Here is a 72,089-nt window from a genome sequence, read left to right as displayed (position 1 = left end):
TTAATACAGACTAAGAAAGTATATATAAAATGTTAATCGGTGTGTTTTGAAAGCAAACTAAATAACAATTTGTAATTTAAATTATAGGATTATACCGATCAAGTACTATATTCGAAACATACCATTCAGGTCCAAATATTTTGCAGAAGGCATAATTTGCATAAATACATTTATTAATAATGATAACAATTTAATAACATGGCAATTTATTTGTAATTGAATTAAATTCCAAACTAAACATTGATTTTCATAATCTAATATTATAATTTTTCTATCATAAATTTATATTTATAATAATTAAAGTATAATTTCTTAGTAAAAAGTATTAAACTTGGTAATTTTTTATTGTTGTTTGTTTCCTCGCATTTCACTATAAAATTCTTTTTATTTGAGACACGCGCAATTCTATAAAAAGTTAAATTTTATGGTTCTTTTCTAGAATGTCTGAAATCGTGGGAGCTTATCTTATTTGCGAAAGAGAGTGGATATATCTTTTATCTGTCGGCTGTCATTCTTTCACTCGCTTGATGACTGTGCGCCCATTAACATTCTCAATTTGTAGTCCTTTTTTTTGCTGCGTGTTGAATCCAACTAGGCAATGGGCAAAGCCTGGCTGTAAGTTTTAGCTTTAGTTTGCTGCTAATGAGCAATTCATGTCAATTGCTAATTAGTCCGCTGAAGATTTCTATCTGCGTTTGCTGCTGACTTATCGTGCCATTTTTATAACCCAAACGCAAACCAGACTCGGATTCAGACTGAGACTGAGACTGAGACACAGCTTCAGCTTTGGCCCAAACACAATGGCCAAGAAATTAGCAAACCCGGCAAAGATAAGTCAATTAGGTTTGGCTTTATAGCTGCCACTGGCGACCAAAACAAAAGCCCAAAGTGAGCCAAGAGCGGAATGAAAAAAAGATAGAGACAGAGTGAGAGTGAGAGTGCGAGAGGGAAAGAAAAAGGCGGAGGAGGAAAACCAAATCAAATAAAATGAGGCCAAATAAAGGCAACAATTAATAAACGCAAACACACAGAGAGCGCCCAAAGAATAGAGCTGGCAGCAGGACGAAACTGAGACGAGTCGCTGCGTATCTGTATCTCAGCGCTGCGCTGTTTAAGGACATTCGAAACGGGGGCAGAGCACCGAGCAAACGCAGACAGTGAGGATTGTGGAGTGTCCTGACGTGTATGGGCAATTTAAGCTGGCATTGGACAAGCAACTGACAGGCCAAAAAATAGGCGAGGGGATGTGGGGGGAAGGACACGGCCTGGCAGGATACGGCAGCTCCCCACAACAGCAGCAGCATCGCCTACTACGTTTGTCGTTTAATGCCCCCAGAGACGCAATTGTTACATTTAATTGTGATTTTTCGTCTTGGTGCTAAAGCAGCTTTCAGCCTTCAGTCTTCAGCCTTCATCCTGCAGCCTTTTAGTCAATGTCCTGTGCCGTAAAATATGCAACCTTTTTTCCAGAGGCAGTGCGTCTCGTGCGTTGTTGAGTGAAAGTAATCCGAAATGCTGTCATTAGAATGGAGTCTCTGAAGTTGGAGCTGGAGCTGGCAACGCACAATTAAGATTGACTTGAAAGCCGCTTGCCTAATGCCATTGTGTGTATGTGTGTGTATGTGTGTGTGTGGTGTCCTGCGACAGGACGAGAGTTATGGCACTGTCGAAAAGTGGACAACGACTGCCCGCGTTTATCTCCTCGGTCATTTCTCATAATTTTGCTGCGAGCCGAGAATTATTGCCAAAGTTAATATTAATGACGTTGATGAAAATCTTGTCATTCGCGTAATCACGAAAAAATACCGAAAAAAAACCGTGCGAAAAAAAATGTGAATAAAAATAACAAAGTCTTGGGAGCCAGGAGCACATAAATAAGCTAGCCTACTTTCAGCACAAAAGGCCCAAATTGATAACCGCCAAAAAGTTCTTCGCATGTGGACAAACAAAAAAAGAAGAGAGAGGAGAGAGTCGGAGAAGAGGCGAAGTTGAGGAGCGGAGGGAGACAGTAGGAGTTGAACGCAAAGTCGGCGCCATTTACATTTGAAAGCAAAAGCAAAAGCTAATGCCTCTGGGGCACAATGGCGACAGGAGCCGCAGCTTCGCCAAATGAGAAGCTGAGGCTCCTTGCTCCTGACTGTGCTGGTGATATAATTTTAATAACTTACATAATATATTCTTTTGTGTGGCCAGGCACATAATTGTTAGAAACATTAGGCAAATCATTAGCCCAGTGAATGAGGCGAGAGGCTGAGAAGAGAAGTCGAGCTGAGCTGCGTTGACGTAATTTGCAGCGTGTTTTTAACGCTTGTTTGCTTAGGCCAAACACAATTTAAGGAGTATTACTTACGACCATCAAAGATAAGCTAATATCCACTCCTCCCCCGCCAACCGTCAGAATGCGGAACTGCAACACAAAACTGGGCCAAGTCAACTGCTTTTTACTGTCCCCCATTAACAGAGCTTCTTCTCAGTCTTTCACTTGTTATAGTTACTTCTTCTGCTTCTGCTTTCCCAACTCCGAAAAGTGTTTTGGCCTTGAAAATGGGTGAAGAAAAACAGCTTTCCATCAAGCTGATTATAATAATAACTATGAGGTATTCTAATGGCGACAACAGATGACAACTTTCAGTTCAGTTATTTTACACCTCATCACAATAAATTAGTCAGAGTGAGGCATAAGTTAGAGTTTTGTTTAATTGCGATTAAGGGAAAGAATGAGCAATTGAAAAATGTGGCAATATAACTAAATTTGAAGTAAAAAAAGTTAACAACTAGTATTAGTAATAGATTTTGATTAATTGTGATTAAGGCAAAGTGTGAGCATTCTAAAAATGTGGTAGAAAGCAATTCAATTGAATTGGTATTTACTAATGCAAAAAGAGTAGACTTTAGGAATAGTAATAGAAATGTGAATTTAAAATAATAGTAATTATAAATCATTAAATTAAATTTGCCATATTTTATGTGATAAATTTAAGGTTGATTCTATTTTCAATGAAACAAATAAGAATATAAAAAATTGAACGAATCAATAGATGTAGTCTTACAAATTTATGTACCATAATAGTATAAATTTAAATTAATTTATTAATTAAAAAACAAGTTGGACTCGAGTATGCTCGACTGTGAGATACTTGCTACCATTCATTTTGAATAAAATGCAAACTGTTCGGTATTAGTCTTAAAATATACAAAAAATTATACGACAAAAATATTAAAATATACCGAAGGCCATATTTGGTATATTCGTTATATGTATTATGTTACAACATTCGAAAATATACTTAGATTTGTTATTTGAATATGATAAAAGAGAGACCATTATTATTTTCTAGTTTAATACGTTTTAAGAATACTAATAGTATTTAAAAATATTTAAAATATCGTAAGAGAAAATACATTCTAATATAACTTCTATCTGACTTGAAGAAACATTTTATAAAAAATACAGTTCACTAACGAATTTTCATATGCATGCAGAATTCAAAGAAAGTAGTTGCTCATGTTTATTAAATTATTTCTCACATAAGAAATGTTTTAATTGCTCGGATATATATGTTTATATGCTTTAAGTGCCTTTATTGTGAATAGAATTCATCATAATTCAAAAAGAAATTGAGAGGAGAGATGCTCAAGTATTCCATTGTGTTTGCAAAGATAATTCTTCAACTTCATGGGATTCATTTGAAATGTGGTTGAGAGTGAGAAAATGAAGGTTCTTCATTAAATCATTTACAATTATTTCGATTTCAATTCAAAGACGTCAAATGTAATTTCTTTTTCGAAATACGAATACGAATACAATTCAATTTTACAACCCTCAAATCGAAGGCTATCGATCATATGAAAATTTGAAGTGTTATCCATCAAAACACAAGGAAATGCAAAAGAATGTAAATGTGAATGTGAATGTGAGTGCATTGTGAATACTCGTTACATTTGTGTTTACGACTTCATTTCGTAGGCAAAACTCTCAGAAAATATAACTGAATCTTAACAGGTTCCATTTATCATTTGTAATTTCAGCTCGAAAGATTTGCAAGCTAAGGATTTTGCTTCTGCTGTTGGCTTTTGGCTTGTGTCTGCTGTCAAAGCAAACGCAATTGGCAGGCGCTGGATCAGGGGGAGGGATGAGGTCGAGGGTTTCTCGCTCTCTGCTGCAACAACAAATCACACAATCAGACAATTATTTTTCAGGACTATCGTATCGCTTTTTTGTTCTGTTCCAGTCTCTGCCTCTACCTCTGACTCTGCCTTTGACCCAATTGAGTGCTCTCTCGTTACTGAGTCCTGGCGCCTACTCCGATTTCATAAATTTACGTGTAGTCCGTCTGGGGTTCGAGGTCTTTTCTGGGTATGTTTTTGGGTTCGAGGACCCGGCGACCGCCCCTAGCAGAGAGAAAGTGTCAATTTCCAAGCGATTTCAATCCAAAGTGCTCGAGCTCGTGTTATTGCTTTTTGGCTTTTCATTATTTACCTTCTATACAATTCTATTTTATTTTTTTTTTTTAGGTTTTTACTTGTGGTGCTCGTTGGGTTTTTACTACGCGTACAAGTTTTTCGCAGTTGGTTCGCAGAGACAAAAGGCGTGAAAAACAATGCAATTGCAATGCATTGGGCCGAAAGAGCAATCAGTGTTGCTTTGTCTCGAGTCCTGTAGATTTCACACTGTTTAGCTTGACATTTGGCTGTCAATCAAGGCTTGTGACATTGTCCTGCGGAAAGTGTGACTGCGCCGTATGACAGCTACTATAATGCTATTAACAGCATGGACAGGACAACGCCGCGGGATTTCACACCAAAAACTCATTAAATCAATGCTCCTCCAGCCTATGCCTTCCATCAGGATAATGGAGTGAAAGACAATACGAATAGCGTTAGTTAAAGAAAAGTCAGTTGTGCAGTTGTTCGGAACCCAAAGAAAATGCTTTAGCTGTGCACCGCATGAGATTCACGAAAAAACAAAAATCAGAAAAGATTCCAAAACTGCCAAAAGGAAAAGAGAATTTAACTGTGACCAAGATGGCACCATGTGCAAGACGTTTGGGTGTGTGAGTGTGACGTTAGGTAAATGAAGCTGAGAGCAGCGACAGCTGTTCGCCGTGGTGAGTTTTAGCTGTGCAGCCTTTGCAGACATTACAACAACTCACCACGCTCTCGCACAACTTCAATGCGCTCTCTTACAGACGAAACACGCTCTCCCACACACACACTCTCTCAGTCAATGCTCTCTCGCGCTCAGCTTGCTTCAGGCTGCTGCTGCTGCTGCTTCAGTGGGTCAGTAAGGGAAATTTTTTTGTACAACTCTCACTGCGTGGGTGACACATTTCTGAAGTTGGTTTCTCGTTTTTATGTTTGTGTTTGCTTGTTGTTGTTCTTCTTCTCGTTCTCGTTCTCTTTCTCTTCGTTATTGCAACTCTTGTTGTTGTTGTTGTTGTTGTTGCTACTAAAATAAGTTTTAATTAATTGATGCATAATCAGTCTAATTATGCTGGTAGCTTTGAGCGCAACTATGAAGCTGTTTCCTCAGCCAAGTCGCAAAGTACCCCAAAGGAAACTCAATCTCAATTCGAGTTTTTTTTTAGTTTTGTTGTTTGCTGACTTACTTTCCACCCGAATTCGATGTCAATGTCGTGCTCGTCCTTGCCCCACCTGTGCCACATCATTTCACATTTATTGACATCAATTGAACTGTTGCCCAGCTTCAACTTAAGCGCCATTCAACTGCAGCAAAATGTGGCAAGTCGTGAGTTGCATCTTTTGAATTTGGCGTGAATGCAATTTCACTCGCTAATTAGCAGCTCTTCTTCCTCTTGACACAAACAAGCTAAGCCCAAGGCTCAACAGAGTCTTGAGTTGCCTTTGCCGCTGAAGCTGCATCTGCCGCATGTGGCAACATACAAGGAATGCTCATAATAACATGTTGCAGTTTTTAAATATTAAAAAGAAACATTAAGTAGCTTCAGCTTATAGTCTTTATTAACAGTGAATCCTTTTTACTTTGTGACAGTTTAACATATTTTAATTAGTGTAATTCTTTTTTTATTATTTTAATTATTATTATAGGACATTATTCAGAATTTAAATATAAGCACGAATAATAATGTATATAATTTGATTTCATTTTAGGAAGTATTTTCATTTCTTAATAAATTTTAAAATCTTACAAATTTTACAAAATTATAATCTAAATTTTCGAAATTGTTTATTATAATTTATCATCCTCATGATAATAAATTTCATTGATAACTTTTTTGCACAATTTATCAAAGTTACATCTTTAAAAATATTTATATTATTCCTATTCACAATTCTATAAATATGTCGGAGTCTGTTCTACCGAAGTCTGTTTATTCATTATCGCGAAGCGAGTTTCGATGCTCTCACAGGCGATTCTACGAGCACACTGCCCGCTCGATCCTTTTACTGTCTACGCCATAGCCATCGAACCACACTCGGCGACAGCGTCTCGACGCTGTCGCCCCGCAATAACTGTACTTGGCAAAGCGACAAAATGCGGACAACCGACAAAGCGCAAATGAAGAATGATGCAATCTAACATGCACACTCTTAATTACGCATTGACAATGTGCCGAAACGCACAAGCAACTACGCATTGCCAAAATGCCAAAGTGCACCTCCAACTACGCAGCAATGTGCCGAGACGCACGCACAGCTGCGCAGTGACGTCAGTGTGTCGAATCTGCATTACTTACTCTCCGACACGGCCATTCTGACATATACACGTCCTCGTGTCTATAATAACTATCTCAATTTCAATCTCACTTTCCTCCAATTTCAATTCCTCAGAAAAACCCAGTCAAATAATCTCAAATCCATGTAGTCTTCCATAACATAACTTTACTTTAACATATCTCAGGTTATATTCTCTTATAAGCCATTTCTTTAATTTCCATTCCATTTAAACATTTTCAAATTTTACATTAATCAGTTCCTAATCCAAAGTACATACATAACCAGGCTTTTATTAGCCAACTTTTAAATACAAACAAATTAAATTGTCAATCGCCAAAAACATTGACTTCACTTCTCTTATTATGCTCGTCCATCGCCCAAAACTTGGCTTCACGAAATCCAACAACCACATTACTCGTCCATCGCCCAAAACTTGGCTTCACGAAATCCAACAACCACAATGCTCGTCCATCGCCCAAAACTTGGCTTCACGAATTCATCAACCATATTTCTCTTACATCGCCCAATACTTGGCTTCACGAATTCATCAACCATATTTCTCTTACATCGCCCAACTCTTGGCTTCTCAAATTCATCAACCATATTTCTCGTACATCGCCCAACTCTTGGCTTCTCAAATTCATCAACCATATTTCTCGTCCATCGCCCAATACTTGGCTTCACGAATTCATCAACCATATTTCTCGTCCATCGCCCAACTCTTGGCTTCACGAATTCATCAACCATCTTTCTCGTCCATCGCCCAATTCTTGGCTTCACGAAATCAACAATCGCATTTCTAAAGCAACTCTCGTCCATCGCCAATCACATGACTTCACGAATTCTCTTTTGTTTCAACAGACTTTTCCAATAGATTTTTCCAATAGACTTTTCTTTTTATGATTTACATCTAACTCTTCTGTGATTTGCACATCCGGTAGCTTTCGCAAACTTTCGTGTAGGTACTTGTAACGTCTATTGTTCTGTGTAGACTTTAAAATGCACCAGTCTCCGTCCAATACCTCGACCATCAAAAAAAGGTCCTTTGAACTGTGGGTCTAATTTTGTTTGCTGTCTCTCACTGTTTTTAAGCAACACAAAGTCACCCACACAGAAGCAAATTATCTTAGTCTTACCCTTATCAAACTCTGTCTTCTCGCATCTAGCGACCTCCACCATGTTCCTACGATCAACGACACTAGCAACTCTACCTTCTCCAACCTTGAATGCATCTCCTCTGCCTTCATCCCATAACCAATGCAATCTCAAGAAAAAAACATTTTGAATGTTAATTGAAATCTTTGCCTTCACTAGAACGTCCAAAACAAGTTAAAACCGCTCATACGCTTCCTCCTTCGACAAAAGACCTTGAGCACTGCCCTCAGTAATGATATTCAAACTCCTTCCTTTCCTATTCTCCTTCAATTTCCGAGTATTTAAGCTTCAATCCAATCAGAATCAGTAGATGGAACGGTCTCATTAATGTTCACAGTTTTAGTTTCAACTATCGCAAGAAACATCTATTAACAACCCTTGATGCAATACTTCTTTGCCATCTACAATATTTTTCTTTCATACACTCGTCTGGTACAATATGGAACAAAACAACCAAAGAGTTACCATCAATCATGGTATTAATTCCGCTTGTGCGGTACTGTACGTATTGGCATTACCTATTCCCTGTCAAGGAATAACGCCGCTTACCAAAATACTTATTAGAAATGCTTTCTTCAAATAATGAGCACTCTGCTCCAAATGAAATGTAATTGGAAATCTCTCACCCGCATACTCGATTGAGGCTACACCATAGCTCACAGCTCCACTCTATCCTCCGATCGCACTCCCACCTCGTCTGGACAATCAGCTCAACTCCCGACATCTGTAGCAAGCCACATTTGTCCTTCTATGACGAGGCCGCTCCGAAAGCCACACCCTTCCAGTTGCCGGCACCTGGACACCCATTCCAGTTTTACAGTCGTGTCATCCATGACCAAGCCTTCCACACTGATAACATTTAATTTCCACACTTTTAGCACACTTGGCCTCTAGTTCCTCGTTTTTTTTTTTTTTTTTTTTTTTTTTTTATAAAACGACGTTCTCTTATCGCTGAGAACACTTGCAACTCCGCTTGCAATTCACGTCGATTGGTTACATGCGTTGTATGTACCATGCTGCAGACGCCGATCGAAATTAGCCATCTGTCCAAGAACCAACGCAATGGCACTTTGATCGAAATTTAAATTTCGCAGCTTTGTGCGCAGTATTGTCACACAACAACTCACAAGAACAGGCTAACTTTCACTATTGCTTGGACGACTGTTAAAAGATTCACAATGACGGCGGCTGGCGTCTCAGATGTCTCATACCGCTGCACAAACGATTGCCGAAACTGTTGCCAGGGTAACATATTTGACACAACCACTGGACCGCCAAGCCCTCCAAAGCTTCACTCAACACCACTATAAGAGCACTGTCACTTAATAACTTTTTCTCGCAAATTTATGTTGACCGCTGCAGACTACTGCATGGCATCCACACCAGCAATGTCTGGACTACATTCGGCAAACAGATCTCACTACTCTGTCACAACTCGCTCGCTGGCATTCTAATCAGTGCCAAAAAATTCCGATTTTGTTGCTCTATCAACGCGAAGACATCCCTTGAAGTATTTTGGTCAGGACCGAATCCCACTTCTGATGTCGGAGTCTGTTCTACCGAAGTCTGTTTATTCATTATCGCGAAGCGAGTTTCGATGCTCTCACAGGCGATTCTACGAGCACACTGCCCGCTCGATCCTTTTACTGTCTACGCCATAGCCATCGAACCACACTCGGCGACAGCGTCTCGACGCTGTCGCCCCGCAATAACTGTACTTGGCAAAGCGACAAAATGCGGACAACCGACAAAGCGCAAATGAAGAATGATGCAATCTAACATGCACACTCTTAATTACGCATTGACAATGTGCCGAAACGCACAAGCAACTACGCATTGCCAAAATGCCAAAGTGCACCTCCAACTACGCAGCAATGTGCCGAGACGCACGCACAGCTGCGCAGTGACGTCAGTGTGTCGAATCTGCATTACTTACTCTCCGACAAATATAATATATTTGTAATCATTTATGAAAATTTCAGGCAAAATCTTACAAAATTTTCGAAATTCTTTATATCATCCTCATGATAATAAATTTCATTTATAACTTTTTGCAGAATTTGTCAATGTTTCATCTTCAAAAATATTTATATTATTCCTATTCACAATTCTTTGAAATACATTACAGAATATGTTATTAAAGTATGTGGAATAAATATAATAGTTTTTTAATCAATTATAGAAATTTCAGGCACTTTCAAAAACATCTATAAAATTTCCCAGCTCTAACATTTATTACACAACATTTCGTAGAAGCATTGAAATTATATTTTGAATTAAATCGAAACAATTTTTATGAACATTTATTAGAATTTCCATAAAGCATTTATTCCCTAATCGATTTATATTATTTTATATAAATTCAGATAAACAAATATTTTTTAAAGATAACAAATATTTTTTAAAAATTATTTCACTGTCACATTTCTGTGATAAGCGGTACGCAAAATGTTGTATTTTGTATTTTCGATTTCTAATGAACTGTAATTCCCATAACTTATTCCCTAGTCGATGTCAATTTTTATATATTTATGTTTTGAATAAAAAATACTTTTTTTGTAATCATTTGTAGAAATTTTTCGTACTCTTAATGAGCTTTCTATGACACTTTTGTTTCTTAGAAAAACAACTTACATTCAAATAAGCTGGAATTCCCATAGAGTATTCCCTAATCAGTTTCTATGTTATTTTTATTAAATTTTAATTGGAACATCTGTGTATTGCATTAAATATTATTCTAGGGGAATTCTACGAAAACTGAAAGACTTTAATGCATTAACGAAACTATGCAAAGTTTGGCGGCGTTCCGCAATGGTTCTGTGGCAAGTTTTGGATGGAAAATGGAAGATTCAGCGCGTATGGAAATACGTGAAAAGCTGTAGCAAGTATTATACACACTATATACTATATATACGCATGTGAGCTCTTTCATCAGAAACTTTCGCTTGGAGCGCTCAGCTGTCGAGTCCCCTGTGGCATCCACATCCACATCCTTCATCCTTTCGAGGCAGAGAGTTCTCAGTGCTCAGCTCTCGGTGGCGCCTCAATTTTGACACACTTTCAAGGCAAGTTTTAGTTTTATGCTCGGTTGAACCAAATAGTTGTGCGTGGTGCTCAACGTGCCACGCACTGTGGCAAGCAGCAGAGGCAGCTCTGCAACCGCAAATATGCAAGAGCAACCCGAAAGGGGAGAAGCAAAGCGCCTACGAGGCAACAACTCAAACTGCAAACATCCATTAAAGTGCCTTGTGGCAGTTTGTGGAATCGTCTGGTGCGGCATTCTGGCTTTGATTTTAGCCAAAGGTAACACAAAGTAACAATTGTCAGTCCCCGAAGGGTTTTTGTCCTCTTCCCCCACTCCCCAAAAAAAAAGTACACATTCAACAGTGAAAAGTGGTAAATGACAGAATGGAATGAACAACGGGCAAAGTGAAAAGTGGAAAATGATGAAGCGCCATGGCAACAATCGAACTGCCAAAACCGATGGAGAACACAGCTTGACAATGGGGAAGCATGCTGCGAAATTTTTCAGGCATAACCAAAAGCAAATAATTGACATGAAAGCGTCCGGAGCCGCCAAAAAACATCAAAAAAAAGTCAACGAGAGCAATTAGAACTCGAGTTTTTGGTGTTTCGCGTTGGGGGGAAGGAAATTAATTAAAATATTCCCATTCTCCAAGGCTGAGAAAATTGGGGTTGAGCTACCCCCGATATCGAATCTGGCAGAGGATATGGCAATTATATGAGCACGAGAACATTTTTCGACTGCTCTTCAACATGTTTAGCGGGAAACTAGAATTCGCAGCGCAACTCAGAGGAAAAACCACAACAAATGAAAGTTTCGCATCGCTTAAATTCCTGTTGCATTACTTCAAAGCACAACTAAAATAACAGTGAGCTAGGCTTGAATTTTTTGCTTGGTCTTAAGTGTAACAAAATGAAATTAAGCATTAAAACATTATACAAAAAAGTTTAAGTAAGCGTTTATTGTTAAAACAAATAAAGTAAATACCGATTAAATTGAAAGATTTAAATAGAAATATAAATATATTAATGCTTAACTTAATTTTGCTATATTTTAAACCAAACAAATGAGCAAATCAGAAATACCACAAAATAAAATCATTTAAATTTTAAACATTGTAAAACAAACTCTATGATTCTTTATCAAGCTAAAAGTATCTGAGTGGAGAAATGTTACTAATTTTCAACGCTAAATACAATAAATAAAATATTATACATAAACTGCTATTTAAAGCACTTTATATAATTTATTAGATATTTTCGTAATTTACAAAAAGTTTAGATGATTTTCATAAGTAGTTGGCTAATCGAAATTGTATCTCGAGTTACTCAGTAAAAGTAAATAAAGTAGTATATTATTCGATTCTCAAATATGGCAATTATTACTTCATCTTTCAGATAACAGCATCAAAAGTTCAAACTTGTGTACATTAAAAACTAAGCTCAATAAAACAAATCTTGAACATTGGAAATATTTTCATATGGAAAACAGAAATTAAAATTAAGGAACCGCAAACACAACACAAAAATGCAAAACAAACTGCAAAGAATGAAAATGAATATTGTGTTTTTGCACATCTTCAAGCTTAATTTCGCATTTAATACAAAAATTTAAAATTAAATTCATGTGCATTAGAAATCGAAATTCAGCAACCGCAGATACTGCAAAAGTATAAAAATTAATATTGTGTATCTTCAAGTTTGATTTTGCATTTAACACAAAAATTTAATACAAAATTCTTGAGCATTTGAAATCGAAATTAAGCAACCGCAAACATAACAAAAAAATCGAATGTAACAAACAAACAAAGGATCTTCAATTGAAATTTGAATAAACTATTTGATCTGTGGCACTATAATTGTTATGCTGCCAAATACAATTTGGAATGTGATACAAAGGCATCAATTGAACATTCATGCCAAAACACTTAGCAATCTCGAATCTCAAATATAACACAAAAAAAAAAGTAAAAAATGCTCATTGTGTGTGGCTAAATAAAAGGCAAAGCCACAGGACACAGAATACAGAAAAAACAACAACAACAATTCACAGCAGGCACTCACACATACACATATGCAATCGGAGTTTATATTTGGCTGTCATTCGATGTAAAATACCATTAAAATCATGTCAATTGTAATATGAGAGCAAAGCTCGAACAAAAATGCATTCGCATAGCTCTCACTTTTTAGGCAGCTTTTAGTTTTGATGTGCAGGCGTTAAATTTGTCAAAACACAACACGAATGCACCGCAAACACACATACGCACACATATAGAGAGAGAATGTCACAAAATTTTGTAGTAGATTTTTTTCTCTGTGTCCTGCATATTTGAAAATGCGCAAATAAATTTTAATGCCAGCTGCAAACACACACACACACATAGCTGAAGTTTCAAGTGCAGTCCACATATTCGTGTGTATGTGTGTGTGTGTGTGTGTGTGGGGAAAAATGCCATAAATTAAATTTTATGAAAAACAATTACGTATAGCAAAAGTCCACCCACAAAAACCCCAACCAGCCTCCCTCCTCCCTCTCTCTCTCTCTGCTTTGGTGAAACCCTGACAGCTCTACATGTGCCCAGGCTGTGGTTTACACTTGTAAGCATTTTGCCTAGCATATTTCATGCTGCGGCTGTGCGAGTGAGATGGCTGGAAAAGTGTTAGAAAGAGAGAGCAGAGCGAAGAACAAGCCCGACATTTGCAAGTGTGTAAATTTCATTATATATTGTCGCATGCGGAGTGCTTCGAGCTTTAAGCGGGCGGGAGTTGTCATGGAGGGGAGTGGGAGCGGGAGTAAAGGAGGAGGGGGAGGGGGGAACTCAGCTACACCTGCAACTCGAGGAAATTAGCCACACCAAATGTGGGGCAACAGGTCGCCAAATATATGTGTGAAAGAGTCGTGAATTTTCCCATTTTCATTTCATTCTTTTTGTTGCTTTTACTTTCGCTGCAATTTCGGTTTACCTGGAGCCACTAGAGGGCGCCAGCTCCGTTTCCGTTTCCGTTTTTGCGTCTGACTCGAGTCGAGTCGAGGCTGCCTATACATCATTTCCGGTATATGGTTTTATATGCTTTTAATAGATGTCTGCATTGGAAGCAATTTATTTTGGATGCGAAATGGGAATGTGTGTGTGTGTGTATATGTGTGTGTGAGAATAAAGCTGCGATGTCTAGAATCTGCTTTCCCCTTTCTCCTACATCTTCTTCTTCTTCGCTTCATCATCGCATTCACATCCGCAATCGTCGTGGGTTGTGCTCCTATTTTGCATTTTATGTATTCAAATTGTGACATTTACAACGACACACACACACACACACACACATGCTCCACTTTTCATAGTCATAGATATTCATTTGTATGTCATTCTCTCCTCTTTCCATCTCTCTTTCTATCTCGCCTGGCCTGCAGGTTGCCTTCTTCCTCCTGCTCTCTCTGCACGAATGAATCTAATTGCGCAAATGTGTGTTAAATTATATTTTTGCATACGCAGACAATCGTACATATCCGAGCAGCAACAGCAACAGAAGCAGCAGGAGATGAGGCAGCAGCAGCTGTGCTTGCCTCGTTCCCTCACTCTTCCTCTTCTCTTCTTTCCTTTCGTTTCCTCATCTGCTCTGCGGTTGTCGCAGTTGTTGTTACTCTGGTTTTCCCAGCCACATACAGTTAGCCAGGTGTGTTGTGTGTAGGTGCAATTGCTGCAGAGGGCCTTGTTAAAAGTTGTTTTCGCAATGTGTTTGACAGAGGCTACTCAAATTCTGACTTCAGATGATGTTCAACAAGAAATTCTTGGAAGACAAACTAGAATCATAATAGATTTCGTATTGATCTCTCTAGTCTTAATATTTTATATTTGCTCTAAGTTAATAAAATACAAAATAAGAATGGGTTATATGCATGAAAAGAAGAAAAAGTTGCAATTAAAAATAAATCTGTCTAAATCTGTCTACAGACGTTGTTAAACAGAATATATTTGATAAAAGAACAAGTAAGAAAGTTACACTCGAGTGTGCTCGACTGTCAGATACCCGCTACCCATTTTTAATAAAGGCAAAATATTGCGGTATCATTTTCAAAATATACCGAAAATACTTAAAATACTAAAAATATACCAAATGGTATGTTTGGTATATCGATATAGTACACCATTCAAAATATACCATAGACGGCACAATGTGCTAGATTGTCGGCCAAAGCAACTAAGAGCCCTAGTAAGTAGGCGTTTTTGCCCATGCAAAAGTATTTCTTTAATAACTTCCATAATTTTTATCGGATCGCAACCAAATTTTCAGGAATCATAGCTAGCTTTAAAATTACGCTTGTTATTCGATTTTTTTGATTTGCAGGGGCGGAAGTGGGCGTGGCAAAAATTTGAAACAAACTTGATCTGCGTGCAAATATAAAAAATGCTGTCAAAAAAAAAATTATAGCTCTATCTCTTATAGTCTCTGAGATCTAGGTGTTCATACGGACAGATGGACGGACAGACGGACGGACAGACGGACATGGCTATATCGTCTCGGCTGTTGATGCTGATCAAGAATATATATACTTTATAGGGTCGGAGATGCCTCCTTCTACCTGTTACATACATTTCCTGCCGGCATAAAGTTATAATACCCTTCTACCCTATGGGTAGCCGGTATAAAAATGGAATCGTAATAGTTGTAATACTTAATAATATCCCTAAGTTATTAAAATAAAAATTAAGTAAGCAAAATATAATAAAATATATTATAGATATTCAATTAAGAATGAATAGATTTTTATATTTATTTTATATTTGCATTAGTTATATTTATATGTTACATTTATTTACATTATATTCAATTATATTTTTATTACTATTGTCTATTTGTATAGAGATTTTTAACAGAAAATCTATAGATTCTTATAGTGTCCTGTTAATTTTCAATACCTTCTATAATTTTTATTACCAAAAACTAAAATTTAACAAAAAAGTATCTAGTATTTGATATGCTAATATTTTCGAAAAAAAAATAAATTGATTGCTTATCATTGCTTTCATAAAGTTTAATCCAATTTTGAGCCATAAAATTAAAATTAAAATTTCACAACTTTCAAGGCCATTGCACACCAATTGAATAATTGTAAATCTGAAAATTCAGCATAAAAATAGAATTACCACAAGCATTGACGGACGAAACCCCAAAGGTTGGATTATGAAAAATACGCCTCCGGCACTTTTTTTTGCATTAAATCAATTTAAAAATCGAATAGAAATCGGGCAAAATGGAAATTGAAATTCCAGCGAAACTTTGGCTTCTTTTCTAGCTAGCTTAGAATTCAGATTTTCAATTGGCTCATTATTAGAATGAGAGTTGCAAGCAACTTGTTGTGCCGCCCTCGTGGTAATAAAAGAGAACAGAAGGCAGAAGGCAACCCCAAGCTCGAAACCTCGCTTTTTGTAGGTGGCCTTGCAGCATTGTGTTGCTTGGTTGTATGTTGTATGTTGGCTGGTGTGCCATAATTGTCAGTAGCTTTTGTTGAATAATTGCTGCCATGCCGAATGCTGGAGAACCAAACCAGATGAGCATAACGACGACGCACACACACATATGTGTGTGTGTGTGTGTGTGGCAATGCCAGGGGCACTTGCTGCGGACTTTGCTGCAGCTTCTCCTCGCTTCTCCTCCTCCTTGCCTTGCGCTGGTTCCGCTCCATATTCATCCTCTTGGCTGGCAAACAAATAACAGCAGCAGCAGCCAGGGCCATGGATTGCTCTGGCGTCTCGCTCTTCAGAGAACTTGGCATGGAAATTTAATACATTTGGATTTAAAAGTCAAGACATGTTGTTGGCTGTTGGCTCCGCGTTGCCAGGCGGCATCAGCTCTAAGGGATTGGGGAGTGTTTGGAGTGGAGTGCTTGCTTGCTTGCCACACACACTGTGATGCTGCCACTGCCACTGCCACTGGAGCTGCCGTTGACCCGGGCACAAACAAATTGCGACTTACACGTTGCTATTTTACATAAATTACAAAAACAAGCAACAGCGCAAAACACTCGCAATACGGTGGAGACTGTGGCATGCCCCACGTACGGTTGGCAACGTGCAGAAAACAGGCGACATTTTTATCAATTAGTTTAATCTGCCTGCTAACGTAGGGTGGCGAGGAGGAGCGAGGAGGGGGCAGAAGGAAGCTGCGTGTTATCAGCAAACTCAGTGGCAGCAGTTGACAGCAGTTTCCTTCACTCTCGTTTTGTGGTTGTTTTGTTTTTCAACTTGTGTGTGTGTGGGTGGCGATACAGAAAAATCCTTAAAATTGATTTTGATTTTCGATTTGTGCCAAACAAATCTCAGGGCGAGACATCAGACAGCCCAAATCAGGCAAATTATATTAATTTCCACATTGTCAGTTGCTTTGACACAAATACCAAATCACAAGAAATCTGTTGCCAAAATGCTGACTGCCACTCTTGCCCCTCACTCGCCCCAGACAACGAAATTAGAAAATCGATTATTTTAAAGCTGGCAACAGAGAAAATCTGAATATCAGCATAAGAAGAGGGATAGGGAGAAAGAGAAAGAAAGCTTTGCTTGGGACATTAGCCAAACTCAGACGACGACGACGACGTCGACTGGCCAAGTAGAAAAACAAAAAGAAAACTTTTTCGAAATGGACCAAAAATAGCAAAATTCAAATGAAATGAAGAAAAACGAAAGATTGCATGAACTATTCAAGCGAGCCATACACTTTTGTGTATACTCTAATTTAAAAAAATTTAGAGGAGACAACTCTTGGGTTATAAGGACAATTTGATAATTTATAAAGCAAATTATAGTTAATTTGGGCAATAAAGAACTTTCCTAAGGAATAAGAGCTGAGAAAAATTATGTTTAGTAGAAGTTTGCAAGTTTGAATAAGAATGAAATCTAATCTCTACAAAATTATAATATCTAGATTATTCTTTTACTTAAAGCTACCATACAAATAAAAATAGGTTAGAAATACAAACTTGGTATTTAATTATACACGTAACATTCTCATATATTGAATCACTTCAAAAACTTCTATTCAAAATTCTGACGAGTTCGAATTTCAAAAAATCTCTACTGCAAATACGATTATTATAAGCGTGTCTACCAAATTATTAACTCCATATTAATTGTGAGATATAATAATATTTTGAAATATTTATTTTTTGTTCACTCAATTGAATATTTTTAACACTAACTTAACGCAAAGGTGGTCAACTAAAATATAATTATTATGAACTAATCTACTTCAATCTCTACAAGATTTTATTTTATTATATCTATTTCATTCATTTGTTTGAAATACAGCAAACAAAGCCTAACTTATTTCTAATATTCCTTCCAGTTTTATAAATATTTTAATATATTTTTAAATATACATATTTTTTAAATTTAAACATAAAGTGAGTTTTAAGGCAAAGTTAAACTCCAAAGAAGCTTTGATAGAGTATCGGCGACAGCAAAAAGGCTGACGTCCTGACCTGTCTCTGCCTCCATCCGTCCGTCTGTCTGCCTGTCCGTCCATCTATCTGTCTGTCTGCCAACACATGGGCATATGGGCGTGCCAAGCACACACACTCCACTCCGACTACATATAGTTGGATGAAAAAAAAAAAATAACACTAAAATGCTCTTATTCAAATGCAGATTATCCTTTGCCGCACCCACACATGCACACAAATACACACACACACACGCACCCACAGGCACACACATGCACAACTACAGTTGCCTAGGCTTAGTCCAAGGATTTACTTTCATTTGTATTCGAGGAGTGCGTATGTGAATCTATCTCTCTCTTTCATACTCTCTTCATCACTCTCTCTCTCGCTCAGTCAATGTGTTGTGGAGGGCTCTAGACGACAACGAGAATTAGACAAATGAAGTAGAATTTTGTATGTGGCACACACACACTCGCACACACACTTAAACACACACTTAAACACACACAAAATTTAAAGTGCACAAGCAGGCAAGAAGGACACTTAAGTGCCTCCTCGTTGTGTTCACATAATTCGATTTATGTAGTTCTTGTTCTACTTCTTCTTTTAGTTGTTGTTGCTGTTGTTGTTGTTGTTGTTCTTGCTGCTGCCACAGGACGCAAGTCCTGAGCTGAGCTGAGCTGAGCCGAGTTGAGTTGAGTTGCTGTTTTTGAGTCGCATTCGAAAATCCAGTCATGCCGAAACTCCGCAGTTTGTCGCATTGCGACTTGGCTTGTAATTTACATAAGTGTCTGTCACATATTGCCACATACTACTATATATTTCGATTTCGAGCACTCGGACTCGGACTCGGACTCGAGCTCGAGTGCTGGTGGCAATAATGACACTTTTTGTTTTGCCAATTGCACAATTGCATTCTCAACAATCTAATGCTCATCATCATTATCATCAAAGTCGTTGCCGTTGTCATCGTCCCCATTGTCATTGCCAACCCAGAAAACCCAAACTTGACCACAAGAGCAACAACCCTTTGACAGACACGAGTCAACTCGAATATACGAATATTCGAATACATTTAGAGTGTGTTTTCTCTGCTGCTGCTTGCTACGTGTTTTTGTCAATTATCGATTTGACACATTTTGGGTTTTTGACCAAAACATTTGGACACAAGTGGTGCAAGCAACTCAACATCGGCAAGAATCACATTTCATGCATTTGATTATCAAATTTAGAACAGTATGCAAATCTCACCCACAATCTCTTTCTCTCTCACTCCTTTTCAAATACATATTTGTATGTGTAGTACAAGTCCAAATATTTGCACTGAGAGTGCACGCAAATTGTGTTACAGTTTTGGCATTCAATGGCAATTTGCCATTGATAAATTGACTGGTTATTCTCGAAGCCCAGCAATGCTCAGCCATTGCTGATGTGCTTTGGACAAGTGTTATTAGAAGATATTTGAGATGCAACCTTTTGTTATTGTTCTGGCTGAAATTAGAGAGCAAACTGATTGGAAGCTATTACTGCAAATTCAATTCAATGGCAATGAGAATGCGAATACGAATGACAAATAATAGTAGAATGATTCATTTTGGTCTCTTTGAAATCGATTAAACACAGCATTGTGGCGTCTATAAATTACTTAAAAATATGTGCCACATATTTATCAAGCAATTTTGATGAAAATTAAAAGAAATAGTTATATTATAGGGTAATCTTTAATTTACAATTATCGGAAATAAAAGTCCTCACACTTTCTTGCTTTAAATTTACCTATTTCAGTAGCAAAATATAAATAAACTTGTGACCTCTTTTTGCAAATTAATGCTCATTTACTTGTAAAAGTTCTTTTGCTATAAAGTAGTTACAACTCCAATTTAAATAACACAATAATACACCTTTTAATAACAACATATCTATATATATTTGCATTCTCTATATTGGAAAATACAAATTTAAATAAAATAATCTAATCTTAGATAAACACTTATTGTAATCTCCTCATCGTGCAAATTTCAGTTCAATAATTAAAGATTAGATTCTCATTTTCTTCTTAAATCCATTGAGTTCAGCTGGTGTGAAATTTCTTGCAATATCAATTTACCTCTTACCTGGAAACTGCACTCGAACGGAAGTGGTAGCAAATTGGTAGTACATGGAAACTTTTTACATTTTCACGTTAACTTCTTAACCGACTTTGTAATTTGGATCTTTGGGTTTCAAATTTCTTGTTGTCACAACAGATTGGGCATGTCTCAAGTGCTGTTGCTAATGCTGTTTCTGTTGCTGCTGTTGTCTTCTGCGAAGGATCGTAAATCCTATTAGATCCTTTTGCAGTCCTGCAACATGTGGCAGCTGCACTCAACGAGCGAGCCTCGTTTTTCGCTTTAATCGGCTTTAGTTCAATTGAAACAATTGTTGCTGTCAACGACTGTCAGGTAGAGTCTGTCTTCGAAAAGTAGTTTCTCTCTCTCTTTGGATTCTTACATAATCTAAGTATATATAAAAAACATATTTCGAATATTTCCAACTACATTTTATAGCCAAATAAAAGCCAATGCTTGTTCAATCTGGGCTATAATCAAAAACCAACAACAGAGGGAAAGATCTTCACACCTCCTCAATGTTTTGGTAGCCTATCTATAATTTCAATTTTCCAAACAACAAGCTGCTTAGCTTATCGGAAAATGTAAGTGCGATGACGCTTACAAGATCGCAGCGATTGCGATCGGAAATGACTGAGCAAAAGGCAAAACCCATGTATCGTCTTAACAAGTTACCAGATCTATAATTTGATGCCCGCAAGACGGAGACCATAAAAAACATCGGCGTCTCCTCCTCCTTGGAAAATCTATTTATCACATGCAGCACAAAATAAACGAGATCATGACAAATCCGTGCGCCGGCTGTCTGACGATCGAAGTCCGACTTCGAATCGGGAATGACTTTCGAAAAAAACGAAACTCTTTGCCTGCTGTTGCCAGCCATATGGCTTGGGTTTGAATTCAGAGTTTAGAGTTTAGTGTTCAGAGTTTGAGAACACGCCCGCCTAACTGAAAACTGTCTGCCATATGTTATACTCTTTTCGGCAATTATCCTTTTCCGTTTTTATTCTCTTTTTTTTGTTGGGAAATTAGTTTCAGTTTCAGTTTCGGTTCTTGGTTGCAGACCAAAGGGATGCCGAAACAACGATGCGATGCAACGATGTATCTACGGGATGTTCTTGTTGTTCCATGTATCCATTGGATGCGCCGCACATAAAACCGCAGCTAATGTGCTTATGTACGCTCAATAAGATGCTGACAGGCGTTTTGGGGGCCAAGGTGAAGGCCATGTGTCTGTCTTGTCTTCTCTTGTCTAGTTGAAGCAGCATTTTCTTTTTTATGCATTCTCTCGTTGCAGTTGGAAAAAGGTTTTTCTTGTAGTGCAGTCATAAAACTGCCAGCAACTTTGTGGTGCACACACACACAGAGAAAGAGAGCTCATCAGTAGTATATTCATATCTACATATATATACATATATATCTGCATACTTTGCCGATAGTGAGGCACTAAATCTAACGCCCCTGCCAATGGGTACTTAACAGCAGCTGTCATATCCTTGGCGCTCCTCCTTCTCCTAAGTGCTCTGTTCCGTCTAAGGACATTTGCGTCTCAGCTTGCAGTTGAGTTTCTCTCTCTCTCTCACTCTTTTTCTCTCTGTGCCTTGGCATACTCCAGATAGTTTTGTGTATTTTGATACTTTTGGTGTCATTTATCATGACCTTCTTTGGTCTAAAGCACTAAAAATAGCTGCGTCGAGCTGCACTTCGTCTTAAGAGTTAATAAATGGTCTAGCTCCCATCAGTTGAAATTATGCAATCAATGATGAAGTCGAACACTTTATTGTCTTTAGTCGAAACGATAGTTTATGAGGGAGTCTGATCTTGAAAGTATGCTTAAATAATCAGCTATTTGCAATGGATTCGTTTGTTTGAGTAATGGTTGCATTTGAAAGCAAACAAGATTGTTTTGCAATTGGGAAACTTGAGGTTTATATCTCGAAATTTCTTGTATTTCCTTGATGATAATCTTAATAAGTATTTCTGCTTTCTACCACTTACAAATGTTTTGAATCGTTTATTAAGTTTTTTCTTTGTGATAAATCTTCTTAATTTGAAAGTAAAATTAGTAGGATTTCTTCGTTATACAATATAATCGATTTTTAGTGGATTCGATTATTTGAGAAATGAATGAAATTGAAAGCAAATAAGAATTTTTTTCCGATCGAGAACTTTCGTTGTGTAGCTACGAATTACTAGTTTTTGTTTTCTAGTAATAACTTTTTAAATTTTTCGCCTTTTTTTTAACTTACTTGGAAAAACCAAAAATACTTTATTTTGCATAATTAGCTTAGAACAGTTTGATCTTTAAATAACTAAATGATTTGTTTGAGATTAATCATATTCGTTCCATTTCTTAATTTTGTATACTATTAAAATAGTTAGTATAGTTAATTTGAAGTTTCAATATTTCGTGCATAGTTTATTTTATATACTTGTAATTGACTTCTGTGCTTTCACACTTTTCAACTTAAATTTAGCTCTATAAATTGCCTTAAGACTGCTGCCATGGCGCATTGAGCAACAACTTATGGAGTCAAGAAAAATTGCTAACCGAAAATTTTAGCATATTCTAAGAAAATTTCAATTTCGTATATCATTAGCATAGTTTTCCCCTTGCTAAGACGATGAAGGCAGTGCAACGATTTAATTTGTTGCTCCACATTGAACCAAAAAAAAAAAACGAGAAGTAAAAAGAAAAATGAAATAAAAATTCGAAAAGCAGAGGAAAAGCGAAAAATCTGCGCTGTTTTCCAATCGCACGCTGACTTACTGACTGCTGCCACCGCTTTTCCCTTCCCCATCTCCCCCTGCCTCTGCCTCTTCGTTGGGCTGTCTCGACTTTTGCGTACAAGTGAATTTTAATTTAATTTCCCCACAACTAGACGGTTGAGATAGACGTGTGCGCCAGCTCAGAAGCTCAGTGCTTGCCTCATGCTACACCACAACCCACTGCAAGGGTGGTGAAGAGAAGGGAAGGGGGAGGAAAGAGGGCTCCTACTGAAGATGGGGCGCTTTAATTGTGTGCGGCATGACAGCGCACAAAATGGCGACGAGAGTTGCACGTCATCAGGCGAAGCTTCCATGGCTGGTTGGCAGCTGCCCCTCCCCTCCCCTCGTCTCTTCAGTGAGCCTCTGTGCGATTTTCGTATTTAGTTAAACAAAATTAAAACGTGATTTGTTTTCTTGTTTTCGCCTGGCACTTTCATCCAGCTCCTCCCACGCTTCTGGCCTTGCCTTTGCAGATTTTTGGCGTTCCTTGCCCCAAAAACTAGGACTGAAGCAGTCTGTTACCTTCCCTCCAGTCCTTCTTCTCCGCCTAGCAGAGAGCGTCGAGTGTCTGACTTGTTGTCTGACTGCTGCCTGGTGGCTGCTCTTCATTATGTTGCAAGCTTTAAGCGTTTTAAATTCAATGCGCGCCTTTTGTGGCACCAATTGAAAATTTATTGCATTTACAAGTCGATTTATTATGCAAGCCAACAGTGAAAGGATCTGCCAGAAGAGTGAGGAAGAGAGGAGGAGGATGAGGCAGAGGAGGAGGAGGGATTGTGGTAGCTGCTTCTCATCAAAACTGCCTGTGGGTTCTACTCTATGCCACTGCTGCCATTTTCCAATCTGCACTTTCATTTCAATGCCCGTTGACAATTTCCATTTGGCGCCAATTCCATTCATTCTCCTTCCTCCTCCCTCCTCCCCATCCCGTGCCATAGTTCATGAGGATTCCTGCTCATTCCTGTGTACGTCGTGCACGTCCTCGAGCCAAGTGAACCGCAGCTGGTAACCAACTGACGTTTAGATTTGATTTGAAATGTTCAAATTACCAACATTATAAAAGATGAACAGCGTCAGCTCTCAGCTCAGCTCAGCTCTGTTCAGTCAGTGGCTAAAGCAAGGGTGGGCCAAAAAGTTGCGTAAGTTAATGAGCAAGGATGATGACAGAATTTACAGAATTATAGTTATTCAATATGTTAATCATTTATTGAGATTCAAATTTAAGTTCTGTATTTAATTGAAGATGCATATTGAAAGTCATCTGAGAATTCTTCTATTTTCATTGATTTAATAAAAAAGATCTTGAGATTTCCCTGAAGTTTGGCAACTATGTAAAAATGTGTAAGGCCATTGTATGAAAACTGCAGGTTGTTTTAATGAAATTATTAATGGTGATTTGAAAATTACATGATATTCAAATATGGTTACTGCTAGCATAGTGTATAATGAATATTAGAAATAATTTAGAATTTGAGAAAAATCTTAAAATCACACAAAATAAATTTATATAATTTCATCTTTTCAGTTACTGAAATATATTTGAAACCATTATTAAAATGAAACAGAAATTCATTTTATTGCTGAAACTACTAAGCAGAGTATTGAAAATTAAATAAATTTAAATTTTGGAATATTTTTCAATTTACGAATAATGCTAGCAATTGTTGTACTAATTGCTAAATCAACCCTCGCTTTTGCACATTGAATTCCCTGCTGTTTGTGTCTTTCGCTGAGAGTGTGTGTGTGTGTGTTTTAAACGCATCAAATGCTTGCGTGTGATTAGTTTGCATACAATTTGACGTGGTAAACAGAGAAGGCGGAGGGGTAGATAAGAGACTACTCTGGTGGGTGGCGGAGCTATGAAGATGAGATTGGATGAGCTCGGTGGATGGAGGTTGAAGCCTTGTTGACAAGTGGCTGGCAGGCAACGTTGTCGTTGTCGTCGTCGTTGCTGTTGTTGTTGTTGTTGTTGTCGTCATCATCATCGTCAGTGCTTAATTTCGCGGTTTCACGCTTAAAGCGCGTAATGCCATTTGCAACTACTTCAACTATAATAGCAACAACAACAACAACGTGAACAACAACTATTGTTGAGGCACAACAACACAAATGAGCATTTGAATACTAAAGGAATTGATAATGTCGAACAACGCGAAATTTTCAGAGGGGCGCGGCGGCTTTTGTTGTAATTGTAATTGCGCTTGTTACTGGGCGTGGTCGACGGTGTGTTGTGTTCCGAGTTTAATCTAATGTGTATGCTCAGACGTGTGTGAGCTCGTGTGTGTGAGTGATTGTGTGTGTGAGCCTTGTTAGCAGCACGTTAGTCGCTCAGTTAGTTAGTTAGCGCTTACACATTAGCCAGAAAGACAGACGGAGAGACAGTCAAACAATTCGACTGTTATGTAACTGTAACTGGATGGCAGGCAATCAGCAACAACTGGTGAAAAACTCACGTGCCAACTGGGCAACTGACAATTGGTAACATTGCCAATGGCAACTAACGCACTTTTAGTGTCCGAAAAATTGTGGCTAATGAGCATTTGAAATACGCACATTTGCCTATCAGCAGGCAAACATTTCTACATCTACGGCTACTGTTTTGCAGTTGGCCAGAAGCGTTAACGTGCCAACGTTGCCAACTTGTTAACAAGGCCAACGACACCCGCAACCCGCAATCCGCACAACTCGGAACCCAGAACCCTGAACCCGGAACCCATCAAAGCCGCTGAGGGGGGGGAGACGCTCAGGTCGAAAGCATATGGCTATGGCATCGACTCGTTGTTTTGCCCTGTGTGTTGACAATTAGCCCCAGTTAATATGATTGCCACTTGATGTCCTGATGGGCCACTCTGTATGGCTGCCAAACGAGCTAGCGCAATGCGGCACTAAAATGAATGCTCCATAATAGTCTCCAGCCCGAAGAGGAACTCTGATTCTCTCATTAGTTTGGAGACCTTCTTTAAATTAGCCATTAAAAAATATGATTATAAAATGAGGTGAAATAAAAACAAATGCAGTAATTTGAATTGGCATAGCAAGTGGATTAATGAAGTAAATAATCATTAAAATAAATTACTTTTTATATATAATGTATAATATTTTGTAATAAAACATATTGCATCATTTGTACATAATTGTAATGTTTCTTTAAATCATCAATTGAAATTAGACAAGTAAATAGTTTATTTAATTTATTACTCTTTAAATGAATTTACTTTTCATGTTCGTTCTTCTGACAAAACAAATTTATATTATTGCAACAATTGAATAAAAAAATATAGCAATCGGTACATTCAAATAATTTAATTTTTGTATTGAATATAATATATAATTTTTATTGTAGCATAATATATTTATAACCTGTTGAAGTATATAAATATATTTTTACTATTTAGGTCTTCAACAAATTGGCTATACAGAAAAATTCTTTTAATTTGTTAACAAGACATTTTTCAATTCAAATTGAATCCACAACATTTAATATAATGCTTAATATATAATCTTTTGTGTAATTGAGAATTATTTAAACTTTGTTGAGAATACCTTTAAATCTTTTACGAATCTTTTTTCATTCAAAAGATAATTAATTAAATTTATTATATGTATTTAAAAGTGGCTTTTTGAATTTATTTAGTTAGCAATTGCGATGCTTAATTGCGCGTTTAAATGTTCTATTAATTAGAATTATTTAAAGCTATACCAGTTTCACGTTGATTATTTGCAGGTGTGCAGTTGTCCAAACTGTCAATTTTGCAGTTGAAATTGAATTGCAATAAATTATTATGCAGTTTATCAAATGAATGTGCTATTTAGTTATTTATTAATAGGATGTTGCTATTATCCAAATTTAAATTGGCAATAATCGGACAGCAATAAATATAGAATGGCCAATTATTTGTGAATGTGGATCGATTTATGCACCTCTTAATATATAGTAGTGTACTAGTTAATATATTGGAGTGTGTGTATGTGTGTGAAGAGCATTTCAATTTCGTTGTGCCTTGAAACCCATCATCAGTTTATGGGCCATGTATCATAGTAGACCCATTTCTGCCATGCGGTCTACATAGCGCAGAATCTAATGTCAGCTTAGCGCGCAATTTGTTGCTGTTGACAGCTGTGAGATATTGTTGTAGTTGCTGTTGCTGCTGCTGTTGTTGTTGCTGCTGCATTCAGGCCAAAAGGATGCCATCAAGAAGGGCAGCAAACCCATTGCAAAAGCAGAAGCAGCAGCAAAAGCAGAAGGCAATGTCCCAGTCACAGGCATTTGCCATTTGCCATTGTCCTGCCTTGTCCTGTTTGGTTCTCAGTTCTCAGTTCTCGCTGTCCCTAGTTGCTGTGAGTGTCAGTCACAAATGCTAACGACATTTTGTTATTTACTTATTGCATTCATTTAGTCGAGCCATATTCTCTCCCTTTCTATCTTTCTCTCTCTATCTCCCTCTTCTTCTGACTGTGACACTTTGGACCACATTTCCTCATTTGCGAAAAAAGCGAAACTCGCTCTCATCTTGGTCTCATCTCTTTGCTATTTTTAATCTGCCGCCTTTTGTATTGCACTTAACTTACGTTGCAGTCTCTTCGCTGTCTCAGTCTCAGTCGCAGTCGCAGTCTCAATCTCCCTTTCCCTATTTCTCTTTGGAGAACTGAGAGTAAGTGCATTGTAACTCCTGCTCAGCTCATAGACCAGAATTTCACATGAACAATGGGCCTCAAATAATGGGGCAAATTGAATTTGAATTGGTTGCTTGCCTTGGCTGTGTTGGCTGCTTTGGTATTCTATGCACTCGGTGTCTTGTGTCCTCGCCTCTCCACATCTTGAGCTCAATAACGTGCTCATTGTCATGGAATTCAGTGTGAAAACAATGCCCAGGCCCAAGTTGTAGGAGTCCTGCAGCAGGATGGGTGCCCAGTGCCTGCTGCCTAGGTCTATTGTGCGTGCTCTGTAAATATTATTCTTCTTAAAAAATGTAGAAGTGGCGTTGGTTTCTCGGAGGAGATACAAGATAGTCTCGCACTCGCATTCGCACAGTTGTGTAGTATGAAAAAATTAAAAAGGTTATGACAAGCACACCATTTGTCGAAAAATACTATAAGGCCAAAGCAAAAGTGAAACGAAGATAAATGGGAAAAAATGTTGAGAACCCACTGAGTGCACAATGCGATGAATGAGAAAATGGAATGAAGAGAAGAATGGAGAAGAGAGGACAGCTTGGCCAACTGGCTATAAAAATCAATTGAAGTCGAGTAGAAAATCAGAAGCGTATTATTTTTCTAGTTTTGTTGTGCCTCAGTTCGCATTGTTGATGTTGCTGTTGTTGCTGTTGCTGCTCCTTGTTGTGGCAAATGACAAAGGAGCAATTATACTGAGAGAACTGAAAGGGAACTCAGAACAAGACAAGACAAGAGGATGCAATGAAAGTGCTGACAAATCAAGCGAATTATAATGAAATTCAAACAAATTGTGATTATCAATTTGGCCAAGGTACAAAAGCTAGTTTAAAGACGTGTCCTTTCAATTGCCAAACCAAAAAGGTGAAAAGACATTTACAATGAACAGGAATAAATTGCACTGAACATGTAGAAGACAATTCAAGGGAGTGAGTGGAAATCATCAATTGAGTTTGCGACAGCTGAAAGTGCCTTAAATTACACTTCAATTGAAGTTCGTTAGAAAACTAATTAAATCATATAATTCTAATGAATATTGAGTTTATTTAAAAATTAATTAAATCATAGCAATTAATCTTAATTGAAAATTGTATTAAAATATTTTTCATTCATTAGTTAAAATTCGTTTTAATTCTCTGCATTTTTATCATTCTCAGCATAGTTGCAAAAAATGATTCTTTTGAGCGGATTAAAAGATTTACTGCGTGCTTTTTTGTGAGCAATTTGCAGTTGAAAGTAGAACAAAGAGAATTGAAGGAACATTCCAAGAGTATTCGCATTCAACACGTTAGTCCTAATAATAATCTTCAAAGAGTTGTGGCTTCTAAGCCAAACCACATAATCCCATTTAAAACTAGGTAAATCCAACTTTTACACGAACTAGATCCCAACCCATAAAATAATGCAATCGCTGCCTTAGCATATGCAACTTTGTCTGCTAACTCGGACCTTGACATAGACAACACAGAGACACAGCATGGGATTCATTGAGCCAAATGATAATCCTTTTTCGGCAATCCCAATCCCAGTTGCAATCCCAGTTGCAACTGCAGCCCCTGTGCAACTCTGTGCAGCTGTTGTTATTGTTGCCACAAACTGCTGGCAATGAACAAATCCACTGATCCACTTTGCGTACAGTAGCAGCCGCCTTTATGTTTTGACAAAATGTTTTTGTTGAGTGCCCATTGACTTTACCTCCACACATGTGTGTCGCTCTCCTCGCTTCGTTTTTCCATGCAGGTTGAACACAACCCGCATTCGCACTCACATTCATATTCAGATTCGTATTCGTATTCGGATTCCTGTTTTACCTGAGCCCTTTCGATGTTGACAATTTCCGTTTTGTCGTTTGGCTTGGATACTAAAACCCACACACATATTTTAATTTTCAAAACAATTCACGAACGAACGAGAGACAACAAAAAAAGTAAACGTAAAAATAAAAGAGAGAAGATAAGCATAAAAATGGTGTAGGAAGTCCAAGTAGAGTCCAATACGCAGTCGTAGCGTACTATAAGCGGATTATGTTTTTCGTCTATTGCCGAGGAAATGGAAACTGAAACTCGCAATTTTTATGAATATGAAAAGCCGCTTTGGCCGGCAGAACTAACTAACTTCAAACAAAAACATCAGAGAAACAAATAAAAAGGAGTAAGGGTATGTTATTAGAGCTCAGTCCGAAAGCTTACATGTCGCAATACCCTAGCAACCAGCGTATAATGTGGGTATTTCGGCTAGAGAAATGAGATGAAATGGAAATCTTTTGTTTTTTGTATTATCGATTATATTGCTGTCAGCAAAATAATCATATAACTCTTTAATGATATTGTTATATCTCAATTTTTATTTAATAATGTATTCTTAGAAATATATTTATTATTTCTTAAATTAATTTCTCTCAAAATAGTCAACTGTTTACTATATTATTTTCATTTTTACTTATTTACTTAGTAATTTAGTCATTGCTCAAATCTTTTGAAAAACATTTCTTAAATGCGGCTCTATTTATTATTTTCGTTATACAACATTTGAGCGTCTCAACCAAATAAAAATGTCCTGTTCTTTGTATTATTTTTTGTATAACTCTTTCTGTCGAAAATTAGGAGTAATCAGCCATTTATCATTTACTCAAATCTGTTCATAAAATGTTTTACCAAACTTAATTTTTTAGTTATTATATTTTTTCATTTATTTATGTTATTATAAAAAAATAATAATAATTTTATCAATGTTTCATTTTATTTTAATATATATAATATTATTATATCCTACACCTTATATATAATTTCCTTTCATTTCTCAATTTTTTATAAAATAAATACTTTTAAAATTTTTACCATTAATAATGATCTCTTTCTTAACCGCTTTTCGACAGATGTAGTTAACTTGCATTTAATTTGATTTTTTTGATTAATCATGGCATATCATAAGCATAATTGCTTTGCTGTGCAACGTGTAAAAATAAAAGCATATCTTCTGAAAAGAGAAAAGTGTATAGACTGCCAGAGGAAGAGAAATGCGAGAGCTTCCACTTATATTGTATTGAATGTAATGCGCTGCGCAGCTCTGTTAATTAGTTTTGGGTTGTGCAATTTGTCACAGTGTCGCATGTGGATGATGCTCGGAGTGTCTTAAAGTCTTAGCCCGGGAGACGACAGAGACTTTAAGTTTTGGCGCCCATAAATATGCCATAAAACTATTTGGTTGCTCGACTAGATAAAGGGGGCGGACAGCAAGTGTGGCACAAAGAAGCCAAAACAAACCCAAAAACCAACCACCATCATACGAGAGACAAGAGACAAGCGGGTCTTGCGGGAGTTGTGTGAGAGACTTCAGAGACTTACGCGACTACTGTGTACCATAACAAAGTTAATAATAATAAAGCAAGGGGGGTCAGAGACCCGCCCTTCAGCCAGACAGAGATTCAGAGAATCGAGAGTCGTCTACGTCGTCGTCGTCAGTGATGCCGCCAAATACGATTACAATTTGTTACACTTACACAGCACAAAATGTCAGTCCATCCCCCAAATTCGAAGACGCCAAAGAGTCGCCAGTTGTTCGCCTCTTGTGTTTTGTCTTGTGGTTATACAAATTTTTGTCCGGGAATCTCAACTGTGGAATCTCTGGCAACATCAACATCAGCATCAACCTGACCAGAGAAATGCCCAGCCCAAAACGGGGGGCATAAATCAGGCAGTCAGTCAGCCTTCTGTTGTCTCAAAATCGATTGGGTGAAAGGGAAAGTGCCCAAGGGGATGGTTCAGTCTAATCAAAATCAATGCAAAGGGGAATGAGTAAACTACTTGGCACACGCTGCCTCTTTCTCTTTCCTCGCCATCTGCAACGATCAGCCGACATCAATTAATTTATCAAAGTCAGTGGAAGACAAGACCTTCGGGAATTAAACGACAAACGTCGATCTATTCATGAGTTATTAATAAACATCCAGCTCAACGCTAACGATCGTCTTGGGTTCCATATAGCTTTGTATTCATCCTCTCTCTTTCTTTATTTTTCCGGAAGTGTTGCAGTTGCTCTCGACATTTCTTTTTTCGTGTTGGCAAAAGGTATAGAGACATTTGACTTTTATTAATTACAACTAGATTTTTATTTATAACAACAAATTGTTCACATTTATCAAATTGCCTTAGAACATAGTGCATCTATGTAATTATCAAGTTTTGATTGTGCTTCTATTTTGTTGCTGCTTTGTATTTCCCCTTAGATCGTTTCTGTTTTTCGGTTTCTTTTCTCTTAAAACTCTCCGCTATATCTGAGCTTCTGCCAGCCGGAGCGTTGTCTTCGCATTTCTCTATAGCTATTGGGCAGGCCATAGAAAAAGTATATGGAGAGACCTATAATAATTGCAAAGTGTGTATACCTTGAGAATTAATTCAACTGACTCGATTTATACTACTTTATAATACTTGAGGCATCATGCAATACGTGGAATTTAGAGCAATTTGTAATATCATTTTTATAAATCGTTTGAAAATCGTATCAGAATTACTTCACATACTTTATAATACATAAAGCATCATGCAACACATGCGATTAGGGGAAATTTGTAATAACTTGCAACTGAATTAACAACATTAATTTAATGTTAATCTGTAAATAAGGCAGAAAAATTGTTTATATAGTTGTTGAGTTTAGTATTTGAAAATGTTTGGAAAATTAACTTGGTTAATGCACTATTATTTTAAAATATTTCGTCTGTTATTCTTAGCATTCTATCACATATATGTCTTAAATATAATACGTAACTTGGTTATCAATTCATAAATACGTTTGAACAATGTTTATATTAACGAGGAATTTAATTCAATATGATTGCAGCTAATTCTTTGATGTAAATTCTCAGTATTTAGGAAATATTTTAACAATACAAGAATTAATACTTCAACATAAAAGTTTAACCATAACTGTTTAGTTCTCTCTTTAAGCCTTATTGACTGTTCTATTGGCATACAGACATAAATCTTCATTAGCTTTTTTCCTACTTTTGCTGCCACTCATCAGGTTTCGCGCTGCACTTGCACATCGCTGTAATTGGCTTTGGTGGGACTGATGCAAAATTTACGAAATATTTTCGCAAATTCGAGAAATTCAATGCAATTGAATTTTACGCATTTCCCCAATGCTGATGCTGCTGCTGCTGCTGCCTCCCAATGTTGCACTTATCATCTACTATTGCTTCCATTTAACTAGCTAACAGCTAACACAACTACAACTACAAATACAGCTCCAACTACAACTACAACTACAGTTATAGAGCAACAACTACTTAACATTAGATTACATTAGTAGAGTTTGTGTGTGTGTGTGTAGTCTAGTTTTACAGTATGCTACAAAATTGCAGCCTCTTTGGGCTCATTCAATTGCTGTTTCCTCGATGTACGTCGATTGCGGCCGTCGGCGCAATGCCGCATCCGCTCCGGCTCCAGCTCCTGCTCCCGCTCCCGCTCCCGGACGTTGCTGCAGGCGATGCGAGGGACCTCGTTGCAATATGGCCTCCAATTTCGCTTTGAATAGCACCGGCTCAGGCTCTGCTTCTGCCGTTGCCGTTGCCGTTGCCGTTGCAATTGCCGACTCCGGTTCGGATGTGGCTGTGGATGCAGTGGCAAGGGATGCGGGGAGAGATGTGTCTGCAGATACTACCTTCATGTTCTTGGCATCATCGGCGGCGGCGGCAAGCTCTCGGCTTAAACTAGGTCGCTGTTTGTGCAAACTAATGCTGTTTATGGTCTTGTACAAAACCGGATCGAATTTCGGTGGGCGCGGTATATGGCTGCCAGCTTCAGGCGCTGCGGCAGTTGCTGCTGCCTTATCACCATTAGCATTACCGTTACCATCAGCTGTGCCATGTTCCGTCTCCTCATCGCTGTCTGATTTCAGCTCTCGTATGGCCTTCAGCAACAGCAGCCGGACATCAGTTTCACTTTTCGATTGCTTCAGTTGCGGCCTTGTCGGTTTCTCCTTGGGCTTGATTATATCCAGACTCCGCTCAACTGGCTGCGGCTCTTCGCTTCGCCTTGCCACGTGTGTGGCTGGATGCATAATGAGGTGACTCAATCGATTCTTAAACTTTTCCGAATGCAAAGGATCTTCCACAGCTGAGCTAAGCGAGGCCTGTGAAGCTGTTGAGACTGCAGAAGGAACACGCTTCAATTGAGGACGAAGTAGAGTTGGAGTCGCCTCTTCAACTATCGCTTCAGCTTCTTCAGCTTGCTGCTCTTTGCTACGCTTTGCTGCCTGCAGCTGCTCGTAGAAGGCAACGCTGTCGAACATCTCGTCCAACATTTGACTGGCAGCCAACTGGCATTCATGCAGTCGATCCACCTCCTCCAGCGAATGTTGACTAATGTCATCGTCATCGCTGCTGCTGTTGTGCACCGTGGCCACAATTGTTGTCTCAATCACGCTGGGCAACAGCTCCGAATCAATGCTGAAATTGCGATAGAAAATCTGTTGCTCCTCCAGCTGCTGTTGTTGCGTATCCTCAGCCTCGAGCACATCATCCAACATGGCTATCACCGAGTGCTCATCCTCACGCAATTCGCCGTCATTCAGTGGCAAAGTTGTGCGCGAATGTTCGCTCTTTGTGTCCTCCACATAGAAGATTTTGCCATTCGCATGCTTGCGCTGTTTCAGCTCATCACAAACGTCACTCAGATTCTGTATCTGATCCAAGCTATTGGAATTCCTAGCGAGCTGGGTTTCAGTTGTTAATGTGCTCAGTTTGGAGCTGATGCCATTGCCATTCAAATGCGTTAATGTGGGCAGCTCTTTGGGCTGTTTCAATGCCTTGTAGAAGGCAATGCGTTCGGGATTACGTTTATGGGGGTTTCGTATGTCATAGAGACACCAGCATGCAATAAATACGGGTATGCCTAAGGTTGGTTAGTAGTTTAGTTCAACATGCATTAGTCAACAGCTACAACTAGCTAAGGAAAAGTGAACATGCAAAACTCACCCACAAGCATCCAGATACCAAAACGTATCCAAGTCCAGCTATCCAGCTGCAGCATTAGATAAATGTTAATAAAGATACTTATAGCAGGCACCACAGGCACAAACGGCACTCGGAATAGGCGACTCCTGGGCTCTCTTGGCTGCAGACAAGTGAGTAGCAGCACCACCAGAATGAGCACTATCAGAAGTATGAGCAAAGTCAAAGCCCAAGCTTGACCAGAACTAATCGCTGGATAGCTTTGCATCAGCAGCACTCCTAGGCCCAAAGAAAGCAGACCTGTAAAGGAAAGATATTTATTAGTACGTGATATAGCAGAGAGAAATATTTTTCCACACACAAAAAATTATAGTTAGCACGCTCACAATCCTTGAAGATATCGCATTGGGCTCTGGGATGCGATGCACATTGAAGAGCTGTGTGCACAACGAACTCCAAGTGAAGCGTTCGCTGCGCGATGTCAACGAAGTAGTCTCCGAGATGCCTTGATGCGTATGTTCCTCTGACTCTGTGTACTCCATGTAGCGTAGAATGGTAATAGAAATGGCCACCACACTGTAAGCCAACAAGGTGCCAATCGACAGTAGACTCACCAGCTGAGCAAGATCAAACAATCCCGCAATCAGAGCAGTAAACAGAGCAGCCACAATGGAGCCTGTTACAGGCACCTGGAAGCGTGGACTGATCTTGCCCAGAAAGCGAAAGAGCAGACCATCTTGAGCCATGGAATACATGACTCTGGGCAGTGGAAACAAGGCGCCAAACAAGCTGGCCAGCAATCCAACAAGACCACCAATGGTTACAATCCACATGGCCACGGGCCAACCCACATACTCGAAGGCATAAGGCAGCGGAGCATTCACATCCTGGTAGTAATAGGGCAACATCAATGTTAGTACCGTGGAAACGCCAAAGTAGCAGAGGAAAATGATGAGCAGCGAAAGCAGAATGGAGCGTGGAATGTTCTTGCGAGGCTCACGCACTTCCTCTCCTGTTGTGGCTATGCAATCGAAGCCCACAAAGCCAAAGAAGCAAGTGGCTGCTCCTTGAAGTGTGCCCTCAAAGCCGAAGGGAAAGAAGCCGCCATTGCCGACATTGGTGGAATTTATTGTAGCTGCATCCACAGTCCAGTTGCTGAAGTCGGCTGTGCAGAGAAGAGGGTTTTATGAATAAAGAATTTATCTTCTCTTAATATGATTATTAGACTTACCTTTTATGGCGCCTGCAATGATGACAAAGCCCAGTATGAAAATGTTGACACAGGTGACAAAGTTGTTAGCCATCGCAGAAGTTTCCACACCAAAAGCCAGAGCAACTAGGGAAGGGAAAATTGATTGATGTATTAATTTGACAAATCATTATAAACTTAGTTGCAAATGGGCAATAAATAGTTAAAGACTTTTTGTGAATATCAAATTTGGAAACATAATTTTGTCAAAACAAATTGAAATTTCTTAATAAAAAAAAATTTAGATAATTTTTCATATTTGAATGGTGAAATGTCTTTTTTGTAATTTTAAATACTTTCATTTGTTAAAATTGCATTTGATATTATCCTAATAAAGAACCTAAATTTCCAAATTAGAATAATAAGAATTAACTGCTTCATTTTAATATAAATATCGAAGTTAATTGTGTCTTCAAAAGCGAAATTCAATACTCGAGCCAAAACCTTTCAACTTACCGCCAAAAACGACGACCAAACCGAAGGCGAGAAAGTCAAAGTAGCTGCCCATGAAGCTGACATTCATGGGAGCGACCTCTGCAAAGGTCTCCTTCAGCGTGTCGTTGAGCAGCGTGTCCAAATAGAGGCTAATGCCACGACAGACGCTGGCGGTGCCAATGACATACTCCAGTATCAAATTCCAGCCAATGACAAAGGCAACAAACTCCCCTATGCACACATAACTGTAGACATAGGCAGATCCCGCTTTGGGCACTCGAGCACCGAACTCGGCATAGCAAATACCTGTCAACAGATGCAATTGCAACCATAAATCGATGAAGAGGCAAAGTGTTGTTGTTGTTGTACTTACCTGCTAGTAGAGAGGCAAGTGCGGCAATGGCAAATGAAATTATGACCGATGGTCCGGCCTGTTCCTTGGCTATTTGACCGGCGAGGACATAAACACCGGCGCCCAACGTGGAGCCAACGCCAAGTGCTGTGAGATCCCAGAGGCCCAGGACACGATTGAGCTTTGTCTCGCCCTCGGTGCCATCGGCAGTGAGATGTTTGCGACGCGTTAGCACCTTCCACGCCGAATACTGATGCACCATTCTCAGAGATATCTGCTGTTGGTGGGACAAAAAAATACATCAATGAAGGTTCATTAAACTTTGAGTGTTGCGTTTTTGTGATTAGTGTCTAGCTCAAAAAAAGTGCCATCAATCTTTTCAACTAAGCTTTGGGTTCATTCATCGCTGCAAGTGCATAGAAGAAGCTCCTCAGCTGTAGCTGCCAAGATCATGCACATTTAATATATATTATGTTATATACTCGTTGTCCCAGTCGCTTATCTATAAAACTGTCACAATAGCATTCACATCTGGCGACAACTCCTGATTATTCAATCCGGTACAAATTATTGTGCTCAATTTGCAATCGATGGCAAGTCGAGGCTAAGTCAATAGTATATATTGAAGTCTGTAAATAGTCAGTTTTCCGTATAACAAAGACACACCGGAAAATTTGTATTTCTAAATATAGCAAAAGATTTCTTGGATGACTTCTTGCTCTATTTGTAGTAATCTAACGTAATTTGTTTAGTTAATTCAATAAATTAATTATGTTCAAGTTGAGCTAGCTTTATTTGTCTAGATGAAATACGACTAGCCCTTTTTTCTGTTTTCAGTTTTCAGTTTTTTAATTTCGCTGGGCTTGGTCCTCTTATCCAATGAGTAAGCAAGCGAACTGATAAGAATAGATGCTTAACTATTAGCTGCCTCTGTCTTCTTTATTTACATTTCAGTGTCTGCTTCTTTCCTTTATATGAATATTTGTTGCTTTTTTATTCGCGTTCATTATAAAGATAATTAACTGGGTCTAGGCAAAACCAGTAAGAGGTGAGGCAGCCATTGTCAGTGTCGAATGAAGAGTTATGTTTGATTTATATAATATCGTGTTTTATGCTCTTGTTTATATGCGTATTTAATTAGTTGACTTACCAACTTTGAAACAGTTGCCGACTGCACTGCAGTTGCTGCAAACTCTGGCCAAATATTTGCTTGGAATAAATGACGAAGAGAGTGTTTTGTCTACTCACTGCTGTTGACTGCAAATATGTGAATGGTGAAGATGAATATGAATTCAATTGAATTGAAATTCGCTGTCCGATGACAACAACTGACAGACTTCGCGCTCTGAATGCGTCTGAGTTACAGTCGTGTAGTATTCGTATTGTTCTTTAAGATAAGAAGACAATGTTCCAAACAGCGGGAGAGTGCAAGAGAAACCGCTTCGAGCATCACACACTGATAACAGACATAAACCCAAAAACAGAGAGAGAGCGAGAGAGAACGGTGAGCGGTAAATAACAAAAACTTCAAATGCGTCAGGTAGTTGATAATGCGGGAGGAGGCGAGGCGCGGCAGTTTGCTTGAGGGCGTATAATTAGAGCGACTATGAAAATTAGCAGGTAACCCGGCAAAAGACAAAGCGAGTGAAAGAGAAAGAGGGAGTGAGATGCTGTTACGTTTCCAGAGGCAAAGTTTTACGATCTGCGATCTTACGGTTTACGGAGATATCAACTGATTTCTCAGCGCTGCCTCTTCGAATTGGCCGCGTGTTTGCACTTGTCATTTATTGTTATTTATGTTGTTCAGATAAGATTGTTAGTATTCCCGTTGTATACGAGTTGATATTGACGTATCGATTGCTGTTCTCGTGTTCTCGTCTATTTATTTCCGATCTGTCGACACCGGCCTTAGCGCCGACGCGATTCGTGTTAATCGTTTTGCTGCTGCTGCTGCTGCTGCTGTTGACGCTCTCAGTGAAAAACGTTAACTGAAACTGTAAGATAATAAACGCTTTGCTATATTGCCAGCAAAACAAAACATATATTACTGCAATATCAGAGAAGTGAGAGAAACCGACAGAGAGAAGGAGAGAAACGGCTCTTGAATAACATTTAAGCTTTCTCGGATTTGGGTCAACTGCAGAAATGAGTTGAACGAAATTTATTGCAGGAAAACTCATTCTAAAATGCATTTCTCAAAATGTGTCTTAATATATCTTCGCTTAATTAAGAGATTTTCAACGATTCATTTATGTTTTCGCTGTACTAAATTTGAATTGATAAGGTTGAAGTGCAACATGCAATCGCAACACTCTCAAGTGTCAAAGACATGCTTGACAATTATTCTATATGCGAACAATAAAATATATAATTTATGTATGCTGATAATAAATATAATACGAGTTCAATTTGGACTAGCACTCCCCAGATTCAGATTATTAAGATTGCATCATTTAATCGTTCGTACTAATTGTCGGACATGATAGCTTAAGTAAATAAATTGTCAAATAGTTGACGAAATAATTATAAAACTGATACCCTAGAAATCGCTATATAGTATTGCGACTATATAAATATATACGCATTTATTTATAGGACAACCGCACTCACTTCTCGTGTGTGTGATAAATGCTCATCTATTAGCAACTATTAAATTATCTATAAACTGATTACGGGAATTATTAAACTGAGGAGGGTCTCTGGCCTAAGGCCGCTCGCTGTTGACTGATATTTATAGCTCCATGGGACTATGCGTCACATTGTCGCTACACTGAGACCAATAGTGTTTTATTATTTAAACTTTTGTTATAAAATAAATGTATACTAAATATATGAAACATATTTCCTTTTTCTTAATAAAATCGTTAAAGTAAAAAAGAAATATATTTCAGTTTTAATTTATATTAATTGTATTTTAATTTAAAAAGTTTATTTAAATACATTTATTTCCATAACAATATTTTGCTTTCCACATTGCATTTCCTTAATTGCATTAATCCATTCAATTCAAAGATATTAAAATAGCATTTACTCTTAAATTGTTATATTAATTTGTATTCATACATATGTGTGATTTTTATATATAATATTTTGTGTATTCCATATGTTCTATATTGAATATATTAAGTATATATATATATATTTTATAGTAAATAATTAAGATTGTTTGTATTTGATTCTCAAATGAAGTATATTTATTAAATTTTATATTTCCTTTATATTTTTGTTAGTTCTAAATTGTGCTCCGGCTTTTCTCTCAGTGTATGCGGCATTTGGATTACGCAGCAATTGCCATAGAAGCGACGATCATCGTGAGCTAAAACATGACTATTCGAGTACTCGTACTCGCAGTCAGAGTCATTCTCAAACTCGTACTCGCAGTCGTATACGTAATCGTACAATACATGCTCGCAATGCTGATAAGATACTCGAAATGCTCTTCACACTTTCACTCTTGATACTAAAAGTACTGCGCCGAAGGGGTGCTCAGAGATGGAGCAAGGTGTTGGGGGACGAGGTCTAAATCACGGCAGCACGCGTTGTATGGGCATTAAAATTTTACTGCCACTGACGCAGCTACCTACTAAGTATTTGCACACACAAACAAATACACTCATCCTCACACACACACACACACATAGATGCGAATTAGCTGCTGGAGATGGGGGATTTTCTCGGGAGTTTTGCGAAGAAAATGAGGCAGAGAGATGTGCTAAGCACATGTGGCTGGGATTGCAAATTGGCATTTGTGATTGCCTTTGTTGTCGCCAGCAAATATAAATGATCTAATTTAAATAATTACGCCCACAAATGTGTCGCCTCCTCCTCACATTGTGTTGCCGCCTTTCATTTAACGCCCGAATGACAGCATCAAATTAGCTGCCAGAGACAATGAAAACTGTGCCACAAATGTCTTCGACATCTTAGAGCAGACGCATTTATGAGGCGAATTCGAAAACCGCAAAGCAGTTTGCAGTGTGCATTGTTCATTAAGCAATAATTTACCTGATAAAGGCAAATGCATAGAGCGATAATTCTATTTAATAGAATACTGTGTAAACAGCATAATCAACTAGAGCGAGTTCATAAACGCTTTAGCGAGAATTTAATAATAATAATAATAGAAAATTCTGATTAAATGTGAAAACAGTTTTGAAAGTTAGGAAACAGTTGTGTAATAATAGCTTATAAAATTATAAGCGAGTACTTAATATTATGAAGTGGTGATTAATTTTGAAAATAATTTACTTGAATGCAACAAATTGTAAAACAATTATTTCAATATAAATATTTAATTGAGCGAGATAAATAAGAATTTTGGATTATTATAAATATTTCTGTGCATTTTTCTCTTCGTTGGTCTTTTTATTTAATTGTGAAATTTAATTTAATACATTTTTTAAATAATTATTCAAAAAGTCTTTACGTATTTTTATTTTTTATATGATGATTACAATTTAATAAAATGCTAAACATTTTACTAAAAATTCATCATGTGTCATTGACGGAATAATAATAATTAGGACTTGAGATTAATGCTGAATGCAACTTAACGAAATGTAATTTTATTAAATAAAGTCTTTCTCCATAATTAAATTAAATAAATTAAATCTTAGGATTATTCAAAATATTTTTCAATAGGTTCCTTTTTCAACTTTTCATTTAACCAAATAAATGAAGTCTCAGGATTATTGAAAATGTTCCTCATTGAGTTCTTCTCCTGGCTTATCTCTTTGCCTAATTGATTTCGTTTGACAAATTTGAGCAGACAGCAAACAAGGGATTTGTCTACTTTCGCTGAGTAAAGTAGCATACAGTAGGCCTGGCAAAAATTGTTTCCGGGCAAACACAATTGAGAGCAGCGTTGACTTTAGAGCAATTGAAACCGTTTTTCGATTTATTTGTTGAACCTGCAGAAACATGACTGTTTCCTATACCGCTGAGGTGGCTACCTGCCAGCGTTGTGGCTGCTTCTGGAAACTCTTGGCCAGGTAAGTCAATTTATACATTAACCACTGTATGTGTGTTTCACGCCAACCACCGCTAGATGGCGTGCAAGTATCTACAAAATAATCTGGTTTGATCTTTTGGTATTTCTTTTCTGTTTCTATGCCATGGCATTGCTGTATCGCGTGATACTTAACGAGACCGATAAGCAGTAAGTCAAGGAATGTTTTTTATAACAGTTGTACAGTTTATTTTCTTAGTTTCTTTGAGGAAATCGTTCGCTATTGCCGCAATCATGGCGGCTTGATACCGCTCTCCTTTGTGCTTGGCTTTTATGTGGCCATCATTGTGGAGCGATGGTGGAGTCAATATATTTCTGTGCCTTGGCCCGATCCCTTGGCCGTGTATGTTAGCACCTTGGTGCGTGGCCTGGATGAGCATGGACGTCTCATGCGTCGCACAATCATGCGATATGTTTGCCTCTCGCTAACGATGGTGTTGACCATGATTTCGCCCGGTATTAAACGTCGTTTTCCCACCTATGACTTTCTCATTGAGGCGGGATTGCTCAACAAGAATGAGGCAAACATTATTGCGGCCATGGATGAAAAGTTCCCCGGACATTTCAAGTACTGGATGCCAATAATGTGGGCTTCCAGTATTATGACGAGAGCTCGGCGAGAGGGTCGCATCTGGGATGATTTCTCGCTCAAATCGATGATTGATGAGTTGAACAAGTTTCGATCGGGTTGCAATATGCTCATCCATTACGATATGATCAGTGTGCCGTTAGTTTACACGCAGGTGGTCACACTGGCAGTGTATACGTATTTCCTGGCCGCCATCTTTGGGCATCAATACATTTACTCGAGTGATGCCACGTTTAATAATATTATCAACTATTATTTCCCTGTGTTTAGCACACTGGAGTTCTTCTTCTTCATGGGCTGGCTTAAAGTTGCGGAGACTTTAATTTGCCCTTTTGGCGATGATGATGATGACTTTGATCTCAACTGGGCAATCGATCGCAATTTGCAAGTGAGTTATTTAATTGTGGACGAGATGCACAACGATCACCCGACGCTGGTGAAGGATCAATACTGGGACGAAGTCTTCCCCAATGAACTGCCCTATGCCGATGAGTCTCAACGTCATGCACCGCCTGAACCTTCCACAGCCAAACTGGACTTATCCAAAATTACCTCCTCACACATACCAAAGATACACTCACCAACAAGCACCGAAGAACTTGATTTTACCAATTTTGATGGCGAAGATGATTTGATCTATGACAATGAATTGCGCATTCGATTTGCCTCTCGTCGCTTCAACATCCATCGCAGCTCCTCTTCCCTTGCGTCGGTTGAGCCCCTTCCTTTGACGTCCGTTGAGCCCCTTCCTTTGACGTCCCTTGATAGTCGCATAGAAGATGCAGACGAAGATGAAGCCGAGGAGGAACATCTGGCGAGTCATCGAACTAGCAAAGACGACTTTGATCGCCTGAAAGAGGAACGCGAGCGTGAACGACATGCCAGACAGCTGCAACAGGCTGCTTTGGCACTCGATCTTATCAAGGAGGAGCTGCAACATCCCTCGGGTGGCACCTCATCCAACCATCCGCAGCAGACTTCTTCAAGACCTCTGCAAGAGGAAGACGATCCTCCGGGCTCAGAGCACAAACGGCAAAGCGACCAGAGTTCACGTGATCCAGATAAACGGAAAGAATAATCGTAATTCTCTTATATATCATGACAATCGGAAATTATTCTACTTTATTCTAACTATTATTTTAAATAAAAAAAAGGACATAGTATTAAAAATGTAATAATTTATTAGATTTTAACATATTAGTAATAAATATTTTAGGTTTTTGTTTATTATCTTAGTAAAGGAAAATAGTTAAAGAGAATTGTAAAATCTAAATTGCAGCCAAAAAAAAAAGTGGTCCTTTTAATAATTTTAATACGCTTACTGACTGACAGGTAATAAAATCAATATAATTTAACCAACTAACTAAAATAAGTATTTGTGTACCAAAAATTTGTTAAGTTATCAAATTTATCAATTCATTTGCTCCATTCTAATACATTGTTTAATAAACTGGTATTAGAATTGTGCCAAAGAGATATAAAGATATCTAAAAAAAAAATCTAAGGTAATTTAGTAATTAATAATTTATTTTTTTAATTTTTTTTTTATTTAATATTGAAACTTTAAATTGTAAACTTAAACTTAAACTTAAGCCTTTCTTATTAATAGATTGTAGTATGCTTTGCTTCACCCTTTGCAGTTTACATGTTGAAATATATGCCTCAACTATTAGTTTCATTTCATGAAGTGAGTGAACGTGTATCAAAAATGACTGTGACTTATACATCTCAAGTGACCACTTCGAGGCATATAAGCAACTTTTTGCGACTGCTAGGCAGGTAAATTTTACACAAATCTTTTAATTAAAATATGAAATATTAATAAGCAATACTTTTTATAGATGGCGAGGCAGTATTTATAAACTAGTCTGGATGGATTTGATTCTCTTCTTAATTCTTTACATTCTACTGACGCTTTCATATCGTTATCTGATGAATGAATCGGCGCGCAAGTAATATTTAAAAGTAACGATATTTAATATAAATTTGAATTAATTTATCATCTGATGAACTAGAACCTTTGAGGGAATTGTTGTATATTGTTCGGTGTACTCGACTCTCATTCCATTGTCATTTGTGCTGGGCTTCTTTGTGACCCTTGTGATGGGTCGTTGGTGGGCGCAGTATAAGAGCATTCCTTGGCCGGATTCGATTGCTCTGCTGGTTAGCTCCTCGATACATGGAGCCGATGATCGAGCTCGAGCTATGCGGCGCACAATCATGCGTTACGTTTGCCTCTGCCAGGTGATTGTGTTCACGATGATATCTCCTAGTGTGAAAAAACGTTTTCCCACCTACAATCAAATTATTGAGGCGGGTCTGCTGCAGGAAAACGAGAAGAGCATCATTGCGGTGTTGGACATTGCATTTCCCTACTATCCCAAGCACTGGATGCCAATTGTTTGGGCTGCCAGTCTCGTGAATCGTGCTCGCCGTGAGAACAAAATACGCGATGACTATGCTGTGAAATCTATAATCGATGAGTTGAATAGTTTCCGCGGTTGGTGTGGATTTCTGCTCTACTACGATTGGGTCAGTGTGCCCCTAGTTTACACTCAGGTGGTCACACTGGCCTGCTATTCCTTCTTCCTGTGCGCCATCATGGGTCATCAGTGGGTGGACACTGAGAAAAGTCCCTCGAGTCAGAATGTGATATTCAAATACTTTCCAGTGCTCACAATTCTGCAGTTCTTCTTCTACATGGGTTGGCTAAAGGTGGCAGAGTCCTTGATTAATCCTTTCGGCGAGGATGATGATGATTTTGAGGTAAGTAAAACATTCATAATTTCATACATTTTCATTCCTACTTCGTAGCTCAACTGGATGATTGATCGCAATCTGACTGTGTCTTATTTGATTGTGGATGAGATGCATCAGGAGCATCCGCAGCTGCTCAAAGATCAGTACTGGGATGAAGTCTTTCCCAACGAGCTGCCCTACACCGACGAATCAAAACGTCCCGTTCCACCGCAAAACTCCACAGCTCGAATGGGACCTACGAAATCGAATCTTAGTTGGGATGACAAAAACAACATTATACAAACATCGTCGATATTTCTTCCTGGTGCCATAACCGAGTCCTTTGCGGAGCGCAAAGATGAAGTCAGGTCCACTGGAGTGCCTTATAATCAAAATACTGTGCGCTCCGAAGCGATCATCTTGCAGCCAAGTCCCACAAGTAGTAAGTCAAAGTCATGCTCGAAAGTTTTCCCTTTACATTATTTGTTTTATAGTGAACCTGGAGGAATTGATCGATCAACGCAATCGGGAGAGACGCGAACGCATGCGAAATCGTTACCAGGACATGCGTTCCAATCATAAAGCGACTAATAGTCGCTATGTCCTCACCGTATTGCGTCCACCTTCGGTTAGCAGTAGTCAACCTCTACTTGCAGAGGAAGCTGAAGAGGAAGAGGAGGAGGAAGTGGTGATTCCAACATCGGAGCCAGAGAAGCAAGATTAAATGTGTAACACATTAAAGCAGAAGTCAAAGAATTGTCACGATTTAAATTCTCCGACTGTCGCAATAAACCTCAACTCTCAACTCCATGTGCATTTCAGTGACAAAAATGGCTTTTGATAGGTTAAGACAATGTACACAGGTTTTTTTTCTGTTTGAATCATTTATAAACCATACACACAATGTCTGCGCTGGACGGGGGAGGAGACATGAAATATCCTGCTAGCTGACAAAAACAACATGTGAAAAGGCTCATTGTTTGCATTATCATATCTGAACATCTGAAAATCTGACGCGATGCGTGTTATTATTTTTTGCACTTGACAGCACTTTCCAGGCTCCACAAAAAGCTCGTAAAAACAAGAATCAATTCTCTAGTGTGTACGCTGAGCAGTTACCCAGTAATTAGATGGAAATTTCTAACAGAAAAATCGATTTTGTAATAATTTTAATTTTATTTACAAATTTAATACTAAATTGAAAGTTTTTAAGTATAGCTAAAAGCTTCATTTAGGATTGCTCCCTTGGCATCTTTTTTAATTACAGCATTTTTTCATTATTATACTTTAATTACAATGTATTGTATTTGTTTTACTAGCAAATAAAATTATGAAAAAAAAACGGTTTTACTAAATTTACTTAAATTTCTTATGAAGCAACTTTATAGTCGAGACCCTTATATATGTATCTTCTACCTATGCAATTATATATATATTTAAATTACTAAGACCATTCAGATTCAAATTCAAGCACTCTGCATAACGATTTGAATTATTGCGAATTAAAATCAGAAATATCAAAAAGGAAATGGAAAGTACTTAAACATAAATACTAGCAATAAATAAAGCACTTTATATGGTAGTTTACTTTGCATTTTCTTTATAGCCTTTATCTCCGCTTAATATATCCAGGGTATAAAAAGCATCTGTCAGAGCGGCCATGCCGGATGCATTTGGTAGTAAAAAATTAAATAAATTGTAATGTCAGTCGCTATTTATGAAAGTTTCAAAATTTTATTATTTTTAATGCGCGCTTGCAATGTGGTTCAATGCGGTTCGATTCAGTTCGCCACTTAACTCATTTGGGTGTTGACTTGTTTTTGTCTTTACATTAACAATTTATTGTTGTTGTTGCTGTGTTTTTTTTTTTTTGCATTGCATTTTATTTTATTCCCCTTTTTCGTCAATATGTAACCGTGCCAATCAGTCAATTTTTAATAATTGCATGTCGATATGTACATTGTCAGTTGACCACAGGCAAAACGGGCAAAGGGGCTGCATCTGAAGAATCTAGTTCAATAACAAATACTCTATAAATCAAACGGAAGTTTTAATTTATAAATACGTAAAATCAAAATATTAGAAAATTCTAATTTATTATAAAAAAAAATATTTTGATACAATTCAAAATTATGTTATTAATTCACCGGAAATGATTTCTATAATATTTAAACTTAACGTAATAAAAGATTCAACCCGAATTAGTTATATAAAATATAAAGGTCCATTTTTATTAAATTAATTTGAATATTAAATAAATAAAAATGTCAATTCAAAATTAAAATTTAATTTAATACCAAAAAAAAAAAACATAAATTTATAAGACATCAAATAACGAGAAATTAAGAAATTAACTCTTAATAAATATACAAAATTATTATATCTATTAATATTTTCTTAATACATAAAGCAATTTATGAGTTTTGTAAGCGTTGACTTTATAATATTTCATTTGCATATTTTGAAATTATAAAAAATTTCAAAAATTCAATATCAATTTTGACTTTAAAATATTTCATACTCATATTTCATGCATATTTCGAAATTAAAAAAATGTAAAGAAGTCAATAACAATTTTCAAACATAGAATTTTTTAATTTAAAATACAATGTGCATCTCCATTTTATCTTTTATCTTTTTAGTACTGTTCCATTTTGATTTCAATATTTGGTAGACTTCTTCGAAAGGTCAATTTATAGATGTGATGGAATATAAATATATTTCATATTTGCGCATGGCGTAGTTGTGTTTTGCTCATGTCGCCCGGCAGAGCTGATTGATGACATGCTGGCCACTTGGCAACAAAATGATCGAGGATTGCACTTGCCCAAGGATGATGATGTTAAGCACGGTGGGGAGAAGCAAGGGGGCAGAGGTATCTACAAGCGATAACGGCGAGTCGAATAAAAAAAGGGGTTAATTTAATTTCGCGCACGAACGCATTTGTCCATAATTGGCAATTAGCACTGGCCATTGGCATAGCCAGCAACATGGCCTTCCACACACACACACACACACACACACACACATACAGATACACAATAAACATACACACACACACACACACACACACACACACACTGAACATAAACTTACAGCGCGTGGTCAGCGTTTGCATTTTGCATTTGGCCAACGGCAACAAATATTTGCCCATGTCCGTTTTATGGTTTCTGAATACCGCTCTGTTTGTATATGCATTGTCTTTTTTGCCTTTTTTGTTGTTTTTGTAAGCGATTTTTTAAAAAATGGTTCGAATTATTGAGGCGTTGAAACAATAATCATCACATCGCATCACATTGCGTCTCGTCGCCATATCGAATATTTATTGGCTGATTGCAGCTGCTGCTGCTTCTCATCTCTCGTTAATTGCAACATCCATGCAAAATGCAAAATGAGTTTAACGCTAACTGTTACATATATACGAGGATGTATTTTTTCAAGGGGTTTGAGGGGTTGCGCCTGCCCCTGGCCTTGACAACGATTCAAAGCCATTTTTCACACCATTTTTCAAAGTCAATTTGGCAACATGTAATGTCACCTCTGGGAAGTCGCATTCAACTCACGTTGAAAGTTACCTTAGCTACCTCTTTGTCTGCCATTTTTAGGGTAGCTTTGTTTTCAAAATGGGCTGAACATTTGGCACCAAGCTAGAAAATATGCTATGAAAATAGTTTTCTTAGTTGGCAAAATAAAGTTGAAATTGAAGAATCAAATAAAATCAGCAGCTAGCTAAGTTGATTTTTATATACATATGTGTGTGTAAAGTTTAATTAAAAGTGTACCACTAAAATAATACAACAATAAAGAATTTAAATTATAATAAATAAATTAAGAATTTATAATATGATCTACAAAAATATTATTAACTTCCTATTCGTCCTCCTAATTAATCAAAATATATATGAGCTAGGATAGATAGCCACAACTTTATGATATTTGTTTTGTTTTTTAGGATAGGGAAATAAATTGCGAAAATGGGAAAGGATTTAAGAAAAAATTAACTATAATACAACTCTTCTAAATTGACATGTATTTTATATTTTTTCTTTTTTTTCATTTCAGAAATAATGTAATAAAAATATCTTGAAAATATATTCCAAATAAATACAATTTATGGGCTGTGACAACCATGACTATATAGTATTTGTTTTGTATATTTCGATAGTGAAATAAATTGCGAAAATGCAAAAGGATGTCAATTAATTGTCCATGATGGGGCGGCACGTGTGAAGTTGACTTCGTCACAAAACTTTCTTGTCATAGATAATAAGCTAAAGGGCTTTTTAGTTATGAACATCTCAAGTTGACTTTTATGCTTCACACTCTCGGGTAGGAGAATCAACTCTTTTAATCTTGGCAGCAGTTCCGTTTGCCTTCGTTTGCTCAGCGCTTATCTTGCATCTCGACGAGCTGAGTGCGATAAGTCTGTGTCTCTGTTTACAGCGCATTGGACTGTCTTTCAAATGGAATTCAACCCGCACACACACACACCAGTACACACTAACACACACCAGTACACACCGACACACACTTGAACACACTCACTTTGTGAAAAGCGCATTAGTCGCTGGCTGGACATTATCGTTAACATCTTTGGCTTTCATTCTGGCTAATGCTAATGTCCTTTCGCTTCGCTCTGTCTTTGTCCCTTTCCCCAAAAATTTGGCTACCTTTTCGGGTATCCGATTTTGTTGTTACAAGGCTAATTATGTGACAGCCTATTAGCAACTCGATAAATATGTGCCCAGCGGAGAGTGGAGAGCGGGAGGAGCGACGAGCCAAAGAGCTGAGAGTTGAGCAAATAGACCCATTCCATAGCAGATACTTTTTCATGATGATGCTCGGTTGTTGCTGTTGCTGTCCCAGCGAAAAGTTTACTTTATGGCGCCACCTCCTTGTTGCTGCTGCTGCTGCTGCTGAGGCTCATTCATTAGATATGCGAACCCTGCTCCCGGGCTGATTATGACAAAGCACTTTTACCCAATTGGGTAAATTAGGTGGAAACTGAAAACTAAATGAAACGGAACTCGGCATACGCCCACTTTTCCCGGCAAACCGTCCGTCGCTCTAATTTCGAAAGACAGTGGAGCAAAAAATAATACAGAATACAGTACACAAAAAAAAACTGAAAGAATGGGCAAAAAAATACCGTTGCTTTTTGACGTTTTTAGCAGACAGAAAACTCGGGGAAACTCGGACCACGAACCGTAGCAATTATTCTGCATTAACGAAAGGGTTTAACATTTGCGTTTTAGCCAGTGATGCTCGACTGCGACGTTTAACAGCAACAACGCCAACAACAACAACAAGCCGCATATTACTGGGCCATAGTGGGAGGAGTATAAAAATGGCGAGGGGAGGGAGGGGACAGTTTCGGGTCCTGGGGGCTTGTATGCCTTGTAATTCATTCGTTACGTTGCGTTTGTGACGCTTTTTTTTGTTTTTGACTTTTGCTTTTGCTTTTGTTGTGCGGCCGCAGCGACGACGATAAATTGTTGTAATTAATTTTTATTTAACTGTGAAAATGGAAATTTTCGTTTTTTTTTTTTTTTTTTTTGTTCAACTGCTGCTGTTATAACATTTTCAGAATTGGCTTAAAATGTAAATTATTATTGCGGCCAGAGAGAATACTGTTTCGTCATGTTGCGCCGGCTTGCGGATCAGGCTAAATGGCATAGTGAAGGCAAAACCCAGAGGCGGATTGTGTGCGGATTTTGGTTCATGGAACGTTTGTCGTGTCTATTAATTAAGCTGCATGTGTGTGTAGGAGGAGCATCACAGGTCAGAGACAGGCGGCAAGGCAGAGAGGGAGAGAGGAAAGGCTGTGTTTGCTGTGTTGTAAGTGATAATTACAAGTTGGAAACTTTTACACTCAATTGTCGCAATTACAGGGTCGACACGAGCTGAGTCAGTGGCCCAAAAGTAATTACAATTAAGCAGACTCCATAACATCATGCGCATCAAAACAAAATTGCAGTCGCAAAGTTCTTTATTAGTTGCTGTTGCAAAATTTATCAAATACAATCGCTTTTCTAATTCGCGCAAACCAGCAACAAAATCTTGTTTGGCCAACAAAACTTTAACGCTTTGAATCCCTTCATTTAAAACAAGCTCTCTCTCTCTCCCCCCTTTTTTGTGGTATTCAGCCGAAATATCGCTCTGTAATGTGGGCAAAACTTTTGTCTAAGTATTACCAATAAAATTGATGGAGAAATAGTCCGAAACTATTTGGTCGTAGATAAAAAACTTTTTCGCCCAAGCCAACTCTGAACAAAACAACAAATTCCAGTTAGCAAAAGCTTGGCTTATATTAAAATTCCAAAAAGAAGAGAGCACAAGCGAAGAAAAGAAGTAAAACAAGTGCAAGCAAAATGAGTGCAAGTGAACTAAAAGTGAAACTAACTGAAAACTGAACTCAAAACGGAGCGAAGCGATTTTCGAGCAGCCAAAAAGGGGTTCAAATTTTAAGTAAGTGTTTGGCTCTGGCTTTGGCTTGCGCAGTGCCACAAAAGGGATACGCAACTCCTTGCAACACACACACACACACTTACAACAGGGAACTCAACTGGAGTTTCAAAACTCAAGAGGGGAAAGCTATGAAGCTCAGGAATGTTGCAGCAACAACTTCGGGTTGCAGCTTAGGGCGAAACATGAATGAATAAATGAATGAATAGATAGCCGAATGAATGAGAGAGTTAGCCAAGGAGCACTAAACTTGCTCAACTAGAATGGAATTCATAATTGCTGCCGGACACTGCAAATTCTGTCTCCCTCTCTGTGAAATTCGGAGAACTGCATTTTAAACATATCTTAGATAACTTTTGTGCACATCAATGGTGCTTAACACTTTAGCATTTGTAAAGCACATTAAAGCTTTTGTAACTTGTGATTATCATATTTAATTTTCAATGCAAACACTCGAGTATTGCTCCAAATGAATTCGGTATTAAATTTGCACAAACAGAAAATTTAAATTGTTTGAACTAAGTAATTTTCACACAGTTGTACAACCGATTCGCACAGCATTTCTATTAACGCTTTGCAACAAATTTCGAAACTTTTTAGGCCAATTATTGACACATTTGGCGAGACGCCGCCGCCAAAGTTGCAACGCAAAAAAAAAAGCATATAAAACCAATCAAAGTTTGAAACAGTTTCGAACAGGTGTTCCTCCCTCCTTCGTTCCACTGTTCCACTAAATCAGCTCCTCATCCTTCTCCGCTCGCTCTCGCTTCTAGCCGAGTTGTCCACCATTGAAGCGAAAACACGCACAACTTTTAGCTACTTGTAATTAGCTTTTCTTGTTCGATTCGCTGGCAAGCGGAGCCCGAAAGCGACAGTTCCTAAAACGCTTAACACGCAGGCCTTATCCAAACTGAACTTGCCCCACTTGCCACTTGCCACACTTGCCCCGCGCTGCGCTGTGCTGTGTGGCAGCACATTTTTGCGTGCCTCGGCAGCTAGCAAAATTTGTTCTTACGCTCTGAAAGATTTAACTTTTTGATTGAGAAAACATCATTAACGCACGTAAAAGGCCAACTATTTACTGCTTTCAGTGTGTAAGTGTATGTGTGTGTGTGTGTGTGTGTGTGGGAGTTGGTGTCTAGGTTAAAAGTTTCGGTTTTTCTGGTGCTAAAAATCAAATAGGGGAAAGCATTGCCAACCCAGAAGAAGAACGTTGTAAGAAACTTTCTAATCACATTTACCGCAATTACTAACAAGGTTTTTTGTTGACTGCGGTGAGTATTTTGGCTCTTCTTGTTGCTATCTTGAGGTTTCCCCCCTAGCACTTCGCTTTTTGGGGGTCTTATGTTGGTGTATGTAGTACAAAGCAAATTAAATAATTTAATTAATTATGAAATTTTTGCTCTCAATTTGTGTTGCTTTTTGCCGGAGTTAGAGCAATCAAGTCAGCTATTTAACCTAATCAGAGTTTGATGAAGAGCAACAAAATTCCATTGAAAAATTTCAGATACTTGAGAGAACTTTACTTTAAAAATATATTTACTTTGGATTAAGAAGCTCATTTTGTATAGAATTAAACATATTTCATTGTAAAGAACAGCTATAAGAATTGGAAAATATTTTAAAAAGAATGGCATTATTTATATTATTAATTAAACTAAGAAAAGTTTACTGATATGATTAAGTTTATTAAGATAAATAAAATCTTCATAGAATTAAAAAAATGAAATTTCAATATGCAGCAAAAAAATTAAAGAAAATTATAAAAATTCAATTGAATTAATTAGCTAGCTTGAGTCACTTTAGAAAGCTTTTTTTAAGATATATTTTCTTAACATAAATACGTTAACTTTATATTTGAAAGTTTATTATTCGAATTAGAGAGAATTCAAGGCAGAAGAAATCCAAAAATACAAATTCACAGTCGACAAATTTTTTATAATGTTAATTTACTGGAGTAACTTAAGGAGGCATTATTTTAAAGATAAACTTTTTTAAGAAATAAAGTTTCATTTTATATAAAAGCATTGAAATTAAATATATAAAATTCAATGAAAACAATTTAAAAATTTGATAAAAACCATAACAAAGAAAAGAAATTATTTCGCTTCTCTACTTAGAACATTCATTTATTTTATATAGAATTGAAAATTTAAATTCAATGTAAACAATTTCAAAATTAATCTTATTCATTGATTTTAAATGCAACTACTTCCGCCATTGCCATACTTGAATTCATTAAAAAAAGAGCGAAAGGAAAAACACATTCAAAATTGAACCACCGCAATTGAAGCCACTAGAGAAACTAATGAACCACATCACAACGAACCTTCTTCCCCTATTTGTAATTTATAATGAACCAGAATTGTGCATAATCAACTAAACCCTATCGTCAGGGTGAGGCCACAAACAAAAGTGAATTCTCATTGCGACGATGCCGAAAACGTTTAAATCGAGCAAATTCTCAACCCTAGCAAATTGATAATGCCTTCTATCTGCGTCTCGATCTATCTATAAAGGGATCATTCACATGCTCCATCAAAGTCAGGGTTACTTGCACAGTTTCTCTACCTGAATGCCAAATTATTTATATCGCACTTAAATTGCCAATAAATAGAAATTTTCGGGAACGAAAAGAAGGGGTGATGATGTCGTCGACAGCTGCGCTCAACGCAATTTACGATTTCTTATAGAGAGCCAACGAAGCATAAAGTCGTTGATCAGACCGCTTCACTCCCTATTACTTATAAGTGGATGTTTCTACCTAGGGAGCTGCCTCTAAGTAAATAACAATTGCAGAAAGGTAAAGAACGAAGCGTCACCGAAAGGCAACAATCTTAATCTTTAAACAATTAATGCCAAAAACGCTAATGATAGGGGCGGGCAAAGGACAATGATAATCCTGAAAAATATGAAGAAAAGTACTTGGTACTCAGTATTCGGTATTCGGTATTTGGTACTTACTCTTATTTGGGCATTAGTTGGATTCTGGTCGCTAAACAAGTGCCCGGGATTATGGCCAAATCGAAAACTTTCAAAACATTTTAAATGCCTCGGCGGACTGCCAGCTGTGTCGCCTTCATCTTCAGACCCAGTTTCCGTTCTTCCAGCTCCCGTTCTCACTTATTTTCGGCCCTGCCAAGGGTAAATGGGGAACAGAGGAGGAGACACAACGCCACGCTTAACAATATTTCAAGCGCCAAAGTTTTCTTATGGTTTGTGCCCACACAATGTGCCCAGCAAAAAAAAAAGAATGAAAAAATGAATGGAAGAAAAGACGAACCAAACGAAAAGAAAACTCTACGGGCTAAATGTGAATGAGAAAATTCAGGCACAAACTCCAACGAATACTCGTCGTCGAGCCATGCCAAACCAACCAACAACCAGAAGCAGCAGCAACAACAACATGAGAAATTGACATGGAACTCACATTGGGGCAGCTCGATTTTTCAAAGCGATTTGCATATATAAATAAAATACCATATTTTTAAAACAAAATTATTTAAATATTTTGCAAACCATTTATTAGTGTTATGAAATATATATATTTTCAGTATTATTTTTTAAATAATTTAATAATAATTATTATTGAATCTTTTATTGCCTGACAAATACAAATTTCTTATATGAATTCCACAAAGTTTAATAAATTAATATTTAAAGCATTTTCAAATTGACAACATTTACAGTATTTTAAAATACTATATTTTTAATATTATTTAAATTAATAATTGTGAAATTTGTTTTATCTTCAGAAATATAAATTACTAATAAGAATACTACAGAAATTAAATAAATTAATATTTGGAACAATTTTTACAGACAATTTATAAAATGAATTACCTAAAGTATATTTGAAATTCGTCTTGCCACTTTATACTTTCGTAGACTCTTGAAATAAAATTCTAACACACATACGCCACATGCATAGTCGCACACACTCCACCCCCCGCATACACTCACACCCACCCACCCATATAACCCAACACTCACTTACAAACTCATATACACTCACACATTTAGCCATTCACATATTCGTCAGTTTGAGAACGGAAAGAAAAAAATTTGCTCGCTTCGTTTTCTGCTTGAATTACAAATTGCAACATCAAAAGTTTGACGTTCTTCGTTCGGTTGCCACAGAGCCATGCCCCCCTCTCTTCGCTCCTCCTCTCCCCTCCTTCTGCTCACAGTGCGAACAGAGGCTCTACTTCTGTTGCTGCTGCTGCTGTTGCTGTTGTTGTTAACAATGCTTTTCGGTTTTGCTTGGCTCCTTGTTGCTCCCAGTTGCCAGTTGCTGGTAGAAGTTGCTGTTGTTCTTGTTGTTGTTGTTGTTGCTGTTGATATTGTTGTTGTTGCCATTGCCGAAAGGAAAGCAATTTTCCAGCAATATGTTCTGCGTATTAGAATTTTGTTTACACTCGAAATGGAAAACATGTTGTGCAATGCAACTTGTACTATATGAGACACATCTCTCTCTCTCTCTCGCTTTCCACTTTTCTTTCTCTCTTGTTGTGTGTGTGTGTTTCACTCATTTGTTTACTTTGAAATCGAGTTGTCAAGCTGCCTTTCCATAAGAGTTTAGCATTTTAAAATGCATTTCCATGCCATAAATGCTTCAAAATGTTGCAAGCTTTTCCGCGCTCTTCCTCACATCATATGTAATTCCTCTTCCCCTCATTGAAACATCAGCAAGCAACACCACCCACGGCCTTATGCTAATTACTTTCAACAGCAGCTGTTGTAATAACTCAGCCATAAACTGCTCAATGTATACACTAAAAATTATGCATAATTATTTCAAAGCATTTTCATTAATTAGCCGGCAATGTTGCCGTTGCTTCTGCTGCTGAATGTTGCTGTTGCTGTTGCTGCAGCGTTCTTCCTTCTTCTGTTTCCTTCTATATGCGGTGTGTGTGTGTAGAGGAGCTTAATGTAGGTCGCTAGGTGGCGCCACCGCACAGATTTCGACAATTTAACACCTTCATTATTAATTGAAGATGGACTAAACCTTGTTTAACACCCCGCCGCCCCCACATTTCCCATTTGCCCCAGCTACTTCAGCGCTTTTATTATAGCGCACAATTTACGCCAAGTTAAACAGGGTAAAAATTTTTACGTTTTGCCAAAAACTTTGCGCTGAAAGCTTCGCCCACAACTTTTAGAATATTAATGATGATTTGCTGCCAACAGCAAGAGGGATAGAGAATGAAGTCGAGCAAGGAGCAGAAGAAGAACGAAGGAATCATTTTTGAGCACTTAATCGCTGCTTGGGTATAACAACTATTGAATGCAGTTTACAATTGTAAACCGAGGCAAGCCTCGTGTTCTGCACATGTAATTGAACATTGGATTAATCGCGAATTATTTATAGTCGAAAAGGCAAAATTGTGTCAAGTGAGTGGTATTTGAAAGTCAACCGAGAGTTAAATGGCTATCGGCATTTGCTGAAGCTTTAATGTGTTTTATTAACTAATTAAAGCACGACCATGTGAAGATTAATTGTTCGTTAATATTATCTTTTGTGCTGACAATTCAATTAAGCTTGACTCAGCCAATATAAATTTTCAATAAATATAAATTAAGGAAATAAACTTCAAAATGAATCGAACTGGAATTGTTTTAAAATATATATATATAATAAATAAAATGTTTTTACTAAATAAATAGAGTATTATCAACATCAATAGCTCGATCGACAAAAGTGTTCTTGATTGTTTTGCGCTATGTTTTCATTGTCGTTGTTATTGCTGCTGCTGCTGCTGGTTTTGCTGTTGCTGCACATGGAGGAAAATTGTTAAGGAGTTTTCGCTTCTTTTTTGCCGTTGGCTTATTAATGCAGCTCATAGTTTCACAGTAACTGAAAACTGTGCAAAACTCAGCGCTTGCCTTTTGCCTTTAGCCCTCATATTAAGGTTCAACCGGGCATAAGATTGCTAGAGAGATTTATGCTGATATACTCGTAGTCTCCCTCTCTCTCTCTCTGTCTCTCTCTCTCTCCCACTTCTATGGCAAATTCAAGAACTCTTAATTGCCGTAAAGGTCAGACGCAGGCAGTTATTTGAATGGTTATAATTGTGCTCTCCACATTCACAATGAAAGGACCAAAGTGTGAGAACGGGAGGAAGAGGAGAGAATGGGAAGCCAGGAACAAAAGAGCTTGTATAATTGATTGGGTGGCTCTTAAAATGATGGATGCTTCATTTGTTGCTCTGTTGTTCGTAAGCAGCTTGTCATTTGTTAAGTCAAATGATGCAGTTCGGGATTAACTGGGAAGGTGCTGATGTAGCAGAAATTATAAGCACTCTGATTTATACAGTCGAGGCAGCAGAGAAAGAGCAATGTGGGTTGAAATACGATTGGGAAGGAAACTGTTTTCCCAACTACAGTTAGTTATAACAAATAAAGCTATTCAATTGTACAAATTTCACCTGAGCATTTGTGGAGATTGATTAACGTAGCCGTGAGAATAGACACGAAAGTTATTTATAGGTGACTTATATGAACTTGCTAACTTTTGAGGAATAGTAATATATTTTTTACAAGATAAAATTTTATTTATATGATTTATATATTAAGTATACATTATTTGAACTTTTAAATTATTATTATGATTTCTCATAAGATTAAATAATATTTCAGATGACTTGCACTTAGTTTTGTTTGATAGAAATTTTGCTTTTTCTTATCTCTATGATATGTTCCATTTTACACAAACAATGTGCAAAAGATGACCCAACGGAAAGGAATATACAAGAAAAGTGTTTTGTAGTTTTGTTTCTATCGCACTGCTATTTCAAAGTTCACTACTGTATATACACTTCTAGTTAAACTTTTTTTAAGTCTTCACTTCTAGTAACATTTATTGTTGGCATAAAATTATATTGTATTCAGTTGTATTTCATAATAATGTAATATATACTTGCTACATACAAAAAATAGTACAAAAGCTCTTGAATTTTATTCATATTTATTTACAAATATAACTTTTTACTTGTATTTAATATTTCACGGTATTTAAATGCATCTTTGAATTATTTATTTAAGTATGTGTTGTAAATTTATTTATCTTTTTAATTATTTAATGAATAATAAACTTGGTGAAAACATTGAAAAGTAATAATAAAGACCAACTTAAGAAATAATAATTAGATTGTTGTTTTAGCACTCACAACTTCACGCTTGCCAACTCGAAGTTGTTATGCTTCATTAGATTAGTTTTGCTTCTGCAATGATTTCGTATATATTCTGAGTGTCCACAGGGGGGAGATTTCAAATCTGGTTCGTATCCACATGCTGTCAAGCATCCGCTGGGAGGTCTGTAATCTAAATACTATTCAAAGTACAACATCATATATAGTAAATTCAGAGTTCTGTGAGTTGCGAGTTGTGTGCTGTGGTGTTGAAATCTTGACAATTAATACTCAGAGAAGACATTTAAGTACTTAGTCAAGCTGCAAGACTTTTGCCATTTGCCTGCATCCTGCCTCCAGTGTCCTGTCCCCCGCACTCCACAAAACTCTTCGTGCTCCAGCCAGACATATGTGACAATGCATGACGTCTGGAGTGTTGTGTGTGTGTGCGAGAGTGTGTGTGTGTGTGTGGACGTCTGAGAAGTGTGTATGTGATTGCTATTGAGTTTTGAGTTGACAGAGGGATGTATTGGTGGCAGCAACAGCAGCAGTCGAAGCAGTCGAAGCAACTGCTGCAGTGGCAAAGGCAACAGCGAAATCAAATTTCCAGCGCGCACTTTGCGAAATCAAATACATGAGCCAAGACGACGCTGAGAAGTGGGGAAGGGATTGGAACTTGGGAAGAGAGGACAGCGTAAAGTATGAAGTATTTGCCAAAAATACAGAAAAAAATAAGAAATGGGTACAATGCAGCGAAAGAAAGAGAGCGAAGCGGAGAAGTCGGCAGCAAGAAATGTTGCTCGTGAATGGAATTTTCTTGCATTGTAAAAAACAGAGAGAAAAATTTCGATTTCGGGGCGAGCCAAGTGCCACATGATTGAAGTGAGCTGAACCGTCTGTCTGTCTGTCTGTCGCCCAGTCTTCCCCCAGTCTTCCCATCTCTATTTGTCTGTCCGACTGTCTGTCGCTCTGTTGTCTGCCCCCTTGGCGCTGTCGCTGACGTTGTCGCTCGGCGCTGGCCAAAGGCAACTTACATGTTTGCTAACAAACAAATGCACACACATCAGGAGCAGGAGTCGCGCCAGGAGACACACACACACACACACATATGTATAGGATACATACATTCAATATGAGTGCAAACAACGCTGGAAAGCGAAGCAAATAGAAAATTTTGCTGCAGCACGAAGAGGAACGCGAAGGACGACGGACGACGGACGAAGGACGAAGGACGAAGGACGACAAACGTCGACGATGTTTGACATATTTGCTTTGACAGTTCCAAGTGCACATTTTAGCCACGTTTGCTTCAGCTACTGCGCGTCAGCTTCAGCTTTAGGTCCTGCAGCTTCTTCCTTTTGACTCCATATACATGCCTTTTGCCATTTTGTTCGCCTTTTTCTGCATTGCAAATGCCTGTCCTGTCGTCCTTTTACTCGCTTGCTGGATATCAAAATGGGCACTTAAATAGCCAGAGGGTCCTGTCTCCAGTCTCCATCTCCATCTCCAGTTTCCTGTTTGATGTCTATCGTCTGTCGTCTGCCTTCTGCATTTGCGTCTAATAAATATTAATGCAAATTAATCCAATTAAAGTGTGGCGTCAAAATTGTAAAAGACCTTATGATATATATGTGTTCCTCCTTACCACCCCATATAGTATCTTGTATCTACATATTCAGTGGCATTGCATTCAGCATGGTGGTTGCTGCTTTGTTGCTAATTTGGCAGATGTTGCAGGGTTGCTTTATTCCTCCCCACTACAACAAACAAACAAATAGACAGGCACACACACAACACACAACACACAACACACACTGGCTGAAATACCCATGGGATTGTCTTAATCAAATTTATGAAACGCTAATGAGCAAAGTCGCCAAGGAATGAGATCTCAAACTGCAGCCAGAGCGGGTAATCAATGCAGACAAAGTAAGGAAATAAAGAAAAGGGGAGTACGATTCAAGAGCTGACAGATTATAGCCATATAATACCCAAAACAGCAGCTTAGCATTACGGTAAATAGCTCACAAGCAACGACTTTAATAATATGTCAATGTATCAGCAGAGAAAAGAGAGAAGAATATAAAATGAAAGTGCCTTGGGCTTATTTGGCAAACACTGAAATGAGCTGGCAACTCGCGAGTTCTCTTCATTCATTTTTTTCCCCGTTTTGTTAAATATTCATAGAATTCTTAATGCACTTTTTGCCATTGTGTTGAAGATTTAAATAAAACAGCTGAGCAAACGTAAATAAACAACTTTAATTAGCTTAAGCCTTCTTGATTTAACTGCGTTGCAAGTATTAGAAAATTGTAAAGATAACATAGAAAATAAATCAATTGAAGTTATTCTAAAAAAGTATTAAAAAATTGTGAAAAAAGTGTGCAAATCAAATTTTTATATAGTAAATAGTATAAAAATGTGTCGAAATAAATTTTAATATGTGTTTAAAAAAATGTAAAATATATCTATTTTTGTTTAAAGTCAACTATAGGTTTAATATTTATACTTTTATAAATAAAACCGACAAACATGTTTGTAAAATTCAGACGCAGTCCTTAGCTTGGCGGGTTCTTGGATGAAATACCAAGTTGTATATAAAAGTGAAGATAAAATGAATAAGTATAATAAGTAATCTTGAAGATTATATATGCTCTTAAAATTTAGCTCAAGTTCTTAGTTCTGCCCTCGAATTTAATGTCAAGTTATAAACAAAAGTAAATATATAATTTTCTTAATTTTATCATTGCACCTAGAATAATATTTATCAAAATAATAATTATATGAATATTACGAAATAACTTTGATAAATGTGGAACATTAAATAGAATTGGCTTAGAACTTTGCTTTATTATCACCTTTTTAAAAAAAATTTGGCAACTGAATTATAAAGTTGGAATGAAAGATATTTTCATCTTCACAATTTGAAGACTGTTTGTTCATTAAAATAACATACAACGAATTAAAACAAAAGTCTATTCTTGACTAAAATTTCCATATGATAGGTTATTTTGAAAGAGCTCTCAGTTGTATTATTAAATTTATAGTAGCTAGTTTTTCTAAAGAACTGTAGCATAAACATTCAAATACGTCAACTACATACATATGTAATAACTTTGATTATTTGCAACATTAAACAAAGTGTTTAATGATCTCTCTTCTTGTGTGGCAACTAGCAACTGAAATAAAAATTATTTAATTATTTCTTAAAGTTTATGTTCGAGAGCAAACACAAAGCAATCAAGTTTCACAACTAGAGCGTTATCGCCTCCCTCCCCTTCGCACTGAAAAGGCAACCCAAAAATCCATTAACTATAATACTTATCACGCTCCACACTCTGGCACGTTTGGCTTCAACCCTCCAGCGCTGACTCTCTGACTCCTCTTTCAGTTCCTGCTCCTGGCATAGTTCCTGCTCCTGCTCCTGCTGGTGTTACTGCTGGTGCTTTCTTCCTGCGGCAAATGACAAACTTTGTGCGTTTTGCAGTGTATTCGAATTTAACTCGTTAACAAACCATAAAGTGAAATTTATGTTCGCTACGTGTGAATGTCACTGGGCTAGTCCGACTTGAGGCCACACTTAAACCCGAATCGAGGTTGCTCTATATGAGAGGAGCAATCTGAGAGCTCAAACTGTTCACTTGGCCTTTTTATTTCGAAGTTATCATTAAACTTGAAGATGTGCATTTTGACTTTGAAGTTTGTATCGTCTGCCCGGAAAGGTTTCGAAGGTTTAGCAGAGGAGGCAGTGAGGGAGAGAGAGAGAGAAAGGAAGGGATGCGTGTGCTATCCAATGCCATGGAAAACGAAAGGATAAGCCAGACAGAGACTGACAGACTTGAATGGCTGACAGGACAGCAGCAGCAGCCATTGTGTTTGCTGTTGCTTTTGGCTCCTTTCGACTGCATTTGACGCTTTGACTACGTCATTGCACGTCTGCAATAAGACGCTGTGGGTGGGCGAGGATAGAGATAAGAGGTGGGGGAAGGGGAAGAATACTCACACACACACACACACGTGTATTCATGACTATAACTGATATTTTACGTGCTCCACTAGCTGCATGTGTGTAATGATTCGGTATATGTTTTATGTCCTTGGGTAACATAAATTGAATTTCACAAAATTGTTGAAGCATAAAACCTGCTTCAAGTGAATTTTAGCCTGTTCATTCTCGTATAAAATAATGCCCTTTTTGTCTGTCATTCATCCTCTCTCTCCCGCTTCTCCCTTTCTCTCTCTAGCAGTGGAGTCATGCGTTTGTCTTTTTGAAGCTATTGAACAATTTACTCGACCACAGCCAACAGCAATAGAATTCGCCGAGTCACACAACGACATGCAACAAAAACAGCAACCGTAACAACAACAGCAACAACAACAATGACGGGGACAAGGACAACGACAACGACAAGCTAATTTACAAGGCGTTTTGTGTTTAGGCCATTGAGCTAACAAAAATTGTCGCCTAAGTCATGTTTGGCCTTCTTCTTCGCCAAACTTGTCTGTCTGTCGCCAAGGTTCTGTGTGTCCTGTTCGTCCTGTTTGTGCTGTTTGGCGCATCCGCCATTCTCCATCCTCCATTCACCATTCACCATTCAGCACTCGCTGTGGCAATCGCCGCTTCCGCATCAATGCGTCAATTTGATACGCCACAAGGCGACGGTTGCATACAAAGTGATATGGCAAAACAGGACATACAGGACATGCTCCACACTAGATAGATACACACTGAATTTTACGCCCAACACAACAAAAATTGCTCACTTTTCTTTATTTTATTTTATTTTATTTTTTGTTTAGTCACTTTTTGTCGGAAATGTTTCATCGTCGTTTTTTTCCACTTTGGCAATTAAGTTGAAGAAAAAGAAAACAGCAGCAAGGCGGAGCGGAGATAATTCGAGAGTTGTAAATAGAAGAAAGCAAGTGAGGAAGGAAATTCGTCAAATTACGTATGATGTTAAGTGCAGCTGCAGAGTGGGGGAAGCTTTAGTTAATTAGGAAAATATACTATATAGAGTATATGGCTTAAGATAAAGATTATGTAGTAAGAAAAAATCTTATTAAAATTCTTTGTCACAGAGCCCTAAAATGAATGATACGTTACTTAAAGAAAGTACTTCATTGTGTACGAAGATAATAATTAACTTCTAGACTAAGAGTGCAATTTGAAAGCTGAAGAATTTAAATATTTATTTCTTGAACTGACAATTTAAATATTAAAAGCAAATATAGAGAATATGAAATGTATATTCAATCGGAGTTCCTGTTTATAATCGATTTAAAAATCCAACTCATATATCATCATGTAAATCCCAAGTGACTTTTGTGATAATAAGCTAATCATCAATCCTGCGCTTGGTCGTGACCCACTTAATTGAGTTGGCAAACGTCTAATCATTACACGCACATTATTCATACGCCACGTGGTCCAATGCTGTCCATGCAAAAATCGTTTGCAGCGATATAATAAAGCTAAATATAGAGAATCATGGCACTAATTTAATTTGGTCGACAACTCGGTTGCTGTAATATCACTCACTGCCAAAGAGAGAAGTATACATAACAACAATTTTGTTTAGGCCAAAGTCAAGACGAAGATGAAGACGAAGACGACGTTAACCAGCTCAATATGTATATGGGCGCTTCCACGCCCACACGTCGCACGTCGCAATGCTTGCAAATTGTTGTTGACGCAAAAGCAGAGAGGCGAAGGGGCAGGGAAGGGCAAAACGGAGGGCGGAGCGGTTTTAACGACAGGAAGTTGCTTCATCATGACGTCAACTACACTTCAAAGGCCGCGCCAAGTCGTAAGCGGGGAGTGAGGCAGCTTGCAAGAGGGTTGAACTTAAAGCGGCGGCCTTCAAGGCCAGAAGCAGAAGAAGCAGGGAAGCATGTGAGTTGGCATGTTTTCATCGTCATTGCCTCGCATGTGAAGAGAGAAGTGCATCTAATTGACACTTGAGTGCTGCTCCGGCAAGTGGCTCGAGAAGGTTGCGAATCCTTTGGACCTGAAACACGAGCTGCCTGCCTTTGCTTTGCTAGCCTCAAATTGTAATTGCCATTGGCCATTAAACGCTTCCGGAGCAGAAGGAGGAGGAGAGCTGGAGACACTTGCACACACTTCAACTTTTATGGCCCACAATTTACGTGCGGCACTCGGCAACAAAACAACAAAATGGCCGTAAACAGATGCCCGGCCAAGCTGCCTTTGCCTCTCAGCCTCAAACCGTCGCCATAACTCATCAAATGACCAACGTTGTTGTCAAGCAGCTACCAGAATGATGGGCCTTAGAAGGGGAAGGGAGAGAGAGAGTAGTAGAGGGATGTGTTTTCTTGAGCGCACGCAACCAGAAAAAGGGGCAACAAATGAGGTGAATAATTTTATAAGCAAATGAGCAGATTACAAACCGAAAATGGCACAAGACATTGACCAGAAATTTGACCCATCATATTCCTGAACCCTCGGCCAACTAACTATAATACGACCAACGTCTTGAACCCAACACAAAAAAAAAAAAAACGAAAATCGAGCTTGTTTGTCGTTCAGCTCGTTGTTTGTGCTTGTCAAACCAATAAATGTAAAATTTTCTTTAAGTACATATCAAAAAGGATCATAAAATAAACCAATAAATATTGTATGCTTTGGAGAGTGGAGAGCACACAAGAAAAGAGAGTCCAAGACTCACATAGTAAGAATTTGTGCGTGTTTTTGTCATTGGCATAAAAAGCAGTCATCAACCGCATTGAGTTTTATTGTGCAGTTTTCTACTTGATGCCTACTTGTGACAGCCCCGCTTTCCACTACCCACTTCTCTATTCCTCTACTAGTGACAGCCTTCCCTATATCCCTACTCCTCTGCTATTCCTCTATTCCTCCAACTTCGGATGAGACATAAAATAAATAAATATATGCAAATGTATTGTATTGTTTGCATTGAATGATTTAAGGTGCACGCGCTTCACTTATTTCCCATGTCTGTGTCTGCCATCCTTATTTATGTGTGAGTGTGTGTGTGAGTTAGGATAACAATTGAAACTGCATATTAAATAGGCATCAACAATGGCAACGCAACGAGTATTGGCCCTGAAATCGGTAAATCCACAAAGGCAGCAGCCCTCAAACTAAGCCTGGAACCTTAACCCATTAAACGCGTGCAGTCGAGCAGATGATATAACCCCTAAATAATGCATTGATCTCTATCATCATCAACGTTGTCTATAAACAGACTCGTATGTGGGCACTTTATACATAATTATTTCAAAACCGGCTGCTTACGTATGTTTCTATTAGCTGCGTTTGATCCGTGATAAGTGCGTCGTCTCAATGCCAGATTGTAATTCATCAGCTTCAGCCGCCAAGTTGTTCGTATTGTGTAAGCACTTAACTCTCAAAGCCCAACCTATGGGAAATGTAAATATAAACATGTGAAGCCTTTGATGTTGTGCAGGTCAAGGCTTAGCGACAATCAATCGTTTCATTGGAAATCACTAAAAGGGTTAAAGAGAATTACACGTAGAGGAAATGGTACTTCAACTCCAATTGAGTTTAAGTTTAAAATACATAAATTTAGTTATTTAATAAGTTGCAATAAGTTGCACAATTTTAATTTTACAAAGTAGCTAAAAAAGGTATCATTGCTTATGAAAATGTCTGTGTTTAAATTCCCGTTGATTAACTTTGATATACTACACCTGCATATGTTTGTTATCAAATTTGTAACATAACAAAAAATATACGTTAATAAAAACTGCTTCAAGTTATTGTATATTAATGTTGTCCTCTAAATATAAAATAATATATTACATATTAGAATAAAATATATATATCGCATCAATTAATTTGAAGTTGTATTGTATGTGCATAATACTTTAACTTCAACTGTTTTTGCCTATTACTGTGTTATATTATTTACTTGAAAAGGAGGAGCAACAACAAAATAATTAATAGCTTAAAATTGCAGTTGTTTATAGTTCAACATTTCAAAATTTATTTATTTTTATTTATTTACAGTTATATCACAAATAAAATTAGGATTTCAACTTCATTTCAGCAAGCTGTCATTTGGCGTTTCTTTTGCAAACTATAAATATATTAGAATAGTATACATTCTTAATTCTAGAAAGAAAGAAATGCAAACTTATAATTGAATATAAGGTCATCTTAACAATAATATTTACAAAATAGTTTTCTCTTCAACAGTTCTTAATGCCTTAGCATTATTTATTAAAAGAGAAATTCAAACAGCACAAATAATTAATAACTTGAAAATGACTTTGTTTATTGCTCCTGCATTTTATTGAACTTGTAGTTCACCATTGTGATTGTTGTTCATACAAACTGTAAGTTTATAAGCGCTTTATTTCTCTTTTATTTATGTAGTGTTTTAAGCGCTTCTCGCGAGTGTTTCGTTGTGTTGTTTTGTGTTGTACTGTGTGTGTTTTCTTCTGTTAAGTTTAACGATGGCCAATCACTTGTCCATTTCAATGGCTCTCAAACTGTGGCACAGTTTGCCCTTATTGCTTGTCCTTTTGTTTGGCGAATGAATGTTGTCGGCTGTTGCCTGTCAACCGGCAGTTAAACTGTGCTCCTCCACGTGCCTTTTATAATGTATCTCTGTATTCACATTGATAGGGATAGGATGACAAGGACAGCGTAGCTGGAGGCAACTGCTTAACATTCATTTGGTCAAACAACCACCACGAGGACAACCGACAACATTCTAGCAATATAGCTAGTAACCATCCCCTCACGATAATCTTGTCGAGCTCTTCGAGCAATTCGCCAGCTCGACGACGCCTTATCGCTTGGCCATGCGACGCTTTTTAAGTAGCCGCCAATGCGTTAAATTGTGTTTTGTTATTATCAGAGACTCTGCGCTGGACTTTGTTGTTGTTGTTGCTGTTCCATATGACACTTTTTGTGGGCACAGCGTGGAAAAGGGGGAGGGAGGGGGGATGAGGTATCGCACCATAAAAGGCGTTGAAAGCGTCGACACCTGCGGTCGATTGGGTAGAGCTGAATATAAGGTCCTCGGGTCCTGGAGGTCGCCATCCACTTTGGATGTTGCTGGTTGCTTTCTTTGTTCGAGGTGTGTGGCACATTTTTGTTACTTGCGTGCCAAAGGTGTGTGTAGGTGTGTGTATGTGTGTGTATAAAATGTGTGTTTGTGTGCGCGTGTATTGTGCAATTTATTTTAATGCCGCACGCTTCGGGCGCCGCTTTTAATGCCAAACGCGTCGAGCTAATTTCGTGGCATTTTTATGCTCCCTTCCCCTCTCTGCCATCTATCAGCCCCTTTTGTGCCACGCCCCGTGGAAGTTGGCTGCGTCCCAGCTGTGCGATCATTTATTTTTTGGACGATATTGCGCGGTAATTAGATTATAAAATATGCTATAAAATATGTATGCACAGTGCTGAGTGTGTGTTTGCTGCTCATGTTGTTATGCATTGTTGTTTTTTATGGCACTAAAACATATGTAGCTACACACACACACACTAAAACCCACGGAGAGCGACAGACATATATTCTCGTAAATATTGCATGCCCTTTACATTTTATGTCCTTTCGGACTATGAACATTCTATGCGGCACATCCTTTGGTCAATTTCGTGCCAACAGAAGCGTTTAAAAGCCATGAAAAAGCATTCCCCATCCCCATCAACTCCTCCTCCTCCTTCATTTCTCGCCATTTCTATTCGCTCCCCCATCCTCCTCATTTGGAACATTGCATCCCGGCAATTTACAAATTAAGCAAATCAAAGGCAAAGGCAAATGAGGGAGCAAGTCAACGGGGAATGGGGGCGAGTGTAAGAGAGTTAGCGCTAAAAGCGTCGCAAATGAATAAGTAATGAGAATAACATTCTGATATACCCTGTAAGCTAGAATAGAACATACTACAGTATGAAAACTATGATCGAATATAGTATTTTAGCTTTATCAACTTACCAACTTAACTCTATTGGCTTCATTATTTTTTATTCAGTTAATTTAATTATTAGATCAAAATTAAATTTTCAAATTATAAGAATATATTAAAGACTTTAAAAGTAAGAAAGGTAAACCAAATAACAATTTTTTTTGTATATTTCGACTATCAAGAACAAATTAAGTTAGTAAATATTTAATGTTCATTTAATGAAATGTAATTTACTAAAAATGTCATTTTAAGCTAAAGTCTATAAATTACAAATTTTGTATTATAAAAAAAAGTATTCTTCAACACATACAATATAATGACCAGAGAAGTTTAGACAAAATATATTACTGAAATTAAGCCAATATATGTCAAAATAAAATATATTTCAATATTTTTAAAATTTAAATTTTCGCTTTTAAGAAATATGCCAAAATAAATAAAAATATTTAATTATTTAGAAACTAATAAACACTTATGATTACTTTTTTACTTATTGTATGTGCTTCATACATAACTTCATCAAGATACTCCTTTACAGGGTATGGAAAAGTGCCATCATACCTCTACCTCAGTACTTCTCGGACATGTTTTACTGTATGCTGTCTGTCAAATGCTTTGATGTGTTTGTCTGAATGGAGGTCCCTTTGGTTTGTGTCTGTAACTGCTGCTGCTCGTTGCTGCTACTGTTGCTGACTGTTTTGTCGACCATCGCGCCTTATAATATGGTTATATTCATAAAATATGAACCCATTCTCTCGTTCTCGCTCTCTCTTCACGCTCTCGTCCTTACATGCTGCAGGATGCTGGTGACAACTGGCAGACAGAAGACAGTTTCCTTTGCCAGCCAGACTTGGGGTCTAACTAGCTTTGTAGCACAGCATTTTTGGGCTATGTGGGTCGCATAGTTGTGGACGGACGAAGGGGCAAAAACAAAATGCTGGTTTGACTGGTGGCCATTAGGAGTACTTCCCCTCTCTCTCTCTCTCTCTCTCGCTCTCCCTCAGCCAACGCGCAGACCGAGAGCAACACCAACATTGGTGGCCACATAAGTGTTTGTGTGTGCGGCAAATTATATTTGTACATTAAGTTTTCGCAGCGGCAACAGCAGTGGCAACAACAACAACAACAACAGCAACGACAGCGACAAAGCGACTGCCAAAGGCAAAGCCAGCGTAGCACGTCAGTTGACTTTGTTTCTCCTTTCAACATGGCATCCTTCATGACTCCGACGACTCTCGTTCTGCTTCTGCTGCTGCTGCCGTTGCTGCTGCTTCCTCTTCCTGTGCCTCCAAAAACAACTCCTGCGTACGCCACAAAAATTCCTAAGAGCTCATTAATTATTGAGATACTATAAACAAGCTGAAGCTGTGGCGGTAGTTCTCACTCACTCTCTCTTTCTCTCTCTCTCTGCCTCTCTCTTTCATGCTTTCTTCTACTGAAACAGTTGCTTTCACTGCTGCTGCTGCTGCGGAGGCAAACGAAGTCAAGCTCGTTTGTGGTTGCCTACAGCCCAGACACATTTGCTTCTGCAACGTGCCCCAACTTCTTTCCCTTCTTCTTCTCCATCTCCTTCGCCTGTCGTCCTGTAACCTGCGGCTGCTTGCCCGCCCCCCTACATCCCCAGCCACCCCTCGCCTGCAAACGAAAGTGGACAGTTTTTCCCTTAATGTATTGCCAATGTTGGGTACATCGATGTGTGTACTCAGATTGAGACAGTTTCAAGCTGCTTGAGATAACTTAAAACTGTTACATTTTTTTAAAAACTAAAACAACTAGAGAGCAAGTAAACTGCTTCTGAACATTTCAAGTAACTCTGAAAAAATTAGTGCTTGGCCTGCAGTATATTTTACATATATTATATTAACTACTTGTGTATCAATACAAATAAAATTTCAAGTTTGCTCATAACGAGCTCTTATTCGAATTCTTTTTTTAATAACTATCTATTACATTAAGCATTTCTTGCTCTATTCAGGGAAAACTTTTTATTAATCTATACTTAGATCATTCTTTTATAAAACAATGGAACAGGATATTAAGGCTTATGTTGCAGTATTCATATAACAATTATTAGTTTGTGAATCTATTTCGATTAAAAAATAATTGTCACTAAGAAATTCTTTAGAAATTAACATATGTAGTAAATGCATTCTTCTACTAAGTAAGTAAAATATAATAATTTATACGTGCAATTAATCTCCTTAGCACTGCAGAGCATTGAAAATTCGTTCAACTTGCGAATAGTTTTCATTTCTTGTTTTGCTTGCCTCATTTCCAGACCTTTCCCCCTTTACAGCACTTGCTTTCATTTCATTCTGGTCGCTGCTTTTACTTCATTTTGCTCACCACAAAACGCACACACACATATACGCACAACACAAACACCCATACGTACACACACATATGCAGGGCACATATAGTACACAACACAACACGCGCCTCTTGCCTTATTCATAATTTATGCCAGAAGCACATTGGGGCGCCCATCCGGAGCACCGGAAATGCCACCATATTTATACGCGTGTGCATGTGTATGAGTGTGTGTGAGTGTGTGGAGGCATTCCTTTGGGCATCGAGTGGTGCCTGGGCTGGGGCAGCAACTAGGGTAGAGGGGCAGGTGGTGAGGGGTGGGGCATGAAAACGCGTGACAATAAGAGGCCACGGCTGACACTTGAACTGCGCTCTTATTGTCATTTATTGTTGTTGGCGGGGGTAAAAACCCAACCCCAATTTGCACGCTCTTTTCCATAAATGCAACCCGCTGCGCTTGGGGTTGAGTCTCCTTCCCCTTTCAGCGGAATTGCCACACGGATTTCGAATGGAACTGAGACGGCGACTCCGACTCCGACTCCGATTCAGACTGACAACTGAGAATGAGACTGTGAATGCGACTGTGACTGTGACTGCGAGTGAGCTCAGTGTATTCATTCTTAAATGTCTCACCAACGGTGCTAAATTGCACATACGCACACCCACACACTCACATACCCACTCACACACACAGATGGGCAAGTGTTTTTCCTCCAGGGTGCAGGTTCAGGGGCGCGACAACAAAAGGTGGTTGTTGTGGTGCGGTTGTGGGGAGCAGTCAAGGAGTAAACTGAAAGTAAGAGGAGAGGGAAGGCAAGTATTAGCTATAATATTTGACCCATGCTCTGCAATTAACGTCACCCAGAATAGACAACACACAAATTAGAGCAGTCCCATGTTGAACCAAATATATATAGTATAGCATATCCTAGCGTATAATTGTTGTTTGCGGTGTTTGGGGGAAAGAAGCCCCTTTTTTTTGGGGAGGCGCACCCAGGAAATTTGTTAAACAACTTTTGCTTTCATCGTTACCCTCACGTTGCGCTCAAAGTTCAGTGACCATTTACATTTCCAC

At 37.9% G+C, this 72,089-nt stretch overlaps 3 protein-coding genes across 3 annotated transcripts; 2 read left to right on the top strand and 1 right to left on the bottom strand.

Annotated features, from left to right (window-relative positions):
• Window positions 1–32,244: 32,244 nt before the first annotated feature.
• On the bottom strand, window positions 32,245–38,319 carry LOC117570809 (cationic amino acid transporter 3). Its single transcript, XM_034252665.2, has 7 exons — window positions 38,006–38,319; window positions 36,877–37,132; window positions 36,525–36,809; window positions 36,051–36,155; window positions 35,181–35,984; window positions 34,844–35,119; window positions 32,245–34,760 (listed from the first exon to the last, which is right to left on the bottom strand). The coding sequence occupies exons 2-7, from the start codon at window positions 37,115–37,117 to the stop codon at window positions 33,241–33,243; spliced, it is 3,231 nt and encodes a 1,076-aa protein (XP_034108556.1). The 5' UTR covers window positions 37,118–37,132; window positions 38,006–38,319; the 3' UTR covers window positions 32,245–33,240.
• Window positions 38,320–41,682: 3,363 nt separating this feature from the next.
• LOC117568325 (bestrophin-4) lies at window positions 41,683–43,603 on the top strand. The gene is made up of 3 exons (XM_034248906.2): window positions 41,683–41,846; window positions 41,903–42,013; window positions 42,063–43,603. Exons 1-3 carry the CDS (start codon window positions 41,776–41,778, stop codon window positions 43,528–43,530), a joined length of 1,650 nt encoding a protein of 549 aa, XP_034104797.1. The 5' UTR covers window positions 41,683–41,775; the 3' UTR covers window positions 43,531–43,603.
• Window positions 43,604–44,106: 503 nt separating this feature from the next.
• Window positions 44,107–46,024, top strand: LOC117571373 (bestrophin-4). The gene is made up of 5 exons (XM_034253488.2): window positions 44,107–44,231; window positions 44,294–44,404; window positions 44,468–45,218; window positions 45,267–45,633; window positions 45,686–46,024. Exons 1-5 carry the CDS (start codon window positions 44,110–44,112, stop codon window positions 45,913–45,915), a joined length of 1,581 nt encoding a protein of 526 aa, XP_034109379.2. The 5' UTR covers window positions 44,107–44,109; the 3' UTR covers window positions 45,916–46,024.
• The last annotated feature ends 26,065 nt before the right edge of the window (window positions 46,025–72,089 follow it).

Source organism: Drosophila albomicans, chromosome 3 (genome assembly GCF_009650485.2).
Source record: "Drosophila albomicans strain 15112-1751.03 chromosome 3, ASM965048v2, whole genome shotgun sequence".
NCBI classification, from domain to species: domain Eukaryota; kingdom Metazoa; phylum Arthropoda; class Insecta; order Diptera; family Drosophilidae; genus Drosophila; species Drosophila albomicans.
The sequence above is the reverse complement of the archived record's forward strand: the minus strand, read 5'-3'. Positions and strand labels throughout refer to the sequence as shown.

Bases quoted from the DNA above. Each gene is read 5' to 3' on its own strand.
- LOC117570809 (XM_034252665.2), bottom strand. From the start codon at position 37,117: ATGGTGCATCAGTATTCGGCGTGGAAGGTGCTAACGCGTCGCAAACAT. The intron at 36,810-36,876 runs GTAAGTACAACA...ATCTGTTGACAG, and splicing joins ACTTGCCTCTCTACTAGCAG to GTATTTGCTATGCCGAGTTC. The intron at 36,156-36,524 runs GTAAGTTGAAAG...TCCCTTCCCTAG, and splicing joins TTTGGTCGTCGTTTTTGGCG to TTGCTCTGGCTTTTGGTGTG.
- LOC117571373 (XM_034253488.2), top strand. From the start codon at position 44,110: ATGCCTCAACTATTAGTTTCATTTCATGAAGTGAGTGAACGTGTATCA. The intron at 44,405-44,467 runs GTAATATTTAAA...CTGATGAACTAG, and splicing joins ATGAATGAATCGGCGCGCAA to AACCTTTGAGGGAATTGTTG. The intron at 45,219-45,266 runs GTAAGTAAAACA...CCTACTTCGTAG, and splicing joins AGGATGATGATGATTTTGAG to CTCAACTGGATGATTGATCG.
- LOC117568325 (XM_034248906.2), top strand. From the start codon at position 41,776: ATGACTGTTTCCTATACCGCTGAGGTGGCTACCTGCCAGCGTTGTGGC. The intron at 41,847-41,902 runs GTAAGTCAATTT...AACCACCGCTAG, and splicing joins TTCTGGAAACTCTTGGCCAG to ATGGCGTGCAAGTATCTACA. The intron at 42,014-42,062 runs GTAAGTCAAGGA...TTATTTTCTTAG, and splicing joins CTTAACGAGACCGATAAGCA to TTTCTTTGAGGAAATCGTTC.